This window comes from Sturnus vulgaris, chromosome 1 (genome assembly GCF_052056855.1).
Source record: "Sturnus vulgaris isolate bStuVul1 chromosome 1, bStuVul1.hap1, whole genome shotgun sequence".
Taxonomy (NCBI): Eukaryota; Metazoa; Chordata; class Aves; order Passeriformes; family Sturnidae; genus Sturnus; species Sturnus vulgaris.
This window is the reverse complement of record NC_142243.1, coordinates 146,377,146-146,449,234: the sequence shown is the minus strand read 5'-3', so window position 1 is coordinate 146,449,234 and position 72,089 is coordinate 146,377,146.

Here is a 72,089-nt window from a genome sequence, read left to right as displayed (position 1 = left end):
TCACAGAGCTGTTACAGCTTTGCATATTCTTTGAATCCACAACTCCAAGAGCAGGCTATTGAGGCAGTGCTTCGTGTTCAGCTTCCATCCAGCCTGGATGCAGAATTGCAATCCAAACCACCCTGTGGGCACCGTGTGAGAGTGAACCTCATGTCAGTGCCACAGACAAAGGAGTAAGGCAGGTCTGCAACCCTTCCATGTGCTTCCTGAATGGGGAATACATGGTGTACAGGTTTCCTGGCACCAGTGCACAGTGTGTTCTCCTGAAAATCTGCATCTGAAATTCTGCAGTTCTTGCTGGAGTGAAACAATTTAATTCCCTGTTTGTGGGACTGCCACTTATAGGCACAGTTTGGCTTTAGACTGAAAGTGAACTCTTGTAATATACATTCAAGTCTTGGTTAAAGGACTCAAAAGTAAGAAGGTACTGACCTTCACATGGAAAATTCTCAGACAATCCCTGGGGATCTCAGATATGTCAAGTCCCTGAGAATACGAAGTCACATGGTAAATAGTTATCTGCAAGAAGGAACGTGGCAGATGGTACAGCAGATCTGCACAGGCTCCTCAGCCCTGGAAGTCCTTTGGGGCGACAGAGCTCTCACTCACAATGTGCTGGTAGAGCCTGCAGCACTGCATAGCCTGTACCTTCTTATGACACCTTTGTATACTGCATGAAGAACAGGCTAACCAGCACTGAGTGAGAAAGAAAAATCACCAATGGAAATAATTTTCTGAAATTTGGTTGCACAGAATATTCTTAGTTGGAAGGGATCTGCAAGGATCATCAAGTCCAACTCTTAAGTAAATGGCCCATACAGGGATAGAACCCACAACCTCAGTGATCTTGGCACCACGCTCTAACCAACTGAGCTAATATCAGGGTTTATCTGTAGTCTGGCAAAAATAATTGCTCTAATTCCAGACTTGTAAAATTTACAAACTTTCCTGTCCTGTCACTAAATGAGAGAGTATGAACAATAAATGTCCCACAGAGACAGTGACTTACACATGTAATAGCTTAAAAGAAAAGTGAGAATAATCCAAATGTCTGTTTCTGTAACTCTTGCCACTGTAGTTTGGAAATGGAATTATTGTCTATGAAAAACATACGTATGTCTTTCCCCTTCAAATATACCCACAATATATGCTTTTGAAGTTGTGCAGGAGTATTGTCAAACTTGTGATAATGTTGTGATGCAAGCTTTAATTGTGAGATACAATTCATTATTAAGACTTTAAATTCTTTTCTATGCTGATGTTTGAACCAATGAAAAGCATTGTGTTCCCTTTAATAAATACATTTTAGAAGTACGTTTGTTTAAATTTTAATTACAAAGGGAGATATTGTTCCTGTCTGCTGAAAGGCATTTCACTGTTTTTTTGCCTTTTAATTTTGAAACATAATTCTAAAGATACACCTTCCCAGCAGAATAGCTTGTCATTTACATGTGCAAATCCCATCTTTAGCTGCAGCAAGAAGAAACAAGTGAAAAAGCTGTAAATGGATCTCATATATCATGTAATTTTTGGTGAGCAGTATTTAAGTGTATCAAGTTTGCTCTGATCTCTTAGCTATGCTGACACCAGCATTTCAGCTAATACACCCACGAATCCAGAAGGAACACAAACGTGAATATGAAGAATTCAGATTTTGTATGAGATTCTGGAGTAGGATATCAGGGCCAAAGACAATTCTGTATGAGCTGGTTACAGACAGAATGTAAGTGTTGTTCACACGTTGGGTTAGTCTGAGAATGGAGCCAAGCCACTTCTGTTTTATCATAAATGTGAAGTGGAGAAGGAATACAAATTTTTCATGCCTCTTGTAATGGAGAGATGGGTTACCCTACACTTTCCTTTCCCTGGACAGGATGCTCTGGAAGCTCAGTTCTTCTAGGGAATGGGACCCAACAAAGAGGATTTTTGCCCAGATCTGTTTCTTAACACTGGCCATGGCTGGAACTTATATATGAAAACACAGCTAAGCCATTTTCTCAAGGGAAATTAAGGAGGTTAAGGACTCACTGTGGCTGATTCCAGTGTCCTTTTTTCTCTGGAATAAATGTCATCCCAGGATCTCTCTGAGCATCTCTTCATCCAGAATGCTTCAAAGGGTCAATTTCCATCCATGTGAGTGTAAGAGGCAAAGTGCTTTCCAGATCCTCTGCAAATCATGATCTGGGCTATTTGAAGTACAGTTTTTAGCAGTTTCATGTCAGGATTTAGAAAATGTGTCAGATGGCCTTTCTTCTGATGGAGTAACTCAGCAGCAGGCAACTCTATCACCAAGATATGAAATGTCTCCCAAGAGCTTATTTTGGAAATCAGATTTTAGTGCTGACCATCAGTGGCACCATTTGCTCTGGGATTTGAGCTGCTTGGGAAGAACTGTCTTGAAGGAATTGCACAGAACTGCAGTGCTTGGCTGGAGAGAGACCCTCTCCGCCTGCTGTTTGATAGGCTTGTGAACCTGTATTTTCTCAGAAGCTCCTCTTTCTGAGTGAACACTTCATTTCAGTGCTGATGTGGCAGAGCTTCAGATCTGGTCACAGCTGGAAGCTCAACTGTGGTTAGATAAAGACCTGGGATGTTTAAATGCATGATCTCTCAAGGACATCAGCAGGGTTGTGGCAGCAGCAGACTTCCAGGACACCAAGATTTCCTTGTCCCTTCACATTAAGACTTTCTCATCTCTCATCTCATTGACTTCATTTACTCATACATAAACAAAGATTATCAAGAAGACATCATGTTCCTTCCCAGAGTGATTTGAGGCTGATTTAGGGGTGTTTATACAGCTATTTGCAAATGTAGATAGCCTATGGTGTAGCTACGGATAAGCTTAGGGGGATGGGGAAGTTAATGAGATTTCTATTCAGGAGACTGTACCTTTTGAACCACCAAGAGGTGTGCTCCAGGACTCACTGTAATGAGAAGTGAATCCTACAAGGTGCTGAACACCTCCTGTGAGATGCTGAGAGCTCTCAGTGCCTGATGGAAGATTGTCACAGGAACCTGCCTTTATAATCATAAATTTGAAATTTGAAATGTAATCTCACAGAGGATCTGGGCAGAGTATAACAAAGACAAAGAAACCTTTCTGGTGCTTAAAAGCTCATGAGGGAGAAAAAAAATCCACTCTTCATTTGCTGAATCTTTAAAAAGAAAAAAAAAAAAGGAGGTGGAGGGGACAGATGAAATATGTTTTATCTCTTTTACCTACTTTGGCAATTAAGATTGTAATCTAGATGATTACCAGAGCTTGTAATGAGATTATACCCTCCATTAAAAAGAATGCTCCAGAGCTGCAGTGAAGAACGCCTCAGATCTGTTTAGTATGCTATCTGTCTTAGCAGAAAGCAGCAAAATGCATTAAACACACTAGGAAACAGTCTTGTAGACATACACTCCCAGTCTAATTTTCAATAGAGTGAGCTGGCATTGGATTTGTAGTTCTCTTCTCATCAGTACTTGTAAGCAGATCCATTTAGAAAATAGTTTTCATAATTCTCAATTGTTCTGTGAATCGCATTTGGATATAACTCCTCACCCAATTCTTTTCTGAAGAACTTTCCTGAAAATTTGCAGACTGGTATGTCATTGCGAAGAAACCCAAAAGCCATTGTTATGAAAAAAATATTTTACTTCCTGTTGATCTGTTGGCTTTACTGGTCTTAGCTTGTAGAGTTGTAGTACTATTCTGTTCCTGCAGTGTATGGAGAAACTGAAAATCAAGTGTAAAAATAGCTGGCTTATACTGAGCTTTGATGGTTTATAAATGATGCTGAAATGCTGCTGGAAGGCAAAGCTGTTACTGTAACTGCTTCTTTCCCTGGGTATCCATCACCGGCATTTTAGTAAAAGTAAACAGCAATAGCACAGTGAATACAAATCACCTCTGAGCAGAAGTGGAGTGAAATGTCTTTTCTGCCTCTATGGTGTAGATAGAGCACTGTCATCCCTTTCAAATCCAGCGACAATCACAGGAAATGGAGTTCATCATAGAGGTGCTTCTTTCTCCTACTTTTCCCAAACCTGCTAGACTTTATGCTCCTGCAGGTGCTGTTAAATTTATAGGACGTGCAGTACATGCAATACAATGACAGCATTTCCCTGGTCATGCTGTGCAGTTTATGCACTATTAGGACTGGCACCAAATCTTTCTTTAAGCAGCAAAGCCAGGAAAGACTGATTTTTTCAACACTGAGGCCACCTGAAAGATGGTTTCTGGAAAAGAGTCCTGTAGTCATTTCAAGAAATTATTACCCTCCCTACAACATCTGCACCGTCTCTGTATGTCATTGACCCCATGACAGCAAGAGGAGCCTGCCATGCTCTGGATGCTCTGGCTTGCAGTCTCTTGCTTGAGCTCAGCACATTAGAAAACTCGGTTTGCATTTATCATTGCGAATTTTGTTCCTCAAAAGAGGATGTTTCCTTCCCATGCTGTTTTGATTTTCCTCATAAAATGGCTTGTCTTTTTCTTACTGAGACAAGCGAAATAAAATTAGTTGGATGTGAGGAATGACATTATTCATTAGATATTCCTTAGTCTGAATAGAATCTTGAGCTTTTAAAGATTTTTCCAAGCTTTTGGTACTTGAAATATGTGGGCCAGGTACATCTGCTCTGCTCTAAGTACTACAAAGAGCAGGGAGTTGAACTTGATGATCTTTATGGATCCCTTCCAACCAGAGATACTCTGTGATTCTGGGACTCTGTCTGACATCTTGTGACTGGTTATTAGCTGAACCTCAGGCATAAAACTATTGTGGTGTCAGTGGAATGGAAAATGGAAGAGTAAGAGAAAACCGGGAAACTACAGGTCATTAAAGCAAACATCCACACTAGGTAAGATGATAGAAACTATAATAAATTGTAACATTAGCAGGCATGTGGGTAAATATGATATCTTGAGGAAGAGTCTCTGTGGCATTTAGAGAGTTTTGCATCATAAATCTATCCTTTCAAGGAGTCAATAACCATGTAGACAAGGGAGATCTAGGCAATACTTGGATTTCTAGAAGGCCCTTGACAAGGTTTCTCATCAAAGACTTTTAAAGAAACTGAGCTGCAAGAGGATAAAAGGAAAGGTTCTTGCATAGATGAAAGAGTGGTTAAAAGGCACAAGAAAAAAGGGAAAGATTAAGCTGTCAGTTTTGTCAGTGGTGGAAAGCCCCACTGGTGTCCCATAGACATTCTCAGTCAGCATGCACAGTTCAGTATCTTCACAGCTGGTTTAAGAAAGGATGTAAATAGTAAGATGACAAAGTTTGCTTATGATACTAAACTATTTAAAGCTGTAAAATGAAAACTCCTTATAAAGAATTTAGGAAAACTCCCATGATACTGAACAAGAAAGAACAGATATAAGGTAACGCATATGGAGAAAAATTTATGAAGAACAGGCTGTGGAGTAGACACTGCTCATCAGTAATGAAATCTTGGGATTATAACCGAGAACTTGGGAGAAAAAACCCCCAAGAACTCTATGAAAAAATCAACACAGTGTTGACTAGAAACTGAAGATGTATATTATAAATACTTAGGAGGGGAATAGACAATTAAACATTCTGTGTAGTGTAGGCAGCTTCATGAGGACAAAATGCATTTTTGGTATTCCAATCACTAAAACCATAGACTAGAATGGGAAAATAAGCAGAAACTGGACAATGTGGGTAATCAAAACTATGAATTGTCTTCCGTTTTAGGAGCACCTAAAAAGCCTAATGGTAGAAGAGGTTGTGGGAGCCAAATGTTTACATAGGCTTAAAAATCATTAACTACATTTATGAAAGAATCATGCATGGAGGGTTATTACATGCAAAGATATTTCCATTGCTGAGCAAGTTCATGAACCATAGGCAGGCAGAGACTGAGCTGTATAAAACAAAATGTAATTTAATTCTTGCTGAATTCTTACATCTTTTACCTGGGCATCCGACCCTGCTTGCAAGAACAACATTGGATTAGATGGACCTTTAGTCTGACTTTACAAGAACACTCCTACTGACTTGATGCCTCCAGATGTGAAACTTCGATGGAGTTTAAGCCGGTTTTGGTTTGTTGCCTGAGGTCACTGACGGATCAGGAGCAAAGCTGGGTGTGGAACATTAAAAACCCTTTCTTCATGTCTAAGCCTTGTAATTATTTCATTTTTTAATTATATTGCAAATCCAGGTTTGTAATCAGCCCTGGAGAGAAGCCAGAGTACATTCTTTAGTTTTGTCTAGTAACACAATTTTAGGAAAAAAAATATTCATTTTTAAAAAACCATTTAATTTTCAATAAAATAATAAAGACAAGATTTCAAATGTGTCTGACCTGCAATTTTCATGGAACTTGAGATTCTTCTCATATTACAGTCCTAGGAGCTGACAGTTTAGGACAGTTAGTAGTCATCCCCTCTCCCATCCCTCCACTCTGAAGCCAGTGATGTAGTAGTATACTTTGTGTGGAAATGAGGCACAGATACAAAATGATTGTGACTAGGTTATACAGAGATCCCATGAGAGAAAAATAGTGACTGAAGGTCCTCTGGAGTAATGCTCTGGATCAGCTCTCTTCCATCCTAAAACTCTTTACTCTCTCAGGAGAGTGTGAAGCCTTTTGTGTCTGCTCCCCCTCTGTTCTGGGCCTGAGACCCAGCAGCACAGAGTCTCATGTGCCTCATCTTTGGTCTCTTTTCTTCCCATCTGTGGAAGCACCATGGAAGCATGCCCACTGCTGTCCTCTGAGCTCTCTATGGGGCCAGGTGCAGGGGGAGCAGTCAGGGAATGCAATGGAGCAAGGCTGAAGCAAGACTTGCAGTATTGTGATGCTGCAGTGGCCTGGGGATGCTGTCCTGACTGGGATGCATTCCCTGAGGATCTGTCCCAGTCCTCTGAAGCAGTCTTGAGAGTGGAAAGTACAACTGGGGCTCAAAGTCACCTTGGTCTCAGCTCTTGAGTTGCAGGTCCTGTACTCTGACTCTCAGAGAACTTTCCCTGGGGAAGGCTTTTTTTCCTAGCACTGATTTTAGTGAGACCTGGTTCAGGTCCTCTTGTGATCTCTTTCACACTGTATTGATTGTTGCTTCACCGCAGCAAGTGATTAAAAGGCAAGGGATAGTGCAGCAGCCATTAACTGCCCCAAGCAAAAGTAATTTTTCTCTCCTTCCTTTTTGCAGTAATTGTGAATTTCTTGCTAAACCTGGGAATAAATCTGTCTAGATCAATTCTGTCTCACTGTCATCTGTGACAATATGCTTCTTTTAGGCTGTTCTCATCAGCACAGGGAATATTGTTTATTGGAGATTTTTAATAGAGAAAGTATAAATGAATGTACATGTTATGGGGGAAATCTATTAAACTCATACGAATCCATAAAGGCTTTTGAGGGGAGACAGAAGTCTGCAGTTCTTTAAATGGTATTCCTCTGCTGCATTAGTATTTGCTCTCTAAAATATATATACAAAAGATTTATCCATCACTTGTCCACTTTAGGTTTTGTGACTTAGCCATTATGTTAGTTTTGGTTTTAATTCTGCATACATTGTTGTGGTCTGTGGTTTGATCTCTGGTTGTTCAACTCCTAAATTATTCTGCAGGCTTGATTTAAGTTATTTCTATATTATGCATTTGTAAAAAAGATAAGAATTAAATCATGGAAGTTTATTTTCAGTTTATGTATTTCTGTTCAAGAGGGTTCATCTACAGGATTTTATAGCATGCTGCTGTTTAGTTTTATGTTGGTGGGATTAATCCTGTTAATCATTGCCCAGACTTTTTTGAAGTAAAAGCTTTATTGTACTGCTTTTAAAGTTGTTATCAAATTGTAGATTGAAATTCCCAATTTCAGGTACAAAGGTAACTAGAATTTGTTATGAATGTTTTAAGAAAGTTATTAAATAAATATTTACCCCGGGCATGGATGTAGTGATTGAGTGGATTCTCACCACCTTTGTAGCATCCAGCTTCCCAGGTAAATCTCCTTAAGATGTCTCTTGAATTAAAAGAACCACCTCCAGGGAACAATTCAAAGCTCTGGATTTGGGATTTTGCTCTGCATTGGCTTCTGAGGAGCCTCTCCTTTCTGTCCAATAAAATGGGAAACTGGAAGAGGATTTCCCCCACTGAGAGGGGATGAGATTTTTTTGGAACCATGGAATCCTGGGGAGGGGAACACATGCTCACCTGTGTGGTGGAATACCCAGCTCTGAGGAAGGATGCTCTTGAGCAAGGAGGAGGGCCACACACACCTCAGTGGCTGTGGGGCTGCACCTTGCAGTTCTGCCTTTTTTAATGAAAAAAGGAACGATGGTTGTACATGATATTTAACAATGGTACAGGGCACAGAATAATCTTCTAGCATTTCATTTTCATCCTGATACCTCACAAATAGAGATTGGCCTGAAGCTTGGAGCAGAGGTTGCTATATAATAATTTATATTATTATATAAATATATTATTATATAAATATAAAATTCAAATTAATTCTGTGCTGTTTTTGCCATTTCAATTCTCTTATTCATGAGAGAATATTTTCTGGTTTCAAGTTTTCTTTCATCTCTGAGGTACATGGGTATCTCATAGGCCATAAGCATATGAGATGGGCCATATTCATAAGCCAAAAGCATATGAAGTAGAGGGCCCTAGCTCATTTTAGGGATGCAGCAGGTATTGGACCACCTTTCTGAACTGTTCTAGCATAAACGTAGCCCTGGTAAAATGCTGAAATTCTTTGTCTACTTTTTGCAGACTATTCATTACTTTGTACTTTTCTTGTGTCCTCCTCTAATTTACTCTCCTAAAGATAAGCAATCCCTGTCTTTATCAAATCTGTATTTTGTTATCCTCCTTTGATCCCTACAATTCCAGAGTTTTCTTTTGAAGTGCTGTAACAAATGCTGCATACCCTGTTCCAGGAATGGCTTAGCAACTGGCTTATTATGCATTGTGTGTCTTCCAGTACTCTTTATGCAGATCCACAAGCTTGCAATGTCTAGTCAATGTTTCTTTTAATCCTTTTTTTTCTTTCCTGTACCTGCATATTGATCTGAAGTCTCCATTAGGCTGTCTTCAAAGAAAGGGACTTTTATTTCATTGAAATAAACAATGTTTAAACCTTTGAGGTGGATGACTATTTGATATTTTTTTAAGCAATGTGCCTTATTTTGTGCGTAGGTTAGGTCCATTACTCCCTAGCACTGGTGTTGTTCCTGATGTTTACATGATATAGTGATGGGCACATTCAGGAGAGGAAGATGCTGACAATTCTGCCTGAAGGATAAGGGATACTGTAGGGACTCTGTGCTTTCCCATGGAGTAAAACTGACTTGTTTTACTGACACAAAATGATGGCTACACACACATGCATTTTGGGCTGAGTCCTTTTTGCTGCAGCTTCCATGATAGATTACTGTGTGCCAGCTGTCAGTCACTGTTGGTGTCAAAAATTTCTCATTTCATCAGTGAAACAAGGTATGTTGCTTGGCTACTGATTTCTAACGTGGGGAGCCATTTGTATTTTAAATAATGCAATGGCATAGTAGGTACTGAGAGAAATATGAGTTGAATGTGAGTTGAATTGCTGAGAGCATCTGAAAAATGGAAATAATTTTATAGTTAAGATCTAAATGTCATTGGAAAAGTTCAGATTTTGACCTGTCTTGAAGTGTCCTGCCTTAAACTGTCTCTGAATATCAAGGAGTTGATAGGAAGAATAAATTTGTTTAAAATAAAAGAACATATATTTGGAAGAGTTGCAAAGAAAAGTGTGACTTGCTGGCTAAAAACCCTACTCAGCATGCAAAGTGTGAAATGTTCTAATGATCAGAACCACCTCTCTTACTGCAATAGAAATGATGGTTGCAGTTATGATGGGCCAAGTATCTGAGAAGTGGAAGTGCTGTCCTTACATCAACTGATATATTTTTGAAATCAAAACTCAAACAAACTTCCAGATATACAAATTGATTGTCAGGTTTCTTTTGCATTGAGTAGGTGGTTATTCCAATATTATTCTTTTTAGTTTCAGCCCACACTAAGTACCAGCTCCAAGAAATATAAAAAGAGGGTTTGTGTCCCAGACCATCTCTGCTGCATTTTGGTTCCCCATTTTAAATCTCCATAATCTTTGCTAAAGATTAAAAGCAAACATATCTTGGAATACATCTTGGAGCAGCTACAATGACAGTAACTTTTGAGAACAACTAAAGATTACTGTGCACATTTTTGTTGAGATACTATTTTGCCCCCCTCCCTTTCTAAATGTGATAAACAGTCCCAAACAATGATTACAGGTTATTTATAATCTTACAGTGTTATTACAACATAAGAATTAGAGGACTTAAAAGTTCTTCTCGGAATCTTGCAACTTAACCATTCATAAAAATGGTTTATTTCCAAGGATTTTACATGCACTCTTTGCATACTGCTGCCATATCCAAACACTGAGAACTGATCTGATGGCTAAAAACCTCAGCCCAACTTTCTTAATGCCAGACTGGGAGTCAAGTTCTACTGGCAAGATAATAAAAAACATCTGTCTCTGCCTTGCACAGCCAGCTAGCATCACCAAACATGAGCCTGACGTAAAAGAAGTAATTTGTCATTAAATTTTTGGGTTAGAGGAAATATCAAAAACTAGCTTCCAGAAAATCTGACACTAACATAGCCTTTTCCATGGATTCTGGTTCATTGGAGAGTTGCTGCTTAACTTGCATTACTGCCAGAAGACTGCATCCAAATCCATGTGAACTGGGGAAGGGAGCGATTAGTGAAGAGTTACTTGTTCTTCCTTGAATCCTGTAGGTAAAGAAGGCAAATTAAACTCTTGGGTGCCCAAGCTGCCCCATGAGGGAGATTTCCTCTTGTTCATCTGCACATGCTGCTGTCTCAGTCTCACTGCTCACACACAGGATCTGATATTGCCATGTAGGGCTGAGTACATCTCAGAGAAAACAGTCCCTGTCCCCTTCTCCCTTTCAGTGCTGTGAAGTGGCAGCTGCAAACAGAGATTACTTGTCCTCCTAAGTGATCCTGAAGGGACTGATTCAATGAAGGGGAAAAGCTTGGCATCTCCATAGGTCTGAATCTTTCCCTAATTTTTGGCCTCGATGCTTTTATCTCTCAGCAATTGCTCTCCTTGCTTCCTCATTCCTTTCTCCCTAAGGCTCAATGAGGCACAAAGGGAGGAAGCGCAGGGAACCAACGCTGCACTTGAAGTGAATTACATCCCTTTCATTTTGTTCTGCTATGTACAATTTGATCTTTCTGATCAGTGATATATCCCGAGGGACTTACAGCACTGTTCTCCACGACTCACGATGGAAGAGGTTGTAGGCTTTAGGAGCCATGGTGTACAGCACTGTCAAGGTTCCTCTGCCTCTATGCTTACAAAGAAGGCAGACAAGACATCTGCCTTGACTGCCTGGAGAGAAAAATGGTTGTATTCATGGGCGTTGAGATTATTCCAACTGGTTGAATTTGCAGCAGCACAAAATGACATTATAATTTTAATTTTATTTTTGCCTTTAGTTTGACATTTACTGTGAGCAAAAATATGCTGGCTGTGTTTAATCATTCCAATTTAAAGAATGAATCTGGGGAAACCGCATCTAAGAATCATTCACAAGATACAGAACAGGACAGAGCGAAATGCTGTTTATCTGGTGTGTGAGAAAAATCTAATTAAACTGTTTGTTCAATTAAAGTAAACAAATGCCTCCATAAAAATGTCTTCTGTTAGTATTCTGTAGTGCTTGTCAAGTCATTCTTACAGGACTTATTTGGGATCCAAAGCAGCTTCCTCATGTTAAGTTATGAACTGCTGTTGGCTGGTCCAGGGGTCAGGTGTTGGTCTAAGACGGGACTGGCTCTGCTGCTGGCTTGGCTGTTGCCTTGCTGTTGAATCTGGGAACTTTGATTTCACTTTGCTGCATTTATCCCTTTGCCTGTCTTGTGCATTCAGACAGACTCCTCATCAGGGCAAGGACTCGTTTCCTGTTACAGTGCATGGCACAATTGTTTGATTGATGTTGGGCATCTCAGGCTTTCCAGACAGACAAAATCCTACATGATGCTGACATAAATTTGACCTGAGAAGGCACAGCATTTCAGATGAGAGCTTAAGAGAAAACTGCTATTACAGAAAAATCATGAGTACAATGCCTGTAAACAGATGCTCAACAGCACAGGGTCAGGACCAGGAATGGTGTGGCTGATGGGGAAATGCAGCTGCTCCCCATTGTGTGACAAGGAGCTTACAGGTACCAGCCAGCACGGCTGGGTCTGAGGAAGGATGGGTTAACACTCCCCTGGGGCTTCTTTGTGGCTAATGTTTCCACTCAATACACCAGCCACTATTACACTTTTAAGGAGGCAGAATTGGTTATTACAGCTTTTATGGGAAAGGGTCACAATGGACAGATTGAAGAAAATCTCTGCAGTTGCTGGATAGATTTTATCCTAGATATGCTGCTGGTCTTCAGTGGCCATGCAAGGAAAGCTGGCTGAGCAGCTCTCTTCTGACATGTGTTTTGGAGAGTAAGGTAAAGGGCTTGGGACAAATCTGAATATTATGTGGATAATTGCTCTGACTCTACATCGCCAAAAATAATATTTAAATGTGTCATAGAGTTGGTTTAGTGCACAATGGAACCCTTTACTGCTGCTGCACACAGCTAAAAAGAAGCCTAGGACTAAAGTGTGAGCAATTGCTAATAACCAAACAATCCAGCTAACAAGCAACATGGCCCAGCTCCATGTGGTGAGCTCTTTGGAGAGTTCTGGACTTGGACCTAACATAGAAGACTTGCTGCTTGTTACCTTTTCTAGAGCTGCTGAGGTTAAGAAACACTTCAAACAGGAAAGTTAAAGTAAAGAGGACCTTTTAAACTGTACAAGGTGACAATGCTGATTTCTTTTGGGATTTTAAACAAATTTTTGAAGCATCTAATGACAGTCAGAATCATAGAATCACAGAATAATAGAATGCTAAGGTTTGGAAGGGACCTTAAAGATCATTTAGTTTCAACTCCTCCTGCCATGGTCAGGACACCTCTTAATAGACCAGTTTGCTCAAGGCCTTATCCAACCTGAATTTGAACATTGCCAGGGTTGGGGCATTCACAATCTCCCTGGGCAGCCTGTTCCAGTGTCTCACAACCCTCAGAGTAACAAACATTTCCCTTTCAGCCTAAATTTCTCCACTTTCAGTTTGCACTCATTACTCCTTGTCCTATCATTACAGTTCCTGATGAAAAGCCTTTCTCCATCTTCCCTCCAGGCCCCCTTCAGATGCTGAAGGCAGCTATGAGGCTTCTGCAGAACCTTCTCTTCTCCAGGTTGAACAGCCTCAACTTTCTCAGCCTGTCTCTGAAGAGGAGGTGCTCCAGTCCTCGCCAACTCTGTGGTGTCCTCTGGACTTGGTCCAACAGTTCCATGTCCTTGTTATGTTGGGGACACCAAGGTGATGTCTCATGAGAGCAGAGTAGGGAGGGGGAATCACCTCCCTCAGCCTGCTGCCTATGGTCCTTTTGCTGCAGCCCAGGATTTGTTTGGCTTTCGAGGCTGTGAACGCTCAGTGCTGGTTCAGGGTGACTTTTCATCAACCATCACCCCCAAGTCTTTCTCCACAGGGTTGCCCTCAATCACTTCTCTGCCCAGCCTTTAGGTGTGCCTGGGATTGCCATGACCCAGGTTTGCACTGGCTCATCTCTCAGGCCTGTCAAGGTCCTTCTGGATGCACCTTGGATGGCATCCCTTCCCTCCAGCATGTTGACTGCCCCACACAGCTTGGTGCCATCAGTGAACCTGCTGAGAGTGAACTCAGTTCCACTGTCCACATTGCTGACATTTTATCAGTCATTGGGAACTTCATCTGCCTGCCAGGATTTTTCAGCTGGCAACTTCATCTGCCACCTCCTCCAAGACTCTCTATCAGGTCCCATGGACTTGTGCACAGATTCAGATTCCTGAATCTTAAACCTGACCCTCTCCCGCAGTGGGCTTAGAGTCTTCATTCTCCCAATCCCGGCATTTGCCTTTCCCATGTCTAGGGCATTTGAAGACTGAGGCATAGGAGTCACTGAGAACCTCAGCCTTCTCTTTGTCCAGTGTAGCCAGGTCTCTCATTTCCATCTGGAGAAGACCCACATTGTCCCTAGCTTTCCTTTTATTTGCAAAACATGGAGGCCTCTAGGGAGTCCAGACTTAATTCTAACTCAGCCTTGGTTTCCCTGACCTTATCTCTAACTTCCTCTACAATTTCCCTGTATCCCTCCCACGTCACCTCTCATCTATCCTATGGGACTCAATTGAATATGTCCATGTAGAGGCCAAAGTCTGCTCTCCTGAGGGCCAGGCAGTGAGCTCACTGCTTGCTCACTGTCCTGAGGACCTCAGACTCCACGATCTCGTGGTCACTGCAGCCAAGGCTGCCTTGGAGCACTGCATTCCCCAATAGCTGCTCCCTGTTGGTGAGCAGAAGGTCCAGCATGGCACTGTCCCTTGTTGGCTCCTCAATCACTTGTATAAGGATGTTGACATTGACACATTCAAGGAAACTTGGAGATTGCTCATGCCTTGCCGTGTTGTCCCTCCAACAGATATCCCCATGGTTGAAATCCTCAATGAGGACCAGGGGTTGCAGGTGTGGGGCTGCTCCCTACTGCCTATAGAGGATTTCATCCACACCATCCTCCTGACTGGGTGCCTTGTGGCAGACCCCACTATGACATCTCCTGTACCTGTCCTCCCTTTAACTTGACCCCCAAGCTCTTGGTTGGCTTTCTGTCCTTACCCAGGGAGAGTCCCATCCTCTCTGGCTGGTCACTGATGTAGGGGGCTACACCCCCTCATGTCCCTACCTGTCTTTCCTGAAACTTTTTCGTTCCGGTGCTCCAGTCATTGGAGCCATGCCACCTTGTCTCCATGATCCCAGTGGTATTGTATCCACCCAGGCATGTGCAAATCTCTATGTGTGTTTCTGTACAGGCATCTGAGCTGGGCCCCAGATAAAGCCAGCATGTTGGCTGGAGTGTCTGGAATGCCTTCGCACTGTTCCGGGCATCCATTACAGGTGTTGGCATCTCACTGCCAGAACTGAGATGGATAGGTGCCCCCTTGCCTTGAGAAATTTAGTTTAAATTTAGATTTTAGATTTTAGATTGTTTTCACAAGGATCAGGAGCCACAAGATGAATAACATGTGGCAAACCATACATTTTCTTTTGTTTGCCACTTCCTCACATCCACTAGTCTCTGGGATTCCTCTCCTGAACATGAAAACAAACGGAGTATGGGAGGCACTGGGATCTTTATGGTCCCATGGCCTGCTATCTGTACAGGTCCTTATCTCTTGCAGTTGGTCTAATGAAAGATACGGCCTCAGCTTACAGCCCAAGTGTTTACCTGACCTTTGTCACTGGCACCCAGTCACCAAACCACCAGAACGTTAATTTTTATAGTACCTCAGTGAGATAGGAAAAGGTGTTTTGTCCGTGTTGAAGGCAAGAAGGTGTCACATTGTCATTGCTACACCTCAGCTCCTGCCTAGAGTCACCAGGAGAAATGACAGTGCCCAAGGTGGGTGCACTGCCCCACTGCTCCCCATTGTGGCTCCAGCCTAACCCAGGTGATGTGACTGCTTCTTCCCTTCCTTGGTGCACAACAGGTGGCTGGAATAGCTTGGATGTCATAGGTTCATGATGCTTAATTTTAGGGCCTTCTGGTGCATGGCCTGAACATGGCCCTAAATAACTGGCCAAGGTCACAAAGGAAGTAAGTCTTGTTTTCCAGCTTCCGAGACAGATTTCCTAAAAAAATTGCATCATTTCTATTTTTCATTGCTCTTGAAATAATAGGTATGGGATATCAGAAAGGAAGAGTTGTGATTTCCCCTTTCCACCTTGTTTTTTTCTTTTCTTTTTCAGTGCTCAGTTAACTATTTAACCAAACTATAAATAAGAGAAAAGCCAGGTCTGAGATTCAAGTGTGGAGAGGATTATTTTCTTAAGGCTGTAGATCATCAAAGACAAATAATGAAAAAACATTACAATCTATGTTCGTCTCTAAATATATTCTATCAAAAAAGATGTTTACTTGGCATTTTGATCTAAAAGCCAAAAATGTTGAAAGGCAACTATTTGTCACTGGACAAACATAAGAGCCTGAAAGGTTAAAAACAATCAAATAGCAGTACTCAGACAGTCTCAAGATATCCAGACTCTGTTTCATCATTCCATACTTATTTATGCAGCTCCACACAGAGGAAATCATTGGCTTGGCACTCACTGGTTTAAAAATCCTTTTTCGTGAAGATGAGGTCTTCTGTAGGAAGAACACAAACCATGAAGTCTTAATGACTGTAAATCTGATCAAAATGGCAAAAAAACTTTCATTGTGTGCTTGAGTAGCCCTACTTATATCTGGAAAAATATAGACTATTATCTTGTCATTTTTAATTTCAACCTACAAGCCATAAACCAGCAAGGCTCCTATGTCAATCCTAAAGGTCCAGCTCAAGCAGAGGACCTGGATATTGAACTATTGATACTACACTTGTTAAAATGCGAATTCAATAGTCACAGAATTTGTTATGAGTCTTTCTTTTTCTAGAAAGCTTATATGTGGATAGACCAAGAATTGTCAAATTTCTGTAGGTGAATTTTGGGAAGAGAGGAACATTTTCAACGTCATTTTGGGTTAACAGCCTCTTGAATTCTTTAAATAGTTTCAGTTCACTCACTTCAGGTGAGTAACAGCCTCTAACTATTTCTTACCTTGCTGAGTGTTCGAGGTAATCAAGGTAATGACCAACTACTCAGCACTTTGCCCTGTCCTCCTTGGATTCTTTGTATCACAGTATTCAATGAAGTCTTCAGGGCTCTTTACTGCATTCTGGGGGTGTGCTGACTTACTTGCTTTCCCTCAGAAGGCAATCTTTACCCTACCAGAGCCCCTGAGCTGCCTGTGCTCTCTATTGTACCTGTGAAGCTGCAGAAAGGACACTCATGTTGTACTTCCCAGAATAGCAGCTGGTTTACAGAATCCAGGATCACAGAATGGGTAAGGCTGGAAAGGACCACTGGTGGGATCATCTGGTCAAACCTCTCTGCTCAAGCAAGGTCTTCCTAGAGCACATGGCACAGGATTGTGTCCAGGCTGTTCTTGCACATCTTCAGTGAGGGAGACCCCACAACCTCTTATCTAATCTATTTCTTCTCTAGGAATCAAGCTTGGTCTCTTATTTCCACAGTTGGTTTGAGGAAAAACAGGATGCAGGAGGCAGGTGGGAAGAGATCAAGAGCAGGAGAGCTGAAGCTGGCATGAGCTGATTCCTCACATTTCTCAGCTCACATGGATGTAGCACAGAACATGCTGTGAATGTCTTGTCTCAGCCTTACTTGCAGGCTTCCTCAGCCATCAGTCTCTGGACTGACAGACTTCCTCAGTGGCCTCTAAGGGCTGACACGATGAAGTTCCAGTGTAGTTGTTGGGGTGTCCGAACATGGCCACAGCTTTAATGTCAGGGTTTTGTGACAGTATGTTGAAAAGGGTTGTGAATTCAACTGGTGGCTAAGGATTGGACATTAAAGCCCAACAGCTGTAGTCGAGCTCAGATAAGGAAGAACCTTTAATTCACTTGTATGAAGCTTTGGGGATGTTTTGTAATAATTTGGATACAAATTGCTCCTAAGCTGCATAGACACCTCTGTATAAATGCAAGCTTCAAAATATGTGTCTGGGTTGTAGCTGGAGGGCTGGCTAGGGCTCAGCAGAGAAAAGTTCGATGTCCAGACCTGCTGAGAAAACACTTTAGGTGAGTGGTGCAAGCCCAGATTCTCATAAAGATTAAGATGTTTGATGCTCACTGTGCTAATACTCAGGAGTCCAGAATTTAAGAGACTTTGAGCTCTTGGGCCTTGTTTTGGTCTGCCTGAGCATGCTGGCAGTTGTATTTTGGGGGAGCAATATTTATATTTTGCCTCCACACTGGGGAGGAGTGAGGGAAGCGAGGACAAAAGCTCACCATGGTGTCACAGCAATGGTGGTGTCCATGCCACATACAAGACTGATGGAACTCTGTGTGATGGGAGGTGCAAACCAGTGGGCTGAAATAAATGTTGCTGGCATGTCACACTGAAAGAGAACAGCATTGATTTCTGCCCTGCTCTAAGTTTTCTGTACCAAAGCTATTCTCTAAATGGACTTGATCTTAATGTTCTCACACAGACAAGGCTCCACCTCAGCAGGTGCATAAAGGGTGCATTTCACATGTATAAAGGTGCTCCTGTCATCAGCCTTCAGACAGATTCTGACAGGCAAAAGTAACCCTAAAGTATGGAAGAGTGTGGGTTTTTTCAATTCAGTTGAAATTAGTGCTTGAGATTTTCTAGGCTGGCGCAGGAATCCTTCCCTCTGTTTCTGCACAGTTTTGACCACAGAGGTGCTTGGGATGGGGACTCTCAGCTATCCTGGGCTATAAAGAATAGCCAGGTTAGAGTGACAAAGTAGGTTAATGAGCTGGGGTTTAAGCCTTTCCAATGCTTTCTCTCCTTAACTAACTCAGGCAATGAAGTTTGAATAAAATTAATTCTGTTTGCTCAACAAAGCAAAGGTTAGCATGAATTGGTCTGTGGAACCAAACAAAAGAGATGATGGTTCATCTAGCATGGATTTATTGCCAAGGTTAATTTGGCTTACACCCCAAATCAAAACTGATTCCATGAAGAAAACACAACAGGTCATTGTTATAGGAGACTCCCTTCTGAAGGAAACAGAATGCCCAAGATGCAAACTGGACCCACTTCTTAGGGAAGTCTGCTGCTTCCCTGGAACCTGGGTTGAAAATATTAAGAGAAGCAGAAATAGTCCTGCCCTGGTACAGCCCTCAAATTATTGACCATTACTGTTCTTTTTAAGTAGGTGATGAAGTGGCAACAAAAATGCAAAGTCAGTCAAGACAGACTTCATTGCCCTGGGATGACTGGAACCAAGGATCAGAAGCACAAGCAGTGTTCTCCTCTATCCTCCCAGTTCCAGGGAATGATGAGGGAGAGGAGGACCCTGCAGATCAATACTTGGCTCTAAGCCTGATTTCACTGGCAAAATTTGCAGTTTTTTGGTTGTGAGTTGGTTTAGACGACACCAGGCCTGCTGTCAACAGATGGAGTGCACCTGTCTTTAAGGATTTTTGCACAAGAGATAGCAGGACTACTCAAAAGTGCTATAAACTAGATTTGAAGGGGAGAAGGGATAAAACCAGGCTCACTAGAGACAAGCATGGGGACACTATGCCATTATTTGAGGGACAGTGTGCTAGCAAGGTCCTTCAGCCAGCTGTCTCAGTGGTGCTAAGGGATGAAAACCCATGCAGCATCAAAGATAAAAGGTTTATTGGTATGTTCAAAACCACACAAGCACCTGAAAACAGTCAGGTGGGAACTGGGGCTTCTCCACTCCAAAAAGTGGTGGGATCAACAGCCCAACTGAAGTGCATCTACACCAATGCACACAGTATGGGCAACAAACAGGAGGAGCTGGAAGCCATTGTATAAAAGAAAAATTGTGACATAGCTGCCATCACAGAAACATAGAATTTTAGAACCATAGCATATCCTGACTTGGAAGGGGCCCAGAAGGATTATCAAGTCCAACTCCAGCCCCTGCACAGGACACTCCCAGAATCATGCCATATTCCTGAGATCATCATCCACACACTTCATCTCTCTTAGTGCTGTGATCACATCCCTAGGGTTCCATAACCAACCTAAACCTGCCCTGACACAGTTTCAGGCCATTCTGTTGAGTCCTATCACTGGTCACCAGAGAGAAGAGTTCAGGTAGGGAAGCTGCAGACAACAATGAGGTTTCCCTTGTCTCTCCTTTTCTCAGCTCAACAAGCCAAGTGACCTCATCATGTTGGGATGAGTTGCACAATTGGAATGCTGCCGTGGATGGCTATAAACCCTTCAGAAAGGACAGACAAGAAAAAAGATTCAGTGGGATTGTCTTATTTTTGGGGGGGGGTTGACTGTCTGAGCTTAACAATGATGGTGAAAAGGTGGAGTGTTTGTGAATAAGAATCAGAGAGACAGGTAGATATCATGGATATCATGGTAGGAGTCTGTTATAGATCACCCAACCAGGATGAAGAAGCTGGCAGGATATTCTTTAAGCAGCTGGGAGAATCTTCACAGACGTTGGCTCTTGCTCTTGTGGTGGCCTTTGATTTAGTAGTTGTTTTCTGGAAATACAGCACAGCGTAGAGGGAACAGTTCAGGAGGCTGTTGGAAGAGCTCAACAAGCTAGTCTCCATTTACCAGCAGTCCTGGTTAAGCAGGGTGACCCCAGAAGGCTGGAGTTTGCCAGTGTGGCATCCATTTACGAGAAGGGCAGGAAAAAAGATCTGGAAAGCTACAGGCCTTGTCAGCCTGGCCTTGGTGCCAGCAAAGGTTATGGCAACTTGGATCACACAGCACATGCAGGACAAGCAGGGGATCAGCCCAGCCAGCATGGGCTCTTGAAGGCAGGTCCTGCTTGAGCAACATGTTCTCCTTCTATGACAAGGCAATCTGCTTATGGAGTGAGGGAAGGATGTTGTCTACCTGGACTTCAGTAAAGCCTTTGACTGTTTCCTATGGGATTGTCCTGGAGAACCTGGCTGCTCAAGGCTTGGACAGGTGCACAGTTCACTGGCTGCCTGGTCGGGCTCAGGGTGGTGAATGGTGCCAGCTCCAGCTGATGGCCAGCCACGAGCAATGCTCCCCAGGGCTCAATATTAGCACCAGTATTTATGTCCAGCAGAAAAGAACCTGTGAGTGCTGATCTACAGCCAGCTGCACATGAGCCAGTGTGCCCAGGTGGCCATGAAGGCCTGGCTTATATCAGAAATAGTGTGGCCAGCAGGACCAGGACAGTGACTGTTCCCTTATACTCAGCACTGGTGAGGTCACACCTGGAGTGCTGTGTCCAGTTTTGACTTCTCTCACTACAAGAAATATTTTGAAGTGCTGGTGTTTGTCCAGAGAAGAGCAACAGAGCTGGTGAAGACTCGGAGACACAAGTCTTTGAGGAGTGGCTGTTGTTTAGCCTGGAGAAAAGGAGGCTCAGGGGAGCCCTTATTGCTCTCTACAACTCCCTGCAAGGAGGTTGTAGCCAGATGGGGCTCGATGTCTTCTCCCAAGTAATAAGTGACAGGACAAGAGGAAATGTCTCAAGCTGCATCAGGGAAGGCTTTGATTGGCTATTAGGAAAAATTTCTTCTGCAAAAGCATTCTCTAGCACTGGAGCAGGCTGCTCAGGGAAGTGGCTGAGTCACTACCCCTGGAGGGATTTAAAAAATGTGTAGATTTGTAAATGTGTTGCACTTGGGGACATGGTTTAGTGATTACTTGGGAGTGCTGGGTTATAGGTTGGATTCACTGATCTTAAAATATGCTTTTCAACCTAAAAGATTCTATGACTATGATTTTTAGATCAATTCAATTGCAATAGCACTGAGTCACTTAAATGCCCTAAGAAACATATCCATTTTATTTAAGAGCATGTTTGATTCCAAATGATGCATTCATCCTCAAAGTACCATTTCTGAAGATGCAAAACTGTGGGTACAAAAAATTTGGCAGGTATTGGAGCATTGTGTGAGCTAATAATTAAAGGAAAAAGCACACGCAGATTAAGTAAAAGCACTGCTGAAGGAGCAGACATTTTTTGTCAGGCTGTCAGGGATCATTCAGAATGTTTTTTTTTTATTTATTATCCCTTTACACACATGGTTGAACTTAAGCAGCACATAGGGTCTTGCTGAAGATCACTGAATGCTACTGTAAAAGAGGAGGAGTGGAGATCAGTGTCTGCCACTTCATATCTCTGAGGGGAGGCAGCTGGCCTGGGTGGAAGCTTTTTATATATTTTTTGACCCACAGCCTACTTTCTTTGGTACACATAAATATGGCTATGTATCAAACTGTGTCAAAACAGTTTCCTTGTCTTTTTTCCCCCAGACTTTCCCCTTGTAGACAATGAATTAATTTATGCTACCTCTGAGTGTCCTGAACTAGGGGCGCAAGAAAGGAGGCACAGATTTTTTTTGCAGTCATGTGGTGCTTTCAGCTTGTGGTTAAACATAGATGGTACAAGAAAAGCTTGTTAATAATAAAGATGTTAAGTAGGTACCAATGGACTGGGCTGATTGCTAAGAACAGATCTTGCAGTCATAAAACAGTTTAAAGCCTGAAGCACTTGGGCCAGAGCACTAATTATTACACATTTTAGGCCTATTGTCTTGGCTCTAGGAAATGTATTATTTTTAGTGATTTTCATTACTTGTTGGGTTTAAAAATAGACTGAGTTACAGCCGGTCGTTGTTCTGCTGGGATGAATTATAGTTTGTTGAGGCAACTGCTTATTTTGTCTTGTCCCATGGCATTATGTGAAGCCAGACAATAAAAAAAGGAAATATGAGTGGCATTAACCTTTTGAAGTAGTAAGGAAAAGGAGCCTTAATGAAATAGAGCAATCAGGCAATTATACTGCAGCTCTTAGTTATCATATAAAAAAGAAACTGTGTCCTATATCATTTAACCCTTTACCTCCTGCTGTGGAGGTTAGGGAGATGCAGTAGACACACAGATGGTTTTTCTGCAAGTAACTGATTAGGAGGTTCTAATTAAGAAGGCTAGAAAGAGATATCTTATTTAGGGATTCACAAAGGAACAGAGACAAGATAATGCTAAATGTCTTAATTTCTGCAGTTCTTTCTGTCTGATAATGCAGCCTTGAGTTATAAAAACTGGCTTTCCCCCAAATTTATCTCCCCCTGCCCTGTTCTTTCTTTCTTTTTCTAAAGGAAGGTAAGAGATTTGTTATTGGGGGAATACTGTTCTCTGTCCATAGTTACTCAATTTTGACTTTTTCATTCTGTCTGGGCGGTATTTTAAAGACTCAAGTGTTTTAAAGTATGTTAAGAATACAAGCTCAGAAATAGGTCCCACAGGCATTTAAAAAAAAAAATCCTCCCACCTCTTTTGCTGAGGGCATGATCAGATGAACTGCTCTGAAAAGTGCTGAGCCAAACGAAGCTATCTCCCTGCTGGGCCTTCCCACCCTGCTCTTTGTGAAGGCTGTCTCCAATTTGGTTTTGCAAGTTTAACCATTTGTTTGGCTACTTCTCACCCAATTCAGGGTGAGAAGTAAGGAACCTGAGTTGCAAAGCAAACCCACCTGACTTTGACTTTTTTTTTTTTTTTAATTAAGGGTTTTGGTTTTTTTAGGAGCATTTCTCTTAATTGAGAAAGCTTTACAAATCTCTGTTGGTGAGTGAAGCTTGCAAAGTCCCAGGAATTACTTCTTGCTATGACAAAAGACCATCCTGGTGAATAGGGACACATATATAAACTAGGTTACCCTCTTTTTTCCTTTGTTAAAACACCACCCCTACCTTAAACTGTCTTGCAATGTGAAAATTAGGAAGCTGTAAGTCAGAGTTTCTTACCTGTTTATGACTTAGTAAAACATCCCTTTGTGTTTGATAGCAATTAAATTGATAGCCACTAAGGAAACTGCAAGTCTACGGTGTTTCACTGAGGCAAAAAATCATTATTTTCCCTGAGTCTCAGTCCTCCTGTACTCAGACTAGATGTAATTTCTATCGAGCAGAGTGAATCCAGCTTGACTTACTGCCACTGTGGTCTGGCTTGTGAGGCAAAACTAATCTCCAGGATGCTGCTGCCCATAGTAAGTGCCACAGCTGGGGACTGAAGGCTGCAACCAGGCTGCATGTGCTTCCTTTTGCAAAAGGTTCTCATAATCATAGTGGGTCATATCTTTGGTGCCCTTCCCGTGGGGAGAATGGCTCTTGGTAGAGAGGCAAAGGAACCAGCTCTTTAGGAGGAAGCTGAGAGAAAAGAGACAGGCTTTTCACTTCCAGCCACAACTCTGATAACTCGCCTGCATAAACTGCATTGAAAGCAGATTTCTTGGCAGAGGAATGGAAATTGAGCATGAATTTGAGGTGATAATCAGGGAGTTCATGTTCAGTGAAGGAGAGTGCCTTGATTTAAGTTGTTGGCCTGGCATTTCTTTTTAATAAGCAATCTTGTTTCAATTGTCAGCTCTTCTGTTTGGCCTTGGGCCTCAGTTTCATGCCAGAAAAACAAGATGGTGATTATTTCCTTTGCCTGTCTTGTAAACTGTTTGAGGCAAGACCCGACTCTCCAGTTAACACAGTGCTTGGCAGGAGAGGTTGCTGATCTACACTGGGGCCTTTCGGCGTTCCTATGGTTCAACTGGAAATGTGTAATTATATACTTTTAAAGGTGGATACCAGAATAAGGCTCCCTAAATCCCTGTTTAGATATCTTTCATAGATATAAGTTGTTTGGTTTCCTGAACAGACGAGTGCTCATCTGCAGTTCCTACCACAAGGCTTCTCTTGACTCACCTGAGGTGAATGGAGAAATGGTTTCATTTTTGAGACTTCGCCTACAGCAAGCTCTTCCCATTGGAGGAGATTAGGCATCCATCCAAGACCTGTATCTGTGTGTGGATGCATGTTTCATGTGTGCTCCTTCTGGATTTGTTCCAATGCAAAGGTTTTCACAGAACAATTAAAATGCAAATGTAGATGCAAATTGTGACAGGCTAAAATGGCAAACTCACCTGCAGAAGAATCATAATATATGTCATCTTTGGCACTTCTCTTCCTCTCTCCTCACTGTTTTTGTTTCAGCAGACTATAATTTCCCCATACAATGAGGTTCTCAAAACCTTGTCAAAACACAAGTAGCAGTCTAGTTTCACAGTGTTGATTCCCCTCTCAGACAAACATTTCCTCTCTGGAGCACCATCCAGCAGGCAAGTGTTTTGCATCTACAGGCTGCTGTAAGGATGGAGGGATTTCTTGGCAGCAGGTAGCAGTACCTCTCATACCTGGCTCTCACCAGGGCAAGGATCCTGTCCCAACCACTTCATTAAATGAGTGATAGTGTTTGAAGGATGACTTACTCTGCTTGGTTTAACTTTGATAGTTTACCATGTAAATTCATACTTGTTACAAGGTAAAATTATGTAATTTTAGCAGTATTGGAAGAGTTGCTGTGTTTACCAGCACACACACACACACAAGGAAAAGAAGTGCCTGTCTGATTTCAGACAATCTGAAGGACAAGAAAGGGAAGTCAGTGAACCTGTCTGATTCATTCACATGTTGTTGAGACGAAGAGTTGAGATTTGGACCCATGCATTCCTTTAGCTCTTAATTCAAAAGCCCCACTCTTATCTTCCCTCTCCCTGCCCAGACTGTGTCACTGCAGCTTTTGGGACTGCTGTGAACTGCAACGGTGTTTGCTGTGATTCCTGATGAGCTTGGCCATATCATAAAGGGGTAGCTACACTCTGGATTTGTGGTTCCAGCATGAAATTTCTTCCAAGCCTTCCTCCATCTTATACTCCTCACTTCCTTTTCAGTTATTTCTCTGGACATCCTCTAATCCTCAAAGAAAGGGATCAAAATTAACTAACCTTGGGATCTGGCTGTGGAACTTAGACATTTGCTGTTATTGTGTTATTTGCTCTGCTTGTGTGTTTTATCCTTGCCCCTGCTTTTTCAGGTTTCCCACTTCCCATGCTGTTTGGCTCACTGTAATGAGGAAATGTTATGCACTGAGGCCTGGATCTCTGCATAAATGTTCCTGGCTCTTGAGTGACCCTAGGAGACAGTGAGAGTTCTGGGAGGCTCCTTGTGCTTTGAGGACAGACCTCAGCAGATATGACTCAGCAGAGAAGCACATTGGATTCTTCCTTCCCTGATAGTAATCATCAATATGTGCTTTTGTGACACAAAAGCCTACAGGCTCCTTCATGATAGCTAGATAGTCAAAGCCATTTATGATCTAGGAGCACTAATACTGTAAATATCTATTTTCACAGCAATCTGAGATGCTGCCTGGATATGCAGCACCCAGGCAAGCAAAATGCCCGTGGATAAAAAATGGGTTTGTCTAAACTGCCTGTGTTTGAATTCTTTCAGAAGTTAAATACTATGGAACATCTTTCTTTCTTGTGTATCCCCTTGGTAATAGTACTAGTTTTACTAATTGGGAAGGTTGTTTCTTAATTTGACAGTAGATATTCTCATGAGAGTTTGCATTACAGTATTGGAATGGGGAAACCAGAGATGAGATGACTGAGTGCAAAAAGGATCTTTCTGCACTTTAGACATCTTTCAGGTGTCTGAAAAATAACACTTTAAAATGTCTTAGATGATTTCTTTTGTAGAACACTTTAGGAATTTAAAAATCTCAACCTCTTTTTGCTACTGATTATTTGCTTGAGGATCTTAGAGCATTTCCTTTGTCAAACCTTCCACCTGAGGCTTATAAAAGTGAATATAATTGCTTGTTCCTGATGCTACATCAGTCTCAAAGCTACCTCAGTATTTGGCAAAAGAACACTTGGATCTTCAGTTGTTAGAGAGGGATGAATCAAGATGAGACGTTATTATCTTTAAAATCAAAAAGAGGCAGCCAACTCCCAGAGCTTCTGTGAGGATAGCAGCTTTCTGTCTGTTTTCTGAAAACAGGAAAGAAAGAAACCTAACCTTTTATTAATAGTTTGGTTATACACAAAGGGACACAGACAAATATTTCAGCATCTATTCTACACAAATACATGAAACACACTGCACTAATTACACCAGTCAGACGCTGGTTGAAGGACAGTTAATTGGTTTTCAGAATATCTCAATCAACACAGACAGCAAGACACACATCCAAGGATTTGAAAAGTCAGCAGTAATAGATGTCTGTGAATTCTCTGTTGCAAAATAAACCTTTATTTTCACTACAGCGTGTTTTATAGTACAATAAAAAAGAAGGAAGTCAATAGCTATATCTAATATAACTGTAGCTGAAAAGATACTTTACTGATTCAATATTGCTTGAAGGGCAGTGTAATATAGGTATTTGACCTTAACCAAGGGCTCACATGCAGGTGTTGGGTTCAGACTGAATTGTTGATGGAAGAATCTGAGCCCAGTTCAGACCAAAAACATGTTAAAATGAAAGAACATGTTAAAACTATTTTTTTAAAAAACATATAAGTTGTCTACTAACTTTTCTCTGCTTAGGCCCATCTACGCCTAAGTACCTAATATACATATATATTTTTACTTGAATCAGGAAATTTGTTTCTTTTTGAGGAAATTCAGCCTTAAGTGTACTTGGCCCTTTAGTTTCATTCTTTTCCTTTTGTCTTAGGATTTTTTGCTAATGATAAAAATACTTTATCATCTTCTGGTGAAATTATTGAAGACAGGGGAAAAAAAAAGGGGGGGGGGAGAAAATGACTACACATGATGTTGTGACAGACTCTTTTCTCCTCAGTTCTGAAGCAGGGATATTCCACAAATACACTGAAATTGCTATTTGAATTGCTGGGAACACTCGTGGTGCATAAATGCATGCATTTTACAGGACTGATACCTGGTTCATGAGCTCTTCTAGCATCACTTGTGAGTTCATCTGTGCCTTTACCATGACAAATCAGAATTGTGTTTCTGCCACAATAGCCATGTTTTGGGGAGAAAAAATAAAGTTTTACAGGTGCAACTGCATAGAATTTTAGGTGTGAGTGCATCCTCTCTTGGAGCAGTCGCTGTAGTATTTCCAGACAAGTGCAAGCTTGCTCTGACTGTACTGTTAGCAAAGTGGAAGCCCTGTAGGTCTCCTCATCATGTTTCTGAAACTGAACTAAGTCGTCTGAGAGTCTGCACACACTGACTCTGCACTGAGTTATTTTGTCCAAGAGTCAGCTTGTACCTTGGCAGAGTAAGCTTATATTTGCCTGTAGAAAGTTGTACAGCCTTGAATGTTTTCCTGAGGTTTCCTAGAACTTTTTAAAGCTGTCCATGATGCTTCCACTGATTTCAGAAACAATGAAGTTAGGCTAGGGCTAAACCCCAAACTATGTGGTCTCTCCATGTTCAAGAGTGAAACAACTCCAGATTTATGAATACAGTCTGGGACTTTATGTTCCCAGTTTGAGCTCACCTTAAAGACAGCTGATGACTGGGTTTTACAAACTTACTCCTTAGGCAATGCTTAAACTAAGCATTTCAGATGGTGTATAAAAGCTCAGGTAAAGAGCAGTCTTAGCCTGAATCTGACCTGAGAAAAAGACTTACTGTCTCCAAAGAAGTAGAAAGTAGTGACAACTCAGCAAAATATCCTGAGTATTTGCTACAAAGTTTAGTTTGTTCAGAGTTTAGGAGTTTAATTTTGTTTTGTGTTTCTGGCCATTCCTTCCATTTGGTTTGATGCAGCTCTTCAGATTAATGTATGTTGTCCTGATCCTGCTCAGCCAAGCACTTTCCCCATTCTCTAGGAGTCAAAATATGTTTTAGTATGTTGGAAAATAAATCCTTTAAAATTTGGGCAAATAATTTAAAATTTTTAATGATTCCGAGGGCAAAGCATTGTTTTGGAGAGTCCAGCTGTTGCTACTGACTGCTAACAGTGACTATGAAGATTATGCATGTGTTTCAGTGACCTTATTGATTTTTTGATTCAAAGCTTCAGGTTAAGAGTCAGCAACAAACTTAGCAAAGTGTCAGGAAGAGGTACCTGATGTTTCTGGCATGTCTCAGTATTCTTTTAGCTCTTCTATTCTCTTCCAGATTCTGCAGAAATGGTGATAAAGCAAGATGATTTTCCTGAGGAACTTTCGGCTACGTGCAGAAGTTTGCTTTTGGGAGAACGTAGCTAAAATATTGTATTTCCTCCAGAAAGTGATTATTTAGGAGTAAAATTAGGAAATAATTAGTCAAGGTACAAGGTTTTTTTTTTTTTGTAAAATAGTGTTGACTGGACTTCCAGAGAAGAGAGTCCAGGATTCAACATAATTTGAGATAAACTAAGGTATTCCATCCCTTTTGGGAACTCTCAGGCTTTCTGCACATACATGTGGATGTTCTGTATATCAGATCTGACTTTGACTCTCAGTGTGGGCTCAGTGTTAGAAAGTGGTGTGGACTTTAAACTGGTGAAATGCAGGCTGAGAAGGTAAATGGCATCATGAACAAACAACTGCAGTAGTGCAAGTGTTAGGTTTTCAAAGAGTGTGGATCAAAGCTAGGGCAATGAGCATGGAGTGTTGCCTTTTTCAAGACTGTGATATGAGGGTGGATTGTGAGGATGTATTTTTTTAATTGAGGAGACACTCATCACCCCCTCTAGAAAAGCAAAAGGTTCTTGGCTGTGGACCAGATTGAACCAAAGATCAAAGATCCTTCCTCAGCTCTGCTGTGCCTCTGTGTGTGTGACTGTGGTATTTTTGCTTCTTGATAGTGTCTCCTCAGGCTCTGTCTCCACGGGTTTGCAGCCTGAAATACTGGTTCCTTGCTGTTCTTCCTCAGAAAGCTGTAAAGCCAGAAATGCAGCTGGCAATTATATTGTAAGCTTATATGTTTAAAATGAATAAAGTACAACAAGATCTATTATTTATTCAGTTGGCCAAATTATTCCTTGGTACAAATGCTTGGTGATTGCATTTCATGTGATGATTCCATACAGAAAGGACTAATAATTAGTCCTAAATGTTAGAAGCCTGTCACAAAGTAGGGAATTAGCAGAGATTTGGAAATTGGAACTATGTGGTCTTCAAGGACCTTTTCAACCCAAATTGTTCTATATTTTTAAGGTTATTTCAGTAGAAAGCTAAACCAGCCTTTGGAAATGTGCTTTGCTGACTTTTGTCCGTGCCATAGTGTTACCCCATAATGATGCAGAAAGAAAGTGTCTGCAAACTCTGTGATATTGTGGGCTTTGTGTGGCCCACAGGCAAGAGATTTCCTGTCATTTACAGGCCCAAGGCTACAGAAGTGTGAGTTGTCACATCTGTTGAATCTGTCACATCTGTCATCTGTTGAATCACTCAACATTTCATTCCTTATTTGTTGGTGGTTCATACTGTGTTTACTCTCTGGAAATCATCAATGGATTATCTCTGTGAAATGCAATTTCATTCACAGGTCAGGTTCCAAACTTGAGGAGGTCTCAGCTGGGGAAAATGGTGAGGAGGATGGAGACACTTCTGCCCAGAGGAAGCCACGGGTTCATCATAGGACACCCTGTTAGCAGCAGGATCTGCCTGACTGTATTGGGTGGAGGATGAAATGCTGTGCTCCCTGGGAAGACTCCTGATGGGAAAGTCTTCTAGAGGGAGAACAATATGTGTTCATTTTATATACCTCAAGTTGAGGTTCTTATGTTTTCATGGTAATTTTGGATATAAATCTCTCAGTGTTCATAACAATAAGAGTTAGATTTAAAGAAGCTTTTTGATTCCAGAGGGTTTTGTTGAGAGCTGCTGAAATTACCAAAGATTCATATCCTAATTTAATCCACTCTTTTCAATTTATCATCTTCTGAAAACATCTCAATGGCAAAGAATGCTCAGAAGTATTTTTGGGACTCAGAAACTGAATTTACCAAGGGAAATTTAATCTCCCTGGTAATTTTGCATGGAACAGAAAGACAAAAAACCCAAACCAAAATTAAACCAACAACTAAAGTCTCACACTTATAAAATTTCCAGAGAATTAAAAAAAATTCCCAATCAGCAGAGCACTACATAAAAATATTTTCAATGTCTCTTGGTCAAAATATCCCAAGGCTAAATTTCAAGCTGACCAGGAAAATGCTCTTCTGGGAGTAATTCTTTTCTGTATGAGACAGCACTAATCCTCCAGTCCTGTGTGAAGACAAAAAGTCCTCTAGAAGGCTGTGGCTTGGGAAAGGTACAGAAATAACCAGTTTACTCAGAACAAGTGAGAAAGGATTATGCATTGCAGAATTGCAGTACATAAGAAAGATGTTTTTGCAAGCCTGTGAAGTGCGTGGCAAGTGTCATGTCCCAGTAGTCTCAAAATGAAAATGAAATGTTATCAAAAGATTATGCCCAGGGCCATAGGCTGTATCTTTGTGGACCTTGGGAAACATAAACCACCTTGCTATTATTGCTTCCTTTATACAGGAAAAAACACAAGGAGCAGAGTATGGGTTTCCCTTTGTCTTTCATGTCTCAAGAGGATAAAGGTAAAGCCATGTGGGATGTCAAAGAATTTCCTAAGTCTGGTCATTCCATAGGTGCCTTTTTTTATGAGAAAAAAAGAAATTCCTAGGTACCCATGTAAATAATTTTTCCTTTTCTTATTTACCAGATTTTATTGGTGAAATCAAGGTTGGTTGGAATTCAGAAGGTGAATGCACATTTGACAAATATTAGGAGATTTTGTAAAATTGCGTCAGGCTTATGCAGATCAGTACCTGTGGTCTGTTTTTTATAAATACAACACATGAATTGTTTCCAGAAAGACTGGAGATGTGTTAAGTGTTTGCAGTGCTGAGGAGAGAATGAAGTGAATGGTGTTGGAGGTATCTGGAGAGCACATGTGGAACTTTAACTTTGGTACAGCTTCTCTGACTATACCTTTAAGTCAGGATGAGTTTCTAATGAGAACAGCTCTGTAAAAAGAGTGGAAGCAAAGAGCATAATTTCCAGTAGGTCTGGACAGACATATACAGTGTCATACAATGAAGAGCAATGAATGCAGGTAGTTTCTGCAGCATGAGGGCTGTCCTGGGAAAGTGTAGGTCTTGGAAAGACTTATGGGTCATATAAGATCATCCATGGACACAAACTACAGCCACTTTACCAAAAATGCTAATTTAGAAATGTAAAGACGAATATCAGTATTTTGGTGTGCAGTGGAGAGTGTCATTTGCTTCTGTACTTGAATGGGCCTGTCATCATCCACAGCAATGCTGTGTCTACTGTTGTATTTCAGGAATGACTGATAAATTAGTAAGTATTCAGAGAAGAGAACTGAGAAACTTTGTGGAACCACAAAACATGACTTGTTGAGAAAGTTTTAAGGAACATAGTCTGATTAACTTATCGAGGGCTTTAAGGGTGATTTTGCTGGTCTATGAGGACCTCCTTGGAGACCAGGAACATGATTTACAGAGAATTCTTCAGTTTGACAGAAAAAGATATAGCAGACTGAATATGTGGCAGTTGAAGCAATGTGTAATTGGACTACAGATATGACAATTGAAAGCAATATAGCATTTAGTGACTCCTTCATGTAGAAGTGCAAAATTTCAGGTCAATATTGGGAGACGTTAAAATGATTTGTGCTGTAGTATGTGGTCTCAGGCTGTCTTTGATATGTGAACTGTGGATTTCCCAAGGGGAATAATAGAATCATAAAACACTTTGGGCTGGAAGGGACCTTAAAGATCATCTAGTTTCAACCCCACTGCCATGGACAGGGACACCTTCCACTAAACCACATTCTCAAGGTCCCATCTAACCAGGCCTTGCACATTTACAGGGATGGGACATGATATACTTTTGTATTGTGTATTTAAAAGCCCTTTCTAATGGCAAGTTATGTACTTTCTAGGAACATAATTCTCCAAGGTCCATGGACCACACATTGAAAAACTACCATTCAATCCTAAATCAGGGGCTTGAAGCAGGAATCAGCCAAGTAAGACTTGTGGTCTGTGGACTAGAATGGTCAGGCTAAGTAATAACCATATGTTTCCTCTAACATTGTGATCTAGGAATGTCAGCCCAAAACACAGCTCCCTCCAAAGAACACTGATGCTTTAGCCCTTACTCAGCTATTGTTCCCTGCCCTGCGAAACCCTGATGTGCAGAAGATGACTTAATGGCTTTAACCATATTGCTTACAAATTTTACAGCACTGCTGCCTGAAGCCAAATCCCTTCTTCACTACTCTGGTTCAGTGGTTTTCATTGTCTCTGTTTTCTCTGTTGTGATCACATATGAAAGTGAGGCAGAAAGGTGCCAAGATAGACAGGCTTTTTATTCATTTACAATAGCCTGGATCCTGAGTGGGCAATGGGTTGCAATATTAACAGATCTGCTCTGAACAGACATTTTTCTCAGCTCCGTGCTATCCTCTTCTGGCAAAAGCATGAAAAGAATTGGGCAGCCAGTTCAGAAGAAAACAATTTGAGCCTTCCTTCCTTCCTTCCTTCCTTCCTTCCTTCCTTCCTTCCTTCCTTCCTTCCTTCCTTCCTTCCTTCCTTCCTTCCTTCCTTCCTTCCTTCCTTCCTTCCTTCCTTCCTTCCTTCCTTCCTTCCTTCCTTCCTTCCTTCCTTCCTTCCTTCCTTCCTTCCTTCCTTCCTTCCTTCCTTCCTTCCTTCCTTCCTTCCTTCCTTCCTTCCTTCCTTCCTTCCTTCCTTCCTTCCTTCCTTCCTTCCTTCCTTCCTTCCTTCCTTCCTTCCTTCCTTTATTCCCTTTTACTATGTAATCTTCTAGCAAGATCATTCCCTGAGCTGTTTGTAAGAATACACAGATATTTGCCTACTCAACTTGGTACAAAATAGAGCGAAATTTTAGGACAGAATCGGGCATTTGGGCAATTTAATGATAAAACCAACCAAAACAAAATCAAATACAACTATGTGCTGTAGTTTAAACTTTTCCTTATCACTGTACTCATATGATTTTTCTGCTTTACATTTATTGCCTGGATATTAGGAAATGTCTTACTGATAGTTCTATGAATTTTTTTTGTGTGTAGAAGATGATGCAGTCAGATATAATTTTAAAGATGCAAAATATTTAAACTAGCTAATTATTTCCTTGCATCTCGGGTTTGCCAGCTTTCACATCCAGCTACTTAACTGTGACTCCCCAGTCAGTTAAACTCATTTTGATGGATTGGATTGACACTGATATCCATTTACCTCCATTTTTATTCCAGCTTCCTTTTAGCAAACAATTATGGAACAGCAATAGCTTCCTGCTGGGCAGACAAATTCTTTCTGTCTTCCTTTAACACAGCTGTGCATTTTTCCAAGTGATGAATGCACTAGAACCAAATCATATGGATCTACGATCTGTTCCAGCTGCTATTGGAAAGAAATGATTAAAACAACAGAAACAAAGTGGAAAGAAAACTCCCTGCTTTTTTCCCTCCAAGCCAGCAAACGTTATCATTGAGCATAAGCAGCAAAATGCATTTTTAAACTGAAGAAGCAAATGTGCATATAAGCAATAAGAGGCTAAGCAAATAATAAAGCAGAATGACATGACACCGTATCACAATCCTCAACGAGTAAGTAGCACAGTTCAACCTCAAAAGCTACTGAGTAAGACGAAAATGTCTCTTTAACAGTATTAGGGGACAATTTATTATGTGTCTCCTTCGAGTGCGGCACAATGTCACTGCAGGCCCATTGCATTTGCATTATTTCCAGACAACGGCAGCAGCAGAAAAGGACACTGATTTATTTCAGAGCAGGCACAGGTGATTTTTATGTCTGTTGGGACTCAGCCAGATATGGCTTAACCCATTCAAGTCTTTTCTGCTTATACGAAGAGGTGTCTTTTTGCAACATCCTTATCTTTCAGCTCAGATGTCATTTAAGTTACTTAAGGAAAAGATGGGGATTTTGAAGTCCTTTGCTCTTTCAAACAGTTACTAAAGCTTTGTTCAATTCAGAGAGAATGAGTGATTGGTAATAGCTTAATCTGTGTAAAATAATTCCAATTATCATTTTCACTGTTCAGCTTTTAACTTACTGTGTGACTTCCACACCTTATAGTAACCAGAATCAAATAATTGCCTGATAATGTTATTCCCTATTGCATGTAGCTAATTTGCCAGGATCAAAAAATAACATACAAGAAAAATAGTCATTGTCTGGCTGTCATAATCCAGTCAAAGATGCAAGCTTTGTTTCTGCTCAATTGGAGAGCCTGAGGACTGCCAGCATCCCAGTTTTCCAGCATTATAGAAGAGGAAAATCTGGCATCTTGCTGGAAGTGCCACTTTTTAAAGAGATAAAGAACTGGGGTTGGGACCAAGTGCTATTGCTAATGGCAATTAGAGAGAAAGCAGAGATATTAATCCAAAGCAAGTATAGGTGGCTTCTGATAGTCCATCAATTTTATTTCTTCTGTTAAGCACCAGTACTTTTTTTCCCCTCTCTGAATAATTGCCTGGCATTGTGTGGGCATATAGCTGTAATTCAGCTGATGACTGAAAGGGATGCAGAAAGCCAAAATGTGAATTCATGTCCTGAATGAAGTGACTCCTGCATAACTGCAGCGATGTACACTGTGCCTGGCACCACGGCTGAGAAAGGGGATTTTTTTCATGAGTGAGCTACAAGAATTGTTTCATACCAAACAGGAGTAAAACTGAGTATTTTGAAATTTTCTTAGTAGAATTTTGCAAAAGTTTCCTTTTAGGTCCATTAAAAGCTACTTTCAGTGTAGCTCGATTGCCCCCCCAAATGAGACATTATGAATCTGATTGAAAGTATCAGAAGAGAACAAAGAAAAACTTCCCACATGATACACATTTTTTAAAAGGACAGTCTTTGGAATAGATTATTTTATAGTCTACTGAAAGAATGTTCTGGTAGATTAGCCCAGTTTTGTGAAATTTTCATTTTCACTGCATTCAAAATATCTGCTGGAGCTCTGCCCTGCTGGACTTAGCTCTGATCTGCCCTTCTCTCCTATCTTGTCCCTCTGGCCCTGTGACTACTGCAGGAAAAAAGAGATTGGTCAGTGCACGAACAAGTGAGCACAGTTCAGTGAGTACAGTATATGTAAATGTACTTTTTTTTTTTTTGTTTAATGTTATTCAGTGTGTTTTGATGCCTGTGGTGAGTCAGAGGTACTTGTAGAAGTGGAGAACATGCCCTTGTTCTAGCAAAAGCAGTCATGGGAGGCAGCTGAAACAAATAATTTTGTGCTTGTGGACTTGCTAGGAAGTGATTCTTGCAGTCTGTCTTCAGAATGAATCGCTGCTTTTATCTTCCTACAGGAGGAAAACAGAGCTCAATGGCTGTTGCACACTAGAGCAGCAGCATGTTCTAAGCCCAGCTCTATCACTGGGCAGTCTTGGCAGGTTTTTGTGGCCCATCCTCCCCTCAGTAACATTGTTTGCTCCTTTTTAAAGCATTTTGAAAGCTTTTAATAACATCCACTTCTGGCATGGCAGAGGGTAGTATTACAGCTCCATGATTTTGGTAGCACTGAATAGGCTCATGGGGAGCCTGGGTGTTGATGGGTCAGGCACTGTGTTAACTGCCAGGAAATCTTGATCCCAGATTTAAGGAGCTTACAATAAGAATGAGGGAAAATCACTGCAACAACAATAACAACAACAAAAAAGCAATAACTAAAAAGGGCAAAGTAGAAGAGGAAATTATCCCTGGGACTCATACAGTCTCATAAGTTAACAATTTGCACAAACTCTGCTGAGTTTAGTTTGGCTTCTTCCTAGTCCAACAGGCTGTCAGGCCTTGTAGCTATAAATCACATATTCTGAATAGGAATTACCTGGTGTTATGGTGAATTGTAGCAGATATCTGTTCTCTTCAGTGATGTTTCAAATGGGCAGCTGAAGCCTATGTAATAGTAATAAAAAAGTCAGTGTTTTTTGACGAAAATATAGCAATGCTGCTTCTGCTTTCTAAAGAAAATAGTCTCATTATTAAGCACAATATACCTTGGTGGTGAATTATGTGGAATAGGGAAAAGACATCTTTTTAAAAATTAAGATTTTTTTTTTCCCTTTCTTCCTTCATTGACAGTTAAAATACCCTTTAAATACCAGAGGACCTTAATGCTGCCTTTGCTGATCATGCAGTTCAGACATAGCTGAACTGAATACTGAGGAATTTAGTACGTCTGTACTTTTTCCTCACCTCAAGTCTAATTGATGACAAAAACAAGTAAAAATATAACACAAATTCTTACAGAAAATAGATTCAAATTAGCGTATGACTTAAACTACTTAAACCTATCCTCAAAGAAGCTATATAAAATAAATATGCCAAAGTGCTTCCTAAATAACTTAAATCAGTTTTTAAAGAAAAATATGCATTTCAAGGGTGATGGGTAAGGAATGACCATTCATGACTGCTGTGCTTTGTACTGATCACAGAGGTACTGGGGTACAAGATATCAACAAGCAGCATCATCAGATGTCTCCTGGAAAAATGGCTGTTGCTGATGAGAGTAGGGCAACCATCCAGCTGCTCATCAGTCCTTCCCAGCCCATGTGCCTGTTCCATGGGAAGGGAATATGGCCATCCACCAGCTACACAAGGTGGGTTGTTTGACTTTTTAGCTGCCACCAGAGGTAACTCCAGGTCAGCTTGTGCCTCAAGTGAGTGCCATGAGGCAGACACAGATCCCTTTGGTTTGAGGCATCCAGACTTCTCAAAGGGTCTTCACAGGCCCGACAAACACCATCTCTAATGTTGGTTTAATTTGACTTTTTCTCTTCCTCTCTTGTGCCTACAAAACTTGCTCTGCTGTCTTTCAGCTTAAGCCTTGAAAAAATAGCTGCCAATAAGAGTGTTATCTGGGAATCATGATGTGTACATCTCCTGATAAAGTACCTCCTTTTGTGCATTGTTCTTAATACTACATTTGATTTTGGTTCTGAGAGTGATATTGGGTCTATCTGGCAGTACATACCCAGATCCTGATCTGTGAGGACAGGCAGGGCTTTAGGAGCTGGCCTCAAATTGGCCCAGTACATCTGATACCAACTTCATGAAAGACAGATTTAGAAGCACTGACACACCAATGCTTTAACTGACATCACCAAGCACAACTGTGGCCTTAATGATATGTGTTTAGTTAAACTGATGCAAATACACAAATAGAAGGGGATAAAGCATGAGTGCCATATTTAAAATCAGATGATGTTAGCACCTGTAGAAGGCTGCAAAACAATAGATTCCTTTGTGCATCACACCTTTCCAACACATTAATTCCTTTATAAACCTTTTCTGTATCACACTTTTACTGCACTCACCATACACTGCCTAGTGGCAGCAGCCAAATTCTTCTTCCAAACAACAAAGCAGAAGTTTGGTTGCACAACTGCTTGTTATAATAGAGCAAAAACATCGCACACATAATTAACTGTAACTCATGCCTCCAGGCCAGAGCTGAAATGGGGGAAGTGATACTATCAAGAGCACCTTAATCCATTTTCTAAGAGCCATTAGGATATCCTTTTCAGAAACAGGTGACTGATGTAGGGCACAGTAAAACATCCCAGCAGGCCCTTATTTGATGTGGTTGGAGGTGACTGCAGCTTTCTGCATCCATGCCCTGTTCATGAGCACGCCTCTGATGAGCACTTGGGTGGCTCAGTGGGAGATTCAGGGGATTCAGGGAATCCCCTGGCTGAGGGTGACATTCACAGCCCCTGCTGGCTCTGCTGTGGGGTAACAGTTTTCATTACATGGGGTCATGAGCAGGTGACTTGAACACCTTGAAAAGCTCCAGCCTTTTCCAAAGCTGAGATTTCTGCCATGAGATCAGCCACTTCCAAAAACATCTTTGACTCTTAAAAGCAAAAACTTCATAGATTTTCAGATGTGATTAAGAAAGATAATATTTGTTTTTTCCCTTCTCACTCCAAGATGTCCAAGCTAATAGTTAAATCTCTAAAACATTAGTATCCACTGCTGTTAAGAGTGCATTAAATCTTCAACCCTGTTGTTTATTTTCAAAGGTATATTCTGGTGACACATGTTGAATTGAATTTTATTACTGGGTTGAACCAAGGCATTTAATGTTCAGAAAATTATAAGGATTACCTAGGAGCAATTGCCAGAGGTATGTTTTCTTGAATAATATAGAGACACTAAACCTAGGACTAGTCTTAAAAATCTGTTTTTAAGAAGGAAAGTCAATCTGGAGGAAAAAAGATTCTGAATTTACAAGTTTTCCAAAATTATTCTGTTTTTACTATTATTTGTCAGGTCCCTCAAACATTCCCTGATCTCATGCAAAATCATTCCTGCCTACATCAAAGGACACATGACCAAAATGGGCACCTAAAAGTCAGGGGAGGGTGCTACAGGCATCACTCTGTGCCAGCCCAGCTCATCACTTGTCTGTTCAGTTCCCTTTGCCCAGCCCTTGGCTCCCCCCTTAGCACTGCCAGTGGCCTCAGCAGGGTCGGGGTGAGCTCAGCTGCAGTAAGAAGGAGTCACACAATTTCTGGCTCAGTAAGACAGAGAAAATAAAGTCCTTTTCACCATTGGTGGCAACATGCTCACGTACTGCATACACTCTGTTGGGGTAGCAATGTGAGCTGTCATGTGGAAAAGCAAACCCACCCATTTATAACCTGAGAACTGGTAATGTACACAGTTTCAGAAGAGCAGCAGCAGCAGGAACCAGCCCTTGCACATCCTATAGGTAGTGAGTAAGCAGTTTGATCTAATTTTTGTTTATCACCTAAAAGGAAATTTTTTAGGAGGGAAGATTGTTACACAAGTCTGTGTCTAAGCCTGTATTTATACAGACATACAAATTCATATATATAGTAACATCTCATTAAAGAGAATAATAACTTTTTGTTTATTTTGAAGTGTGAAATTCATAGATGTTATTTTTTGTGGATATTGTTCAATAGTATTCTACTGGATGCCAAAGCTGAAAAATCTACAGTGGAATTCTACTCACATATATTCAGTTTAGGCAATAAAGATCCAAAACACTGATGAAATCAAGCAGCAATAACAGGCCAGTTAGTTTTGTTGTATGTCTTTGATATGAAATGAACTGGTTAAAAATGTTCTTGCAAATGATCACTGGATCTTAAAGGAAATGTTTGATGCATAGGCTCAAGCCTTTTGGGTTCTGCCTAATATTTTAGGCATGGAGAGACTACTCTGTCTTCTGCACTAAGAAAACTCAAACAATGAGAGAGAAGGTTGTAGGACTACATGCTATGTTTGTAGATATACTCTTCTATTTGCTTCCTTAGTTTAATGGACTTAACCAAGCATGGCAAATATCATTGGGCACAGAGGATGCTAGTGCTAAAGATGTGCCCTAACTCTGTACAGTCCAAATCCCTGCTTTATGGACTCTTTTTCCCAGAACCATGCAATTATTTCAGCTGAAAATCCCAACCAACCAATGACTCCCTCTGAAATTACAGGATCTCAATAAGCTCAACTTTGACATCCAAGTCACCACCACACCAAGATGTCATCTCCAAGGCAGTCTGGAAAGGCTGTGTATGTATGGCACAGGAAATTCTTCAGTGGATAAGTGTGGGTAGGAGAGTGGGTGATGAATTACCCAATTTTCTGGTCAGAAGGGTTTTTTTTTTGTTTGTTTTGTTTTGTTTTGGTTTTTTTCTCCTGTATAGGTATAGGACAGAGATCTGTGTTGTTCATAATTTGTGCATTTCTTCCATATTTTTGAGCTCATATGGCTCTTCAAAGGTTCTGTACACATGGACTGAGATGCAGTTGTTCACATCTGGGATCACATGCAAGGTTTTCTTTTTCACCAGCTATCAAGAAGTTGAGGAAAAACCCCATGATTTGGGAATGCCAAACTGTTGCCCAAGTTCCTTCAACTTTTCTGACTTGCAGAAGATAATAAACTAAGAAAATGTGATTTTTAAAATAACATGTTTTTGGGGTGACATTTTCAAAATGCTCTTATTTCTCTTGAATTGCAATGATTTCTCATTAAGAAATGTTCTTAAATTTTATTAGAAAAGCTGCTTGCTACCAGAATGAATTTGGATTGGAAGATGGCTGGGAAAAAAATTACTTCTGTTATGGCTTCAGAAGTGCTAGTAAACTAAAAAACATTTGCACAGTGGTAGTGATCAGACCAAGGTGGTTTATTCTCAAGGAAGCTGTGGAAAACCCTTGCAATAGGCCAATGTGAAACAATCTGCACTCTCATCCCTGTGCTACAAAAATGAAGGCACAAAGAACTTCTCTGCTCCTAAAGAAGAGATTAGCTTCTTCCTAAAACCAGGCCATTCAACAGCCTTTCCAAAATTTGCTACTCCTCAGTCTTATGAAATTCCAATTATTATTGTTAGTCATATAAATAAATGTCCAGGCAATTGGGACTTTTGCATTTTAGGCCTCGAGGCAGACCTGCAAACTTGGATCCCACGGTTTGATTGCCCATGGTATGAAAAGAAGTAGTTCCCTGGATGGTTTTGAATATCCTGCCTTTTAATTTAGTTGAGTGCCCTTTGTTCTTTTCCTTTCTCATTCACGTGCTCATTTCAATCTCTTTTCACATGAAAGGTTTTCCATGCCTTTCTTTTGTCACCTCCCTTTCCTAAAAATAAATTTGTCTTTACCAGCATTTGCAAATTATCCCAGTCAAAGGCAGTTTTATTCTCATGGCTATCTTTGTTTTGACTGTTTATTTCCAAGAGAGATATTTTCTTCCAAGATTATCCTCCTGCACCTAAAATCTTCAGGCAAAGCAGAGCCTTTGTAGCAAGTGTTGTATGTCTCCTTTACTCCTGTGACAGTTGTGGCTGCTTCTGGCAGGGCTTATTTTGGCATCTTTATCCTTTGAGCATGAGACTAACTCAAGGAAACCTGCCTTTTTCTCAGCTGGGTAAACGTACCTCTCATGAGACTTAGCAAAAGCACAACACAGAGCTGAGGTTTGTTCTAATTCCTACAAATAAAATAGCATAGCTGTTTCAATGCAAGTTTAATTTATTTAGTTGGAAAACACAGTTTCGTCCCTGTTTGTGATAATATCAGTATTATTATTGATTCAAGCATCCTTAATTTGCACTGGGAAGTGCTGAAGTGCTGTGGTGAAAGTGTGCATAGAAAATGTGCAGACAGACAGACAGCTTCCACGGGCAGCTGGTTTCTGAAGAAAGAATTGGCCACTTTTGGAGCTGTTTGCTTGTATGACAGATAACATTATCATGATATTTTCTCAGCTGTGCTTAAGCAAAAGGAAACCACAGGTCTTTGCCTTATGGACATTAATTTCCTCCATTAGCCCATCTCCTGAGTCTTCCTGGTGGTGAATGGTGTCACCAATTGTTTTAAATTTAGTTCAGCTCAAAGTAACAGGACAGAATTTTTTACGTGTTTCCTTTCATTCTTTAGCCTGGAACTGCTTCCTCGTGTGTTTGTATATTCCTGTTAATCATAAGCATCACTCTACTGCTTGGTTATTTTACACAATATTCACACTGGGGGGACTATTTTTTAGGTAAAATTCCCTCTTAGACAGAAAGAGCAATGCACAGCAAAGCCAGCACATCACCTGAAGTGTTGTCTCACACGTCATGCAGTTGGTCACCTTTTGGTGTTAATTTCTATAACCCCCTGACTTGTCTATCTTGATGACCTAGAAACTCCCTTTTAGCCTTCACCTGAACAGTTCTGTCATATTTAACCTGCAGTTGACAATTTCTGGCGAATGCAGATTTTAATCCCAGAAGGGACGTTTTTATATCATTTAATCTGATTGTGAGATCTGCTCTTTACCAAACACTTTGACGTGAATTCTGCAAAATTTTTGAACTCCATGGAAAACAATCACATTGAAACGTCCCTCCCATGATTTTGAATTGAACTACAAAGCAGATGAAGCTTAGATTCAGTGCTAAAAGACTAAACAAGAGGTTCTCAGAATCTGGGGGTGAGAACACCTTGGCTTTGTAGGATAACATGATAAGTGGTTTAAGATATGAGTGCCTTGCACCTCCCTCTTGGATAAACTGACAGCCACTCATAACAAAAAATACATTTTGGGGTTGGTTGCTGTTCTTCATATTAAGCTGTGTGTGGTTCAGAGGAAGGACTGTGGCTTTCTTTCTTTGCCTGTTTATGTACAGCATACACAGCAGTATCTATAGGTGTAGACAACTATAAGGTACTAATAAAGTTGATGGTAAAAATAACATATTTATGGTTCTATGTCCCATTTTTCAATCCACCCTAAAATAATCCTCTTCTGGGATAATAATGAAAAAGTCTGGAGGGGATGTGATTTCTCTCTTAAAATCATGTTACCTCCACTGACTAATCACTCAGAGGTTTGTGTTGGTACTCTTGTCTCACATTGTTGTTTTCCTCTGAAAGTTTTTTTGTGGGCTCAGATTATACCGTTAAACTTCTGTTTTAACAAGTTGCTGCACCTTTGCCCAAGGCTGTGATTGAATATGTGGGCAGTCACTGTAGTTCAACTGACATTTGGGAACTTATTATGCCGTGTTGACTTGATCCTGAATTTGCATCTTGGAGGGTTTATTCAACTCAAATACTCATTTTTGTGGTGCCAAACTAAATCAAAAGCTCCAAATTTCACTCGAGAAGAAAAAAAACAAATCTATGGAAATTCTAGCACAAATTGATAGTGTTAGGCAGTAAGTAGGAGTGCTTTTAAAAGCTCTGAAGGTTTTAGTGTAACTGGTGGGAAATGATGCCTGAATGTCAAGCTTGTATAGAATTAGGAGATAAGAAATGTTATTGGAAATTTATGTTTTGTGGCATATATTTCACAGCAGTTCTGTGCCATCCTGGTTCTGTCTACCAAAAACAGTTTCAATCATTTCCTTGGTGTACCAAAATGTTTGTGGAGGGACCAGGGCATAAAAGAATTTCTAAAGCATCTTTGCTGCTGGTCATTGCTGACAGAATGTCTCTGGTCTGATCTGGTCAGTCTGTTTCAATACTCTCCATGAGCATTTTCCTTGGCTGGATGGCAGGTCATGAGTCTCCTAATCCTTGTGAGAAGGGTCCCATGTCTGATGGCACAACTCCACTGATGAAAGATACAGACTCAAATGCCCATGCTGCATTTTAAAGAATTCCAGCTGCTGAAAATATATGAAATATTTTTCAGAGATTATGTCTTTTTCTTCCTACAGTGGCACCTTTGAAATGGCTACTGTTTTACCTAAAAGATCATCATCACTACTCTAACCTTTGTATCTCCTTACTATTGTAAGTGATGACTCTTAACAATATGGAACAAACGAAAACACAAATCCAGGATGTTATCTGCTTGATCGAGAGCCCTAATTGCCTCACAGCCTTTGGCTTAGCCAAGGAAGTGTCATAAAAAATCCACTGTGACAGCACAGGCCATAGCTAGAACTATAAATATTTTCAGAACCAGCACTGCAATTATTTCTGGCTACTAAATACTCTTCCCCCCAAAGAAAGAGAATATGTTTTTAAAAAGGAGTAATTATAAGTGTTATCATTCTGATGCCAGATCTCCATCATTAGAACAGGCCATATAGACATAAAACAGAAGGGTTAGACTGGGAAGGTGGGAGTAGTTTTCAGCTGCAAGGCTAGAACAGACATGGTCCTTCCCCCAGGCAGTCTGGGGTGAGGCTGCAGCATCCTTTGGCTCCTTCCCCCATCAATCTGCCCCTGAGAGATAAAATTTTCCCTTCCCCCAAAGCACTTTTAATCTGAAAAGTGAGTGGGTGACGCAGGAGTTGAAGGTGGAGGGCAGATGAATTAATAGTGGCAAGGGCATGTTTTCACATATGCTAACATATGTGTACAATTTGTAGGTGTAATAAGTCAATCTCTGCCTAGTGGGACAGAGGGTTTTAAAGGCATCATGGCTGAGACAGAACACAAAGGTGGAGATTGTACAGGGAGGCCACATTCCAACACTTCTTGTAGAATCTATTCTTAGATTTCTCTCTTGCCTAAAAATGTTAAAAATAAAATGGTGCTGCCTGGTACAGAATAGGGTGCAGTAAAAGATTAATTATGCTGCTCTGGATCTAAATTTGGTTTTCTACACACCCCATTCTTATGTAAGAGTGGACTCTTACCCTACAATGAGAAATGTGAAAGGTTTTAAAGCTTAATATGTTTTGATCTTGCATGCAATCCATTTCTTGAAGGGTGAATAGGGAAAATTCGTGTTCTGTAAACCACCTGCTCACACACTTGCTTTGTGTGAGGTAAACAGCACTGCACCACATTGTGACATGAAGGGGTCTGGACCAGGCATGTATCCAGAAAGGGCTGCCACAGCTTCTTGATGACATGAAATACATGGGAGCTCAAAGTCTCTGATTATCAGCTGATGTAAATCACCAGAACTTCTCTGGCTTTACTGTAAAGTTAACTTGATTTCAGTGAAGACTTTTCCATTTGTGTTCAGAGTATTCATTAGATGCCAATATCTGATGAATAACAGTAAAAAATCCTTGCTGGACCTCAGACAACAAAAGATGGGAGGACACAAACACTGATAGGATCCACCTCAGTATTTAGAAAGTATTTTGAAAAATTAGAAAGAAATCACAAAGTATGGAGGCTGGAAAACTCAGAATGTGTTTACAGGCTCCTTCAATTCAATGCAATTTCATTACATTGCCAAAATTCATCACTGTCTTCAGCTCCAGTCTTGGCTTCTTATTTATTGCTAGCTTGATCTCCTTGGTGAATTTTATTGTTCCCAACCATCATGCTCTTTTAACATAAGATCCAATACAGGTTGCAAAGAAAGGAATAATGTAGGAACTGAGCAAATGGGAAATTAAAGATCACACGTGACTCTGTCAAATGTTACACCTATTCCATTAAATACATAGTATATGTACATACTCAGGTGCTTATGTATAAAATAATTGGATTATATGTTATTAACTATCATGAACAAGAAGCACAGATGCAATGGGTAAGTGATGTTCCTTATCAAAATAACAATCTGAAGCAGACAGTGGTTTGCCCTCGAGCCCTCTTGCAAGCACAGTACCAAGAGTGGCACCCAGCTGTTCCCTGCTCTGCCACTGACAAGTGGCACAGAGGTGGTTTAGGTTTGAGAAAAGCCACACCACTATGGTACACAGAGAGAACTGAGTGAGCTCTCTTTCATCCAAAACATTGAATTGGTTTGGATTAAGCCTCTGAGTTGCTATAAAACAACGAAATGCTCCAATACTCCTTACTGTGTTGAACCTCTTCGCTTTCATGAAATTCTTTTTGGTACTCCACTGTAGTTTCTGAAGGATGAGAACTGTAATTACTCTGTGTAAATGGTGTCTAGCACAATAGGGCTCTGACCCTAGCTGGATCCTTTGAGCTGAAGTCCATGTTTCTTAGAGGATCTCTTTAACAAAATGCTAGGATGTCATAAGGCCAAATGCCCCAAATGTCACTCCTTGCTTGACCTTTGGAAGATCACACTGAGCCCAGCTCATTAAATGAAAAAAATCATCAAAACCACCCCCATGAAATTAATAGGAATTCAAAATACTTTGACGTATTTTGAAATAGATTGTGCATGTGAAAATGTGCCAGTTGCTTCTGCGTGTCTTGACAAGATATATCACACTGGTAAGAAAAGTGCTCACACAAGGAGGAAGAGTTGTAGTGAATGAAAGCCATATGGCTGAATCCTTCAGAAAATATCCTCCAGTGCATCAGTAGGAAAGTGGGAGTAAACCTGGCTTGGGCAGAGAACCTGTTCTGATATCATAACAGGATGGCTAATGATATTTAATCTCTTTCTTTCCCCATGTCAGCACTACTCCCTCAACAACTTCATTGCCTCTGATTAACAGCAACCCACTTTAATCGGATAGTGATGATGAGCCCCTCTGACATAAATAGGTACAGCTCCAAATAGCAGTGAGTTTGTTACTATTCCTTTTACATAGCACAATAAGAATTGTGTGCATCATTGAGTTTAGGAGAGTGTCGTTCTAGGTACTAGAAATGTCATGTAGTAAAAGAGAATTCTCTGTCCTGGAGGACAGACCTAGCTGAGAAAGCTCAAACAGAAGTATTTTTTCCAATATTATAGAGGAAAGAGAAGATATGGAGATAGATCTTTGAAACTTCAGTTGTGTCCTTTGCACTCAGTTCACAGCCTGCAGACAGTAAGGTCTTCTGCAGGTGCTTTGAGATCCTTCAAAGAGAATCTATGGAGGAGGGCCAGTGAAAATCCTCACATTGCAGGTTTGAAAGGGAGGGCACTATTGGAGGGACTATTACAGTGTGAGACACCTGATAGCAATCTTAGAAGATATACTTTGGGATGATAGGTACCAGCAATCGGGTCGTGCAAGAGCATATAATTATTGTGTAATAATTTCCCATTTGTCATATAAGGTTACATGCTTTCATAAGGTGTGGAGTTGCTTTTTACAGCAACCACATAGCCTGGGGCACCTGATCCCAAGTGAAATTGCTGCACTGTAGAATACAGTGATCTCTGAGTAGACAAATTCTTCATTTCTGTTACCATGCAATGATCTTTTTTATTGTCTATGTATCTTAGGTCTCAGAAGGCTCATGAAGATGCTAATTTTGCCCTTTCATTCTGCACGTGAACTCAAGCAGTTAGGAGAAAAGTCGTGTGTCTCATAGTTGGATATTTTAGCATTTTGCCGATTGTAACTTGTGGAATATGATACTTCAAAGTTCTGCAAGTAGCAGACCAATTAAGTGGTCTTTGATTGAGCCATGATATTTTGTTCTCCATTTAGGTTTTTTTTGTGGTTGCTATTGTTTGTTTGTTTGTTTTGTTTGTTTTTTCTGGAAAAGACAACAGATGTTACAAATCATCAAGATCTGCATGGGTAACTGAGCAGCCAACACTTTTAAAAAAAACAGCTGAAATAAATGCCATGTCCATCTGAAGGTGGTGGACTTAAAAAGTGGCTTTCCAGGCTATATGCAGCCTCAACATATGTTTTGTACAGGCCTCTTGCTAAAAGCAATTCCCATTAAGAACTCTACCCTACTATCAAATGTGAGTGAAGCCGGACAAAATCATAGAATCATAGAATTGTCATCAAAATGCATTCAAAAAGTTAGCATAATCCTTGTTTCCCAGCAAAAAACAGGAAAAACAAAAATATCTAAATTGTATGTGAAGTTTTCTCCAGTTTTCTTGAAAAACTTGCATCAAATCAAATGTTTCAATAAAGGAAGAGGATTAAAGAAGGTGTTTAGGAAGAAGGACTTGGTTACTCACATGGGCAGCTGATTCAGCCTTAGGACATCTGAGAACTCCTAAACAGCTCCTGGTGCCAAAACTAAACCTGTGATCTTCCTGCTGTATTTCTACTCAATGTAGAACCTTCCACTGCTGTTACTGCTTTGCTGTACTCCTCTGCCTCACCAGGGCAGCTGCCATTTGTGACATTTCAATTTTCTCTTCAAGGCCAGGATGCTGAAATTCTGCAAGAGGTAAGAATCTCACATTTTTAAATATGGTTCAGGTTTTTGGATTGGAATTTTTTATGGAAAGGAGCTTGACAATAATAGCTCAAATCAATCCTAAAACTTAAAATATATATAGCAAGGTAAAAGGCCCTTAAATGCTCTTGGTGTTGAAGAATTTATCACTTTCAGCTGGCAATACTGAACCTAAAAGTTCAAAACACCTGATTTGCTGGTGTTATGGACTTGCTGACTGAGAATCTTGGGATGTACAGTTTTGGATAACAAAGTAGAAATCAACAGAAATGCATTGACTTGCACCCACTGGTGTACACCAACTGGCTTGCTGTCTCTTTTATGGTCATCTGCTGACATACCTTCTGGTTTGCCTAAACAGAAAAAATGAAGAACAAAGAAATTCTAAAGCCATTATGCTTCTCGGCTTTGAAAGGGTGCAGTAAATATTGGACAGTCTATTTTTCCTAGATCCATCTGGGCTATAATCCGAATGTCATGGAACACTGTGTTCAAACACTTTGATGTCAATGGAGTTTGTTCCTTGAGTCTCATCCTTTCTGTTCCTGTCCAATATGGCCCTACAGGTCACATCTTTGCTATGTTCTGCCTTTGCCTTGTCTGTTTATATTGCCATTTATTTTCAAAAGGCTACAGCTTTTCTGTGTTTGTGTGTAGACTGTCAGCTGGGCTTTGAACTGGTGCTGCAATAGTTAGTGGTATTATCTTGAAGATTCTTTCTAACATAAAAGTATATGCAAAAGAGATATTTGCTCCTTTTTTAATATAAAAAGTAAACGTAAAACTCTTATGACATTGAATAACTGTCACTGGAATGTAATTTGGATAAAACACCCTAGGGTGAAGTTTTCATCTGAATTAGAGGTGAGTCTGAACTTACTAGGAACAGTATCACATTTTTGAGAGGTTCATATTTGCATCCATGAGCCTATCTGTGATCTTTAGAGTCTGCACATTTTGGCTGGAGACTTTCCAGGAAAGAGGTATTGCTCCTCCCGCTGTAAATTTTGCAGGAAAAGTCTTGCTCTTGAGACTTTGGAGGGAAAGTCTATTCAAATCCCACAGGATTTGGGCTGGATCTTATTCTGTAGGCAAATGGAAGTGTTGAAAGCTCAGTTGGGTATGTCTGCATGCACTTCCATCATACTTTTGATTAGAATGAGATATAACCTGAGAGTTTGGCCTGTCATAGCCTGTGGTTTCTAGTCTAGCAAGTCACACCTCTGTGCAATGCAGACACATATCCCTACAAGGATAACACCACTGAGGTTCAGCACTGCTGAGTTTCCCTCTGGGCACAAGCTAATGAAGGTGAATCACAGTTTCATGCCGACTTGAAATGTGCTAACAAACCTTTCCAGGCAATGGGCTACCTTCTTTGCAAATGGCTTCTTCTAGTTCTGTGTGTCCAGTGTAGCAGAGACCCCCAAAGCTCCTTGTGTATTTTCATCTGGTGCTCTGCACTCCATTCTGGGAACTCTTCCTCATGCTGAATCTCACCTGAGCTTGCAGAAAAGGTGTCTAATAAGAAAAAGGTAGGCTTTGCAACAACAAACAACAAATTTCTTTTGGTTACAGGATAATCAGCTAAAGGTATTGTTGATACACAAGATCCATACTAAAAACAATGAACTCCACAAAGAGAGAAACAGTGAGGAAACATCAGGCCACCTTATCACATCATGAAGCAAGAGACTATATTAAGAGTAAAAACAACTGTTACTCCATTTATTTTCAGCAAATTTGTGTACGTATTTCTGTGCATTTTCTGGTACATTTAAATTCCTGTGCAGCTGTCATGGGAAGGAAGTGGCATTTAGTACTAGCTGTCTGAGACATATAAAAAGGATTACAAATAAATTAATTCCTCCAACTTTGCCAAGGCAAAGTCTAAAAAGGCAGAGTTCATTCTGTAGTGAATGTTATACTCTGTATCAAATAAATCTTTCAGAGCCCCCTATCCCTAAGGAAGTCAAGATCGTCTGCCATGATATACTTTTCTTTCATTATCTTCAAACACAGAGCAACTAAATACATAAAGGTGTAATGCTGACTCATTAAACAAAAGGATGCTTATTTCCACAAGTCACTGTTCTGTGCAAATTGAATGAGTTTTAACATAAAAATAATTTAAATAACTCAGTCTTCATCAGACAGGAATATTTTGCAGACGTGCACAAGTTTAGCAACACTAAATCTGGGGCAGAGCAGAAAGCAGAAAATAATTATACAGATGACAGAATTAAAAAAAAAATAAGGGGGTCCTGGTAATTCTTGTGAGGACAATCTGGAAAAATAAGTCTATAACATCTAGAGCACTGGAAAAGTATTTTTTTGTCTATTCTGGAAAATAAAAAAAAAACCCGCTGAACTAAAATATGACATTTCCAAGACAAAGGCAGATACACCAGTGATGACTGCATTTGGCTTTTTTCTCGTCAAAACCCAGATTTTATAAAGTCAGCCATAATATTGCCATTTAATAGTTCAAGACAGTTTTCTCTCCTCATTAGCTGATGGCACACTGCAAATTGCTTCAACCCATTTGTATGGGGGAGAAGGAGATGGGGTCTTTTCTCATCAGTCGTTTTGGCATACAGAAGTTGTGACTTCCTTGGAGCCAGTTGCAGTAAAGCAGGAGCACAGAGATAATGAAGACAGCTGCTTCTGATCTGTGAATCAGATTCCTGGTCTCCAGCTCCCTGCTTAACACTCCATCCTTCAGAGAGCTGAGCTCTGCCTCCTACAGCAGGCACATCATGCACATCACTGATTGTGGGGTGGTCTGTGTGTGTTATGTGCCTTCTCTCTCATTTGCTGCAATATTGCTACACATCCACGTGTAAAACAAGCTCCTTGCTTCCTCTGCCTGGTCACTGGTTTACCTACCTTAAAGATATCTTAATATCTATAATTCCCAAGGTGAAAATAAGAAAGCAGCCACTTATTCTCAGATATAGAAGAATTGTTAAGATGTTTATTGCATTACATCAAATTAATTCGTATCTGGGATGAAATATCCAGGGAAAGGTCCACAGATTTAAACAAAACCCTGTCAAAATGAAGAAGGCTTGAGAAATCATAAGTCCTGATAGAAGTAAAATCTAGCTGTCTGGAAAGCATGAGCGAAAGACATTGGTGTAGGGGTAACTTAGGACACAGAAAGAGACTTTAGAGAAAGGGAATTATTCTACATCAAAACTCTAAAATGGAATAAAAATAATAAAACCCTCGAGATTTTAGAGTGATATTATTTTCTTATTCTGATAAAAAACCTAGTGAAAAATTCTGTGTACTTTTAAATTCTTTTATAAACCAAAGTCTTGTGCAGAGGTGAAACAAGTCAATAGTGACAGGCATTTACAAAGCAGCCACATCAGTTATAGAATATTTTGCTACAGCTTTATTAAATGAGTATTATCATGCTTTTAAGAAATCGTATAGAACTATAGATAGGTTTGTGTTGGAAAGGATCTTAAAGACCATCTAGTTCCAACTCCCCTACTTCAGGCATCAACTTCTACTGGAGCAGGTTGTTGAAAACCCCATCCAAACTGGCCTCAAACACTTCCAGGGGTGGGGTATCCACAACTACTTTGGGCAGCCTGTTCCAGAGCCTCATCACCTCTGGGTAAAGGATTTCTTCATAATATCTAATCTAAATCCTCTCTCTTCCACTTTGAAACCATTACCCCTTGTCTATTACCACACACCCTTGTAAAAAGTAGACACATATAAGCAGATAATCAGCTTTTGTTTACTCATTGTAAAGCTGAGAAAACTTGTAGAGACCAAATAAAATTTGAATTTTTTTTGTGAGAGCATCTCAATATTTTTGTATAGGTAGTACCCATTGCCAAGTTCATGTTTTGTTTTTTTTAATTAATTCCCTTTTGTTTAAGGATTGTGACACTTTACTTTCCAGGAACACTTTAGCAGCTGTTTTTTACTGGCAGAGACATTTTTGAAAGTCAGTTTTGCATTTGGGCATATCTGAGGAACCCAAATTTAAAATTTGCACATATGCCAAGGGGTTATTGTACTCATGTTCAATCAGGGAAAAAGCAGAGTCCCATGAGATTTATCTGACTGACCCAGTTCTTACCCATGCAGCTCCACTGTACATTGGGATTTTCTCAGCAAACTGCTGCAGATCTCCTGGGACTGCATTTTCTGCCAGGTCAGACTCTTTGGAAATTCCTTGGAGTGTTTATTTTCCAAGGCATAATTACAGACTATTAGCTGTGCTTGCTCTACACCCATACACACAGATGTGCGTAACTGTGTTATGCAAATGTTGACCGTAACACGAATCACGTACTTTGCTTCGTGCCTATTTGCATTTCCTGGTAGCTTCAAAAACTCTGATTTAGAGATGGGCCTCCAATTGACACCCTTGCTGCGAACCTACCTCCTGCCTCCAATCCCATCAGAAATTTGGAGGGAGTTTAGATGCTTTTCCAAATGTTGGAGGTTGGCCCCAGTGCTGATTGGACTTCTCATTTGCTTTCATTATCTGATGGGTGACAAGCCTGAACGGCTCACTGTGTGTAACTAAATCCACCACAGGAGCTCACAAATCCCAGCCTTTTGGAAGTGGAAGCTTCCTTTGGCTGCAGTCCAGGCTTTCCTGTCAGGACATTTCAAACACTCCCATCACAGGAGTTATTGCTCATATGGAAACAGGTATGTTAACACATTCTTGGCAAGCTACCAAGCAATGGAGCACAGGACTCACTGAAGTTATGGATGGACTTGTGTTCAGTTTTTTTTTGAAAACTCCTTTTAACAATGGGTGATCAGTAGGTGTTAAGCACATTTTATGTCTTGCACATTTCATGGGTTTATACATGGAAGGTTACATTATGGATTGATCACATACATACTGGTGATGATGAACATGGGGAGCAGTGATTTGAAAGCAAAGGCCTTTTCAATCCAGCCTTCAAATGTTTGATGGGATTTGAAGCCTGCATGTTGAAGCTAGACAAATTTAAAACTGAAAATGAGCACATTTCTAACAGGGATGGTAATTTAATAAGAGAAAAAGCTTCCTAAGATTGCTGTGGATAGTCCATCATTAGGAAGCTTTTAATTAAAATAGGAGATAGAGAATCACAGAATCATTGAATGGTTTGGGTTGAAAGAAACTTTAAAAGCCATCTAGTTCTAACCCCACTGTCATGGGCAGGGAATCTGCCACTAGACCAGGTTATTCAGAGCAGTCTCGTCCTGAACACTTCCAGGAATGGAGAGTCCACAACCTCTCTGTGCAACCTGTTCCAGTCCCTCACCATCCTCATAGTAAAGCATTTCCTCTTAATATCTAGTCTAAACCTGCCCTTTTTATGCTTGAGGACATTGTCCCTTGTCCTATCATTGAGACCCCTTGTGAAAAGTCTCTCTTCCCTCTTCTTGTAAACGCCCTTTGACACAATTGATTAGTTTATTCCTCCTGTATTTGAAGGACTGATGCAGTAAATGGGCTGCTTCGAGAACATGACAAAAAAGCTGATCTAGCAGTAGCTTTGATTTTCTTCTATTTGGAGCAATACTCCTGGAAACTTTTAAGTGATTTGCAAATAATGATAAAGATTTTAAAAAGTTGTGAACAGCTCTACTTCCACAACTGGACAGCAAGCAAAAATTAGTCTAGAGAAGTCCTATGCTGTGTAAAGGGTCTGTACATATGATTGAAGATAGACTCTTGTGTCCTTAAAAACTAGAATTTACAAATTTGTCAGAGCATGAAACCTAGAATTTTGTTTCATTCTTTTATTCCTTTTTGTTCATGATTTTGACTATGACATGTCTGTTCTGGTGAAGAACAAAAACATGTAGCGTGTAAGGAGCTGGAGGTATTAGTCAGCTTTCAGGACTGGGAACCTACACAAGGTTTATTTACTATATTTAGTTACATATTCTTTGTTTCTACATGAGTGACAGCACAACATAAAAGCTTGAGTGTCTCTACCTACTATTATTACAAAGTTCTTCAGTTCTGGCAGTTATAAAATTATCTATAATGATCTTTTGGTGCTTTAAACCTTGTTTTATCCCTCGTGTGGTTAATCCCCTATTTCTGCATTAAAATTTTGGCACCTTTTTGTTGAGAAAGTCCTATTTGAAAGAGATTATGTGCTATTACTGCATAGGTGGAGTAGTAAATGATAATAGAACAATGTAGTCCATATCAAGGCATGTTAAATGCACTGAAAGTTCATCATCAAACACAAACTCAAATAGTAAATGAGACCAGTAGTAAGTGGAGCCACCTCATGTATGTAGCAGCATTGAAACAGGTGCTGCACAAAGAGAGAACAAAGGGGTCTGTCCCCACCCTTAAAAAATGATTGTTTCAAGGAAATAGGTTAAAAGAAAATGTCAAAACAGCATTTTCCCCCATTAATTTAAGTCTTTTGAATGTTCCAGAAGTCAGACAGAATCACAGACCAACGCATGAAATACTCGAGGGACCAGTTTGTCTCAGGAACCATCACCGTCTGTCAGGACTATCTACTTCTAGCTACTTGACATAAAAATAATGCAGAACAGATGACTGAAATGGTTGTAAAATATCAAAATTACTACCTAAGGTGTTTTTAATGTTTTTATTTCAAAGGATGTAGTTTCTATGTGGAGACTACTGAAGTCCTCTTTGAAGCCTGCTCCAGACTTGTGACAACAGAGGTAATTTTGTTGTAGCTGAGCATTGAAACATATTTGAGCTTTTAAACAATATTTTCAGGAAGAGCGACAGGAGGAAGAAGCAAAGAAAGGTCTGGGCTTGCCTCCTCTGTCCCCAGGGAGTTTCAGGCAGTAGGTGGGCTGAGTGACGGACTGCAAAGAAAGCCTTGGGATATTTGGATCGTCCTAGGATTGCCCCAGGTCATTGGGTCCTGGTGAATCTTGGAGAGCTGCATCCAAGCTTGGAGGAGACAGGGAGCAACTGTTTCATCTGGCTGCCACCTGCAGAAACCACGCTGCTGCTGCAGGTTTGACATTAACAGTGAAATTAGGTGATTTTCCCCTTGCTGAAGTTCAGAGTGTTCTTCAGGTTCCCGTGGTAAACATGTGCCATGCTGACATCAGTGCCAGGTGAGAGATGCCATGTATAATTTTAGAAGATAATTCAGAACTCATTGCGAAATGTAGGCATTTATAAAAGCAATGGTCAGGAGAAGGAAGAGACTTGTACCATCATGCTCTTTCCTCAGAAACAGGAATCTGCCCAAACACCACACCAGGGATGAGTCTGGCCAGCTGCTCTCGCTGCAGGGAGAGAAATCCTGAGGGCTGCAGAGCACCACGATGGGACCTGGGGTTGCTGCTGCATGGACCAGGGGAGCCACCAGCTGCTCCAAGCCCTCCCCAGCCCTCAGCTGTCTCACACCCTGTAAAGCTCTGCCATCTCCAAAGCCCTCAGGGACACGGATGGGACTCCATGGGATGGCCTATGGGTCTGTCCCCCAAAAATACAGCTTGCTGAAGAGTTACAGAAATTATTTTAAAATTAAAATTAAATCTGTGGATTAGTTTCAGCTGAACAAGAAAGCAAAGAGATTTAGACAAGATTGACACATTTGAATTTTTCAGTTTAAAACAAATGAAATTAGAAAATTGAAAAAAATGCAAAAGTAAGAACATAAAATAAAAGTAAAATATTAGTAAAATGAAGTAAAAAAGTTCTGCTTCAAGTAGAACAAGATATCTTAGTTGTACAACACTCCTCCTCCCACTTATTTGATTTTATTAAGCAATTACACAGGCAAATATATTTGGGGTTGATGTGAGACAACTGTACAAAACATTAAATTAAAAAACATTAAGCTTTTGAATCAAAAAGGATTTAAAAGTCCACAGTCTGCACAGTTCTGAGTGCAACTAACTGTTCTGTAACACAGTTATCTGGAAGGACATAGAGCCAGACAAGAATCCTGCCCCCAAATTATTGTATGCATTTTTGGTAACCACCCAGCTTTTAGCAAAATGACTGAGTTCCCTATGTGCTGTGTCAAATCCTGTTGTATAATGTTACTTACCCTGATACGTATCAGTCGCAATTACTGTCTGCTTTCAGGTAGATGTTACTATGTCACTTGGAACAATAACAAAGAAAACAAAATGCTCTTCCTCTTTGAGTGAAGATTGCATCTTCCCGGCATGGGAAATGAATCTATCATATGCTTCAGGATATTCATCTTTTTAATTTAGGGAGGTGTCCTGGGCATGGATTGCCACATTCAGAGAGGCAGTTTTAAATCCATGAACTCTTTCTATGCTTGCTACTGATATTAAAGAGAGCAGACCAATGTCTGTTGCTGAAAACAACTGCTTTTCAGATGCAAATACTATAACGAAGCTACTAATGGGTGTTAAAAGTGAGAAGCTGACCTGCTAGTTATTCAGCTGAGATTAATACACAACCCAATGGAAAAAACACCTGTATTGTTGTGTGTTTTCTGCTTCACATTTTATGCAGCTTGGAGGAATACAGCTGTTGTGTATTTTAATCTCTTGAAATGCAACATGTGTTGGGTTCATACAAGAAACTGGATTTGAGACATCTCTGATGTCTGTGTCAGGTAATCCCACCTTGCCAGCACCCAAGCACTATGCTCCTTCTCATCCCTCCTTCCACTTGTGTATCCAATTATTCCTGTCTTCAGTGGCCCTCTACAGAAGGAGCTGTATTATGTTTTTTCGCTGCTAAGCTGAGTGATTCTGCCTGTAGTCTCTGAGCCATGAGATTCCTTGAGATCCCCAGAGTCATCTGGGAAGCTGTGATGGACCAAATCATCTTCTCTGTAAATCAAATTTGGGCCCTGCAGGCCAGTGAAAACCCTCTTGAAAATCAGGATATGTAGTTATCTGCCAAAATAAGTGTTGGTACTTGGATTTTTGCAACTACTGCCTTCTGTTCCTTCCTGAGACTCTGTTTGTGGACTTTAAATATGTGTTAATATTTTCCTTCTTATATGCAAGAAAAAGAAATAAGTACTTTTTTGTTGTTACCTCTAAGAAATTTTTCACCTCAAATTTTCATAGAGGCTTAGGGAAAAGACTCCTGTCTCTGCCAAAAAGGTCTTGGATAAGTATCTATGAAAGAGTTAACAAGGTCATTTTCCCTGTGATGTTCATTAGCTGTGTATCTGTCACAGCCATAAATTGTGAAAACCACTGCTTAAAATACTTCCATGATTCCTCAGTGTTGCCCACAAGCTCTGTTGCATATGTAATAACACACCACTCAGTACAGAAGAGTAATTCAGACTGTGGTTTTAAGCTGTCCATCCTTACTGGCAGCATAGTATGTGGAGCAGACTCTGCAATTGTGTCCTTCCAGGGCAATATCTGCTCATCTTGAGTTTCCACCCTTTCCTTTTAAAAGGACACATTGCAATGATCTCTTTTTCATCAGCTCTCTTTACTGTGTGACTGTTTCATAGGCACAGAAAATTGCTGCAATCCAGCACATGAAATTTATTTTGAAGAGCCATGTGTAAATTAAGAAGTATTAGAACACAGCTGAACTGGAGCCTGTTTAAGAAGTCTCTGTCTCTTCAGAGACAACCTACTAATTGTTTGTACAGTGCCTCACACTGAAATTCCTGCTGGAAACATCTCTAGCACTAAAGTCCTGCCTACAACCATTCTCTGGCATGAACCCCTGTTATTAAACTCTTTTCCATTCTAAAAGAGGGGGTGTTTGCATCCAGGCTGCCTGTTGGAAGTAGGCAGTGGGCTCTACTAAATCTTCTTACTTGTCTACAATGTTTTACTTGCCACAGGCCAGAAATGTGCCAGGAGTTGTTCCATAATTAAATGGTAGGGATGATGGCTTCTGGTGTCCAGCAATGCTCCATGAGATTGTTTAATTTACTGGCATAGAGACAGGTTTTTTTTCTGTTACCACTAGGAGTTAATATAAATGCTAAATGCTAACAGACAGACCAGTGGTACCCTTTACTTGCCTTGCAATATATTTTATTCCATGAACATTAAATTGGGCTTGTCAATCAACAAGATTAACTAACTCACAGCCCAGATTATTAATGGGTTTTATTGACAGACTACCCAGTAAAAAGTAGGGTCAGAACATAATGAGCACAAATCAGGTTTTTTTTTTTTTCTACCAACAGCAGACTTCAGAGAATGAAAGGATGGTTTGGGTTGGAAGGAACCATAAAGATCATCTATGTCCCACCCCACTGCCATGGGCAGGAACATCTTCCACAAGACCAGGTTGTTCAAAACTCTATGCGACCTCACTTCAAGCACTTCCAGGGGTTCCACAACTCACCCCCATGGTTGCAAAGTCCCAGTCTTTCTTTTTGCTCATTTCATGCCATTTTGGACGAGCCCTCTGGGCCATGTGGACAGGAGATGTGAAAGCCATCAGTTTGCTTTGGAGGCTGGTGATCAGATCATGCCTTGGAGAGGTGGGAGAAGAGGGCCTGAAGCCCCCCAAATTGAAGAGGGTCTGGGAGCCTCCATTCCTAGGAGAGTACTTGAACCATTAGATTAGCATACAAAAAGCAGATGGAGTCTTTTCCTCAAAATGTTTGTTCATGTTTTGGGGTTTTTTTGGTGTTTTTAATTCTTTTTTCCTTCACTACTCTCAGAAGAGGCATTGATACTCTAGAGCTTTTGCTGCTTGTTTTTTTTTCCTTTGGCCTGGATGAAGGCCTCCTCCTCCCCACACTGGAACCATTTCCTACCCAGGAGCTCAAGCAAACTCCTGGCTTAGCATGTAGGAGCCCTGAATTGCCCTCAGGAGGTGTCTGATCTCGTTCTTGCTTGTATTGGGAAGTCTGGGTGTCTGAGCTATTCTACTAGAGCCAATTACCTACTTCTTAGACATCAGGGGAGATAAGTCAGGCACCTGAAGATGGATGCTGTAACCCAGAGCCCACTTCAGACTGTACTTTCCACCTATACCTTTTTGTTATACCTGCATTAGAGCACCAGTGGTTTAAACTGGCAGACTCTGCCCTGGAAGATTTATTCTGTCCTGGATTCAGATGGATATGAGTGAACGTGGCTGTGGGCAAACCCTCATATCACCTCTAAATCATGCTGGTTTCCATGACTTCATACAGGCCATCAGTAAACCTGCCCTCAGACCTGCAGCCCTCAAACTAACTGACCTGTCAGGCAGTCACTGGGGCCTGCAAATTAAATGTAAAAACAGTCCTAAAAATAAGGATCATAAATGTTTCAGGCTAATTTATTCTGTAAAACTAGATTAATAAAAAGCTGCTCCTCTGTTAAAACATCATCTGCTATGGAGCAGCCCACAAAGAATTACAGCAGGCGATTTTTATCTCTTTCCCACTCCTTCTCATTCCACCAAAAAGAAGGATTCATGTAAGAAAGTGCTGACACATCCTTAATCAAAGCTGTGTGAATTGCTCACATCAGTGTAATTTTATTATTCTGTTGCCTGGATACTTTAATAATAATAATAATAATAATAATGGTGATGATGATGCAAAATCTTATTAAGTCATTGAAGGATAATGCTTTGTTTTTCTACATTTATTTTTTAATTTATTGAGGAAGCCTGTTAACACTACAAGAAGAGACAGTATATATATTCTATAAATGGGCAGGGAAATTCATAACGAAACATATCCCCGTGGTTGGTACATTAAACATCCTGTGGTTCCAAAAAGGATCCAAATGCTATGAGCACCTTGGAAAACATCAAACAGAGACTAGAAGGAAGGGAGTGTGTTACAAGAACATCACTGACTGTAGGGATATGGTGATAGATCAAAATCTAGCCTGCCCTGTGGAGATGGGTTTGGGAGGGTATTTTGCATGCTGTTCTCTGGCAAGGCTCAAATTTGGCAATTATTTGTTTAAATAAACAAACACAGAAAAATACCACCATTCATGAATGGGACATCATGTGACTTTGTCTTCAACTGCATTGCCCAAAGGGGTTTTGGATCAGTTGACTCCTAAGGCCTCTTCTTCCTTATTTCTGTTGTGATAAAACAGCAGTACTCCTGCTCATGGCCTGTGCAAGATTATGATGTTTAATCTGTTTGCTCACGTAAACTAACTTTTGTCTGCATATGAAAAAGCTATCTGCAATTATTTTTCTCTCATTGACAGGCAGCCTCATAATTACTTCCTAAAGCTGCTATCCAAAGCAGCCTCTTTTACCATGTCACAATTCAGGTGTTAAAAAAACCCATTTAAGACCCAAATGAAATAAAGTCAATGTGATATTGCAGAGGTTAACCCTTGTTCTCTAGATATTCTCTAGACATGAGCTAGTGTGGGATTAATGAACATTAATGACCAAACTTCAAAACCATGTATGTCATGTTTAAGTGACTGCTGCTGTATTAGGAATTTCATCTTTAAAGTGATTTGTCATCCCATGCATGGGGAATCATGGGGAGAAACTCTGTAGAAATAAATCACCTCTTATGAAGAGCAATTTTAATTGAGTCAGAGAAAGAAGCAAAGATGGCTGGACATCAAATACTACAAGGAGGACAAGCATAGTGATTGAAATAATCCTAATGTCAAAACCAAGTATTTTGCAACTCAAATGGAAACCCTTTGGAAAGACAGAAGATAATTAGAGAGGTTTACATGATACTTAACTTTCTATCTGCAAGCAAATGCTCAAAGAAAATGAAGTCAATGAAAACAAACCAGGGGATCCTTGGTACATTTAAATGCTTTCAGTTAATTCAAGTGGAGGAGTTGCTCTGGTTTCACCTGGGGAGCACAGACTCAGAGAGAAGTTCTCTCTATGAGAACTCGCTCTGGGAGTTGATGGGACCAATTGAAGGCTGGTTTGGTTGTTGACAGCCTGAGAAACCAATTGGAGAAAGTTAGTTCACTCTGTGAAGACACATTTTGAAGGAGGTAACCCGGGAAAAAACTTTCTTTCCCAGGCAGCTACTACTTGTGAAAGTGAAGTAAAAAAAGAATTGTTTCCTTCCCCCTTTTGGGAAGGAGATCCCTGTAGCCAAACAAAAGGAAGCTCCTCACTCTGAAATGAACTGAATAAGATTATTTTAGTGGGAAACTGACTGAAGTATCTTTGTATGTTTTTGTTAAGAAGGAATGGGAAGGGGGAAGAAGGAGTGGTCTAAAGATCTTATTCTGAATTTGGTTTTTTTTCCCCTTCTTTGTGTAGTTAATAAATTCTTTTTATACCCTTTTAAATTTTAGGCCTGCCTTGCTTCTGCTCCTGATTCTGTCTCACAACAGAAAAAAATGATATATTTAAATTGGCAAATTAAAACTATGACATTATTTGGTGTGTTGGCCGGGAAAATTCAAATTAAACCAAGACATTTTTTAGGGAAATTAAATTAAACCAAGACAGGAGTATAGGTATGAAATTGTGCTATAAAAATGTCAAACGTATAGAATTCAAACCCCAAAATTGGAATTCAGTGAAAAAAGCGTTTTTAGCATTTGACTGACAAAAGAAAATTTAGTTACAGAACAAACTGTGACTTCAACACTGAAGAACTGTTTGGGAGGGAGCTTGAGTGGAACTCTTTGTGAGAAACCAAGATACACTGAAGTCATAAAATCTTTGACAGAGACTAACAAGAGATCCAGAATTATTGAATTACTATTCAATGTTTTGAATTTGCCAGCCAAATGAAATTGAGTGCACCATGACTTTTATAGTGAGCAGATGGTGATCTGGTAGCCTGAATCTGATGGAGAAGGCAATATGTCTCTAAATTGCTCAAAAGCAGGAAAATGTGTAAATTTGACTCAGGACAGACTATCCCCAGGCATTCCTCATGGACTTAAATGCAGCAGAGCACCCCAGAGGTGTCACCTAACACAGTCTATTCATTAACTGAATTTACACTGGGCACCAGTACCTGAGATGTGGCATTGCTGAAAAGACTGACATTAAAACAGGAGGTATTGTGGTGAAAAGTAAGTGTTTATCTTTATTGTAGTATATATTTGCATTTAACGTGTAGGAAAAATAATAATCTCTAAATTGCAACATTTTTTAACAGTGGTGTGAAGACAAGTGCTGGGTTAGAAATATGTCAAGCACTTAATTTTTCAAAGAAGTTGTTTTGTGGGAAGAAGCAGGGACTAAAATCCTTTAGGATACACCTAAAGACATATTTCAGGGGATGCAGAAGCTCCCTACAGGGCACGAGTGTCATGGAATTTACCATAAATCTGGTTCCTTCTAAAGCTAAAAGAGGACAGAGATAGATAGATAGATCAGTCTGTTAAACAGTAGAAAGAGTAAAAGAACATAAATGGTAGAAAAGAAAGCTAAAATCCTCTCCTTGTGTACAGACATGTAAGACAAGAACATTTGCTATTGCCAACAAAGAGAAATGTGTTTATTTGTATGATAATATTTTCTTACACAGTGGCAAGGTATTTTTCTGAGCGGATATTCCAGCAGACAGAGTTGGAAGAAAAGAGCACATTTTATGCTTTTGGAAGACAACACGTTCTGAGAACAGTGTTTACATACTGAAATGTTTCACCACTAACCAAAACATAATTTTCTCTGTATATGGAGCGTAAACATTTATTGAGATGACATTTTGATTGGGGGCAGAGGAGTGAGAGTTCATAGACAAAGGCTCTAGGCGAGGAAGAAATTCTGGACCTGAGAAAGTTAACAAAAAAAAGTGTACTGCACAGTAGGTATAACACTTCCTTGGGAGAAATTGAGGGGCAGGTTATAGGGTATAGCCAAGCAGACTACTGCCAACATGACTGTCCCAGTGAAGAAGGGGAAGAAAGGTATATGGAGCTTTACCTTTATCTATAGATGCACCTACTCTCCTCAAACCATTAACCTGAGAGTACTTACTACAGCATTGGCCACAGGAGAAATTTCCACATGTAGAATTTTGGCCTATCTGTAATAGATAAATAAAAACATTCAAACCAAAGGATCCTCTTTAGGTCAGCAGCAACATGCATAATTGGTGTGTAATAAAACAAGTTTACCCAGAACTGGCTCTGTAGCAGACAATCTCCCTCCTGCAGCCCCCACGCTGGGTAGGTGCCCTACCTCTGACCCCCTTCTCTCACTCAGTTTCTTCTTGCTCCTCTCAGTTTCTCCTCCTCTGCTGCTCCATCTAATTTTGTGCCAGATACCTCTGCGTGCAAATCCTCCAGCACATTTATTTTATTTAATATCTCTGAGGTATATGGGTAAATTGCACAAGAGATTAAACTGCACTGGGGATTAAAAAGGATGCAGCCCTGAGTTGCTGCCATAATGACCTTGAAAGCCAGGAATCTGGGGGACTTCCAAAAGAGAATTTCACATCCTTGTCAGATCTGTATAGTCAAAACCGGAGGCCACTGGCTGACAAAAATAGCAATGAGTTTTCAAAGCTTCTATAAATTTAAAACTGATTTTGAAATTAGTAATCCTGGAGACAGAAAAGGACTAGAGCACTTTGTTTTCTCCACCTGAAGAATTTCTTTTTCCCTTTTCATTCTATTGTGTTTTTTCTTTTTTCTTCTTTCTTGTCTTCTTTCCTTGTTGCTTCCTTTATGCCTTTGTTTCCTTTGTTTTCTTTGCCTTCTTTCCAAAGCTCAGGCTGAATTTTGAGTACTAACCCAAAGGGATTTTTTTTTCTGAATACTCTCTCCAGAATATTTGCTGACTAGTCTCTAGAACATTTTGCTGACTACAGTCAAACTTAGGCACCACGTGTGTCAACATTATTTTAAAAGGACTTTGTCTGCTTTCAGGAGAAGTGTAAGCTGGAATTGTTGTATCTATATTTTGGACTGAGGGCCTATAGTAAATATGTAGGTTATTAGCATACAGTGGCCAGGATAAATATGCTCAGGCATCTGAGAAGTATGGTAGAATCACATTATGCCATCTAAACACACCCTAAGAGATCCTGGCAAAACCACTCCTTAAACCATTCTGTCTTGTGGTTGCAAGCTCACAGACACAAGTCCAGAACTTAATACATTTTCTGACTCTTTGAGCATCCTATTTTTATCTGTTTCCTCCTGGAAGAAGTTCCTTTTTACTTTCTCATTTTCTCATGGTTCTCCTCAAGATTTACTGTCAATATTTTGCTTACTCTTTCTACTGTTTTCTCACAGATCCTGTTATGTGGAACAAAGTAAATCCTTAGGTAGGAAAAAAAAAAAGCAATAATATCTGCAGGGAATCTCTTGAAATTACACAAATGTCCTTCTGCCCCAAAGTCTTCTCTGTGCACTGGCCTTTCCTTATCACCATGTCCTTGTCTACACCAGCCTACATCTCTTGCTTGCCATTGCCCTGGGTTTCCCTAGCTTTTTATTTGCAGTATTTATATAACCCCATTATTATATATAATTATATCTTATTAATGATTAGTCTGCTAAGTGTTAACGTTTACCATCCCAGGAGGAAGGAGCTCTTAAAAATGTACCTTTCATCTAGCTAAAATTAATCTGACATATATGTATTACACCTCAGAAAAAGCTGACTGCATTGAAGTTATCTTATGCAACTCCATCATGCAATCTGCATGACACTTCATGACTCTACAAATGTTACCTTGAGCTGACACTCCTCTTTGCCCTGCTTAGTGTAGGATCTCCTACCTAGAACTTGAATTCCTTGAACTCCTACCTAGAATTTGGTGAATGATTGGTTGCTGGTCAGTTTATAAAACAGATGAAGATATCAAGGCAGTTGGACTCTACAGCTCAAATGAGGGCAAATGGTAGAAAAAGTAAATAGTCCACAATCTAGTAGATGAATTTGTGCTCTGTAGCTGTGTGCAACATTTTTCACACTGCAAATCTGTAGCCAATCAATAACGTAATGTCACGAATTCAGCATTTTATTATTGGCTACACCAAGCAGGGTCAAATCCCACTAATGCATTAATATGTTAATACAACGGGTTGTTGATTATCACTGATGCACCTTCAGATGGAAGTGCTTTACTCTGAATGTTAAGGCACAAAGTAAGCACTCTCTTAGGACACTGAGTGCTGTGAGAAGTACTAGCTGGAGGAAGAGCAAGTTTCAAGAAATGAGAGGTCTGCTTTGCACTGTAGCCTTGGGGGACAGAAAGATTTTTTAAACCTACTTGTTCTAAAATCCTTTTGTCTCTGAACGCTTTGTTCTTAGCACTAAATAAACAATAGTTTGCATAAATAGGTTTCTGATCACTGCCTACACCACTGATCACAACTTGCTTCAGGGAGAAACTGTGGGTGCTGGAACTGAGTCACATCTCGGGGCAAGCACACCTGGTAACCAGGATCTTGTGGTCTGTGACTGGGGCTCAGCTTTTGAGCAATAGGAGCAGCAACGACTCAAAGACTGATGGCTGAAGCAGTACAGAATAGGGAGGGATGTGGGAAGAGGGAAGGCTGTCCCCAGACTGTTATGACCAGAGACGTCTTTGGCTGTGGTTCACTGGTGCTGCTGATTGTACTATGAGCTGAGAGAAAACGATGAGTGCAGTTGTTCACGAGGCTGCTCATGTAAATGTTTAAAATGTTGGCATTAAATATTGTAGTTACTAATTAATAATATGCATTTATACAGCACCATAAATGTCCATGGCACTTTACAGATAACAATATTTCTAACTGTTGGGAATGTTAAGTTTAAGTACTTGGAAGACAGCCAAACGATATAAGCAGATAAGGTCTACTGTTTATATCTGTTATTTTGATTTGCCTTCTAGATGGAAAACACTAAGGGCAGTGCTTGCTTACTTCCTATTCTGGGACCTTTAAATGTCCGAAGTAAATACATATAAATACTCTAGGGATATTGGTCTTAAAGCTATCATGGATGATTCTGTGTTAGCCTAATTCTGAGTATCACTACAACCCTTGTGCACCGTGGCAAAAGTACCAGTGGGAAAAGTGCTTACCTCTAGTGATGATGTGATTTTGAATGAAGAGAAAAGTAAAAATATCTGTCTCCTGTGGTGCTATGGGCAAATATGCTCATTTATGTAACAGATCTATCTAGAGGAAAACAAATTTTGGTGAGAGGAAAGCTAACTCTTTAAACGCCACTGAGTTAGAATAATAGTCCATACTGAATAAAACACTGTATTAGCTAGGAGGTGTAACTTTCTACTACTGTCTATAGCCCCTGGCACAAAGGAATGCATTTTTGGCAACAGCAGCTAGCTCTGGCTTAATGACCCTAGACTACCTGGGGCATAGGAGTGAAGCAGGCTTAATTAGGCAGCAGGTCTAGAGAAGTTGGGAGATATGACACTGCACACAGATGCTGCTTTTCTGAGTTCTTGGAGACTTGTTATGAGGAAAATACATGTCCTTTGCCAAGCCCAAAGGGGAGAGGACTTAGCACAGGGGTGGAGACTTGGTCTCTCCACAGGTGGCAAAGATTCAGGAGCACATGGCATCTGTGCAAATCCCATATCAGACACACACACTCAAATCACAGGGAGAGAGGTGAGCTGGTTACTCCTGTCCAGCCTCTTGCATTTCAGGGGGCAGAGGACCTGCTGCATACAACATACAGAACACCTTGAATTGTCCTCTTCATTCCTCCTACAGAAAAACTGCCAAGAGTGTGATTTGGTAAGCTTCTGGAGAAGACTTTCATGGTGATCAAGACTGTCCCTAAAGCAAAAGGAAGCTGGGAGATCTTGGCTCTCCAGTTGCTGCTATAAAGAAGAGAACTTTGATCCTTCTCCTTGGCTGGACTGCAGAACAGCATTGCACCATCATTTCTGATGGTTCATGAACTCTGTGGTGAGGTTTCTCTCTCTTGTTCCCACCTACTTTAACCTCTATGTTAGGCTCTTTTTCTGTTTTCTCTAGGCTGCTCCTTTCTCACAGCTTCTCTTTATAGTATTTATTTTGAAAGCAGAATGAAGTGTGCTCCTTGGTGCTTATGATATTCAGGGCAGATGGCCCCATACACATGGAAAACATACACATGGCCAGAAAATATAATGAGCTCCAAAGCTTAATAAATGCTAGTAGAAAAAATCAGTGAGGTTATTTCTCCAAGCTCAATCAGAATTAGAGGCTGCTGCATCACAGGAAAGCAGTTTTTTCGTTTGAAAGGCCATGTTCACTCTGGTTAGCAGATTGGATGGACTTTGAGAGGCAATGTGATGAGACCTACTCTTGCTGAATTTGGAACTGTGTTCCCATCTGAAATATGAGCAACAGCATAGCCAAACAATCAATTTCTCACATTTCTTTAAAACTTAAAACTCTGCCTTGTAGACATCTAAAATGTTTGACTGGTTTTTCTTCCCTTCTGGTTTTATGCTGACCATGAACCTCCTGAGAAAACTTGCTCCTGTGCATTCCAGTGGTTTAAGTAAGCAACTATTTTTTTAAAGTCTTCTGAGGTCAGAGGAAGAATTCCAAGTCTTTTGAGGTTCTACCTCTAAAAGGCAATTTTTAAAGAGAAGAAAATTCATATTTGAATTTTCAGATTCTGCTTCAGTAAGTTTCCAATTTCAAGGCCCAGGCCCACATTAAGGGTTTTAAGTAACTTTCTTGACTAAAAAGGAATTATGCAAAGATATTACTTCCTTACCTTCCAGATCTGGGCTCTGTAGGTGTTCACACTGATGACTGTTAACTTTATTAGATACAAATAAAGTGGTTTTTGTTTACTGTGTTTCCCTTCTTGTATTCCTGCTGCTCTTGACATATCTCTAGGGGAACATGCTGGATTTCACTCATCTCATCAGCTGGATCTGCAATTCCATTTGTACATTTGTTCTGCAGAGCACATCTTCTCATCCTGACTGTGGCAAGCCCTGTGCTGTGGTGCCTGTTGCACAGTGCATTTCTGCCTGCCTGAAGGATGTACACTACCCCCAGGCAAAGGGATTGAAGAGAAAACCATAGGATCCAAGGAATGGACGGATGGATGTTTAACCTCAGGGGTTAATGCAGATATCTGGTACAGGTCTCTCTTTAGTTCTTTCATTTATACTGCATTAAGGGTGTAATGCAATTTGAAATAGTACCTCTGTAACTTTGACAGGCACAATGAGCCATGGATCACTCCTGAAAACCTAATATGCCTGGGAAAATAAATGGTATAAATTGTAAACAAAATATGTTTCAATGATGCATTGATAAGAAAAAACTGGTATTGCAACTTTCTGGGAAATAGGTATCATTCCCAGTAGTAATATTTTGCATATTTTAGTCAGGACTGGGAACCACAGAAGATACAGAGCTTTCCTGTTAGGACTTGATTGTAGAATTTGTACATAGTGAAGCGTGCCAAACCCTACCCTTATTAACTGTTTGACTATTCCTACAGGCCTGTACATATAATCTATGTGGTTGCAAAACAGGAACAATTGCAGGACAAAGAACATACTGTTAAATTAAAGAGTTTCATAGTTATTGCCTGCAGTATGTAGGGGAAAAAAATGTAGCAGGAGATTGTGAAGGCATGTATATAAAGCTGAAAGAAAAGAGAATGCCGAGTTCAAGGAACTTACCAAGTTCCTGTTCCTGACACTGAGAAAGTAAATGAACAGCTGCTTTAACCTACTTCCTAACTGAACTATATTGTGTTTACCTTATTAGTTGGTAGTGTGCTTTGATTTAGAACAAAATTTCCATTGAAGAAATGTTTGACATAGTTTGACGTTGTACCTGTTTGCTTGCCCCAAGTCCCAGTGTTCGAATGATCTTTCACTCCTGCCTGATGGCTAAAGAGATTCATGAATCCCATTTTGTGCCTGCTCATGCATGGCCACCTCTAGCTGTGTAGAAAACAGTAATCTAATTCTGTTGCCTAGATGTTTGCTATTTAGGCGAGAATACTGACTGATCAAACACTCCATTGCCTCCATGTCTGTGATTGCACTCAGTTACAGGGAATTTTTATTGCATTTGTAGCAGTTTTTTTCCATATTACTTTCTACCATTTTTGTAGTGCTTTGTCTGCCTGCCTGGTTTTGGCATTAAGCAAGCAGATGATTTAGCAAGTAGGAACGAGCTTACCTCCTACTGCTATGCTGGGAAATATTTCAGCTCTGCCCCAGCCCTATGGCAGAGTCAAAATTCCTGTTTCTCTCAGTCCTCAGCTCCTCTAAATTTGTACTGCAGTGGAATTTGGGCATTAACCACCTCTGCTGGCTCTGGTGGTTTCTAGGAATTGTGATCCACTGCTCAGGTTTTAGAAAAAAGGAAATCCAAAAGACTGGCATTGGACTCCCTAAAGCAGAACTCTAACATCAACAGGATAATACTAGTCAATGTGAGTTTCATGGATGACCCATAAAATCTACGTTTGATGTCAAGTTCAAACTACAGTTCTTAAAAATTTGGGCTACACATCTAAGAGGAGAAAGCCATGTTCTCATTCCATTTAATATACATTATTATTCCTACTTTGCACATACTTTATGATCTTTATCTTAAAACACCCTACTCCTAATGTCACCAAGTAGGATTAAATCTGACCAGGTTCTGCCACTGTAACTTTGCCCTTGTGTCTTCAAATAAAACAGTGCAGCTTGCACCACCAGTTTCTTATGAGGCATTTTCAGAAGTCTTTGATCATCACTGATCTATTCTACATTTAGTTGCATCAGTGACATAAAGATGAAAGTCTTCTGGTCTCATTGCTGTTCTTTCAAGCTGTCTGAACTCTCACTAGCTGTGCACAGCAATTATAGTTTGGCCTTCATTTCGTGGCACCTTTGTTTGGCTGCTGATAGGCATAAACTTTATCTACTGTGGAGGTTTACACTAGTGGAAGAACTGGCCTGATGCACTGACAAATACTTCAGTGGTCAGTGGGAAGCATGGTCCAAACTAGAATCTTCATTATCCACTGACTCTGTTGGATAGTGGTCAGAAAGGCTCTTTTTTTTCTTTTTCTCAGCAACGATATTTTCTCTGAAATTATCCAAAATATTGCCAAAATAGGTACCTGAGATTCTGCCAAAACATTGAACTTCAGGGAAGTTTGAGAAATGATGTATTTGGATAACACTGGTGTACGTGGGTGTTAAGTTCCTAGTAGGTTCCAGCTGACTTACTGGAAGAATTTCAAGAATCGAAAACTTGGTCTCCTGTGTGGCAACAGGAAATTTCATTCAAGGACACTTCATATGACCATAGCATTGTAGGAAGGAGAGAGAATAATAATTAACACAGAAATTAAAATTGCAATTTTATGTCACATGATTTGATTGAGTGAAGAAATTAGAGTAGTTTGAGACCTCAAAGGCCTATTTTTTCAATTTCTTGAATTTTTATAATCTCTAGAGAAAATGGAATTATGAAAGAAACCTCCGTACCACTGGATAGACCAGAGGCCCATTTTAGATATTCAGAATTAGTAGCAAAAGGGAAGTCAATAAAAATACTTCACTTCCAGAGAAATGAAGCAGCACCTATGATGGTTGCATTTTGGTAAACATGTAAATACACTGCCAAATGAGAACTGCTTTTAAAATAGAAAAGATGACCAAAAAAAGGGGAACTTTAAAAGATTCAGGTTTTCCCAAGAAATTAGACAGAAATGAAACAACTGCTGACATATTGAAAAGGGATTTGATGGGTTGAGAAACCTGATCCAGATTTGCTATCAGTGCAGCTTTGGACAAGGGACTAATGGACCTCTAGAAGTCTCTCCTAACCTCAATTTTCTATGAATTTATCAACAAACCCTGTGAGAAGAGGGCACTAATATAAAACATCAGGGATTGTTCTTGACACACATTGCCAAATTTTTCATTAGTGACCTTTACATAAACAGGAAGAACATGTAAATTAAATTAGCTGTTGACACAAAGCTGAGAGGCATCATCAATACAGCAGAGAATCAGAATATGGAAGGCAAGGAAGAATTTTGATGAGTGAGCTAATAGAAATGGATGTGTGTAACTACATGAGGTGCAAGGTCATGTGCTTGGTGAATAATCACAACAATTTCCATTATAAACTGTGTTTGCATCTATTGAAAAGGACAGAGAACAAAATAGCGTGCACTAGTCAATCATGGGCTAATTAGGTGTAACTGTTGTGATGTGGCTGTAAAATGAGCAAATGCCACATAGCAGATAAGGCATTTTGAGTAGTGATAAGGAGGAACTGATACTATTGTTCTTAATTTAAAAAACCACAAACGCACAAACAAAAATCCTGCCCCAAAACCGAAGCAACAGCAAAACACAAAACAAACCAGAGTGAGAACAACAAAAACCTCAAAAAGGAACTTTTCAAGAAAAGGCAATTTTTGTCATGACAACAAATGGCTATCAGCCACCAACAGGTAGAAATTCAAATTGACAAAGAACACACCTAAATTTGAGACTCCAGGATAGTGTGTCATTAGGAGCAGCAAGAGCTGTGGATGAGAGCACAACCTGTGCTAATGTCAGCTCCTAGCTTATCCTTCTTTGTGGAGCAATGCTACTCTTTCTGCTCCCTCACATCCTTATTGTTGTTATGTGCTCCTTTGTGATATTCCAAAACCTTACAATATTGATATCAATGAATCAAGCCTGCTTATAGTTCCTGAAAGATGGCTTAGTAATTCTCTGCCTTTTACTCACAGTTATCGGAGTAAATTCAAAAGGGTTGCATGAGGTCACTGTCACTAGAGAGCTCAAAACCAAAGTTAGTCCACTCCTCCAGCCACTAGACTGCATGTCTTCCCTCAAGAATGGGTATGCCTGCCCATGGTTAATGGAAGTATGTCAGACTCTGCCTGCAGCAGTTTGCTATCTGAAATAATTACATGCCATAAAAGTGTGAGCTCTCCTTTCCCCAGATCCTTATTTTGCTGTAGTACATCTGATAGTGTCTCTATGAATTATATAAGCTATAGCACATCAGGGCCACATCCTGAAATAACAGGATATAGAGATCCTGGTAGAATACAAAGAAGCTATGGAAAAGTGAAATCATTTATTTGCAGTTAATTAATAGATTAATCTATTTGTTGGAATCAACTATTAAACTAACAGCAAAAAAAGCAGGTTGCAGTAAGTTAGCATCTATTAATTGCCAAAGAATATGGGTTTGTCCTAATTGCAGTT